The following is a 72,089-nucleotide window of genomic DNA, read 5'->3' on the forward strand; positions in this document are numbered from 1 at the left end:
CACTAGTACGTGTATGTTGCTGACAATCCACTAGTACGTGTATGGTCCTGACAATCCACTAGTACGAGTACATTGCTGAAAAACCTACGAGTACGTGTATGGAGGTGACAAGCCACCACGACGTGTATGGAGGTGACAAGCCACCAGTACGTGTATGGAGGTGACAAGCCACCAGTACGGCTATGGAGGTGACAACCCACGAGTACGGGTTTGGTGCTGACATCTCACGAGTACGGGTTTGGTGTTGACATTTCACGAGTACGGGTTTGGTGCTGACAGCCCACGAGAACAGGTTTGGTGCTGACAGCCCACGAGAACGGGTTTGGTGCTGACAACCCACGAGTACGGCTATGGAGGTGACAACCCACAAGTACGGGGATGATGTTGACAACCAACGAGTACTGGTTTGGTGCTGACATCTCACGAGTACGGGTTTGGTGTTGACATTTCACGAGTACGGGTTTGGTGCTGACAACCTACGGAACGGTTTGGTGCTGAAAACCCACGAGTACGGGTTTGGTGCTGACAACCCACGAGTACGGGTTTGGTGCTGACAACCAAAGAGTACGGGTTTGGTGCTGACAACCAAAGAGTACGGTAAGGTGCTGACAGCCCACGGAACGGTTTGGTGCTGACAACCAACGAGTACGGGTTTGGTGCTGACATCTCACGAGTACTGGTTTGGTGCTGACAACCAACGAGTACGGGTTTGGTGCTGACAACCCATGAGTACGGGTTTGGTGCTGACATCTCACGAGTACAGGTTTGGGGCTGACAACCCACGAGTACGGGTTTGGTGCTGACAACCAACGAGTACGGGTTTGGTGCTGACATCCCACGAGTACTGGTTTGGGGCTGACAACCCACGGAACGGTTTGGTGCTGACAACCAACGAGTACGGGTTTGGTGCTGACAACCCACGAGTACTGGTTTGGGGCTGACATCTCACGAGTACAGGTTTGGGGCTGACAACCCACGAGTACGGGTTTGGTGCTGACAACCAACGAGTACGGGTTTGGTGCTGACATCCCACGAGTACTGGTTTGGGGCTGACAACCCACGGAACGGTTTGGTGCTGACAACCAACGAGTACGGGTTTGGTGCTGACAACCCACGAGTACGGGTTTGGTGCTGACAGCCCACGGAACGGTTAGGTGCTGACATCCCACGAGTACGGGTTTGGTGGTGACAACCCACGAGTACGGGTTTGGTGCTGACAACCCACGAGTACGGGTTTGGTGCTGACAACCCACGAGTACGGGTTTGGTGCTGACAACCCACGAGTACGGGTTTGGTGCTGACAACCAACGAGTACGGGTTTGGTGATGACATCCCACGAGTACTGGTTTGGGGCTGACAACCCACGGAACGGTTTGGTGCTGACAACCAACGAGTACGGGTTTGGTGCTGACAACCCACGAGTACGGGTTTGGTGCTGACAGCCCACGGAACGGTTTGGTGCTGACAACCCACGGAACGGTTTGGTGCTGACAACCCACGAGTACGGGTTAGGTGCTGACATCCCACGAGTACGGGTTTGGTGGTGACAACCCACGAGTACGGGTTTGGTGCTGACAACCCACGAGTACGGGTTTGGTGCTGACAACCCACGAGTACGGGTTTGGTGCTGACAACCCACGAGTACGGGTTTGGTGCTGACAACCCACGAGTACGGGTTTGGTGCTGACAACCCACGAGTACAGGTTTGGTGCTGACAACCAACGAGTACGGGTTTGGTGCTGACATCCCACGAGTACTGGTTTGTGGCTGACAACCCACGGAACGGTTTGGTGCTGACAACCAACGAGTACGGGTTTGGTGGTGACAACCCACGAGTACGGGTTTGGTGCTGACAACCCACGAGTACAGGTTTGGTGCTGACAACCCACGAGTACGGGTTTGGTGCTGACAACCCACGAGTACGGGTTTGGTGCTGACAACCAACGAGTACGGGTTTGGTGATGACATCCCACGAGTACTGGTTTGGGGCTGACAACCCACGGAACGGTTTGGTGCTGACAACCAACGAGTACGGGTTTGGTGCTGACAACCCACGAGTACGGGTTTGGTGCTGACAGCCCACGGAACGGTTTGGTGCTGACAACCCACGGAACGGTTTGGTGCTGACAACCCACGAGTACGGGTTAGGTGCTGACAGCCCACGAGTACGGGTTTGGTGGTGACAACCCACGAGTACGGGTTTGGTGCTGACAACCCACGAGTACGGGTTTGGTGCTGACAACCCACGAGTACGGGTTTGGTGCTGACAACCCACGAGTACGGGTTTGGTGCTGACAACCCACGAGTACGGGTTTGGTGCTGACAACCCACGAGTACGGGTTTGGTGCTGACATCCAACGAGTACGGGTTTGGTGCTGACAACCCACGAGTACGGGTTTGGGGCTGACATCTCACGAGTACAGGTTTGGGGCTGACAACCCACGAGTACGGGTTTGGTGCTGACAACCAACGAGTACGGGTTTGGTGCTGACATCCCACGAGTACTGGTTTGGGGCTGACAACCCACGGAACGGTTTGGTGCTGACAACCAACGAGTACGGGTTTGGTGCTGACAACCCACGAGTACTGGTTTGGGGCTGACATCTCACGAGTACAGGTTTGGGGCTGACAACCCACGAGTACGGGTTTGGTGCTGACAACCAACGAGTACGGGTTTGGTGCTGACATCCCACGAGTACTGGTTTGTGGCTGACAACCCACGGAACGGTTTGGTGCTGACAACCAACGAGTACGGGTTTGGTGCTGACAACCCACGAGTACGGGTTTGGTGCTGACAGCCCACGGAACGGTTTGGTGCTGACAGCCCACGGAACGGTTTGGTGCTGACAACCCACGAGTACGGGTTAGGTGCTGACATCCCACGAGTACGGGTTTGGTGGTGACAACCCACGAGTACGGGTTTGGTGCTGACAACCCACGAGTACGGGTTTGGTGCTGACAACCCACGAGTACGGGTTTGGTGCTGACAACCCACGAGTACAGGTTTGGTGCTGACAACCAACGAGTACGGGTTTGGTGCTGACAGCCCACGGAACGGTTTGGTGCTGACAACCCACGAGTACGTTTAGGTGCTGACATCCCACGAGTACGGGCTTGGTGCTGACAACCCACGAGTACGGGTTTGGTGCTGACAACCCACGAGTACGGGTATGGTGCTGACAACCCACTACTTCGAGAAATAAGGAGGATGGTGTGATGACGTAGGTATGTGGGGGCAAGATAATGCCCATACAACTAGTGACTATAATTCGCACATATAAGTATCCTGAGAATTATCAATTGGCCTGATACACCAACGATGAAAACGTCCCTGTCTCATTTTGAGTAAGCAGATAAAATGTGTTCTTGTTAACTGTAATATAGTAAAATGTTGGTTATGATAATATATATCGGTATATTTGTATTTTTCCCTTTTCAGACATATCATGACCTCTCTGACGGGACTCTTCAAACTGTCAACTTACACAATTTTCAAAATGTTCGTGGGTAATACATACATTGCTATAATCGCTCCAGCCAGGCATACTGTTTCTAGAACAACTCGTGTATTTCAAAATGTTTTGAAATGAACTTATAATAAACTCGGTATCTAACGGGAACAAACTGAAAGACTGTCTCGTATACATTTAAATAGTTGAAACTGAATGTTCATCAAGTACCGTTGAACAACATGAATTATAGATAACTGTTGTCATTGGTCTGAACACATTCTATTCGTGAGCAGATTCATGACATATATCCCCGTTATAGGGAAGTTGAAAGTCAACTGTTAGCACGAAGTCTGAATCCGCGACCACAGCTCGTACAACTAAATGCCCTGAGGTCCTACCACTTAGCTCGATGCACTACCATTGAACATGTGCTTCCCTCAAAACGAGTAAGTAGATCAAGACTTAGTGTAAACTTGTTTTCTGTTACACGGTCTGTTTGTTGTGATGATAGATGGGTATATATTTTTTTTTTTTATTTTCAGACAGATCATGACATCTTTGGTGATCCTATGTTTTGCGTCCGTTGTACGTTTGATAGGAGGTAAGTTTGACAAATCTTCATTGTTTCATCCAGGCATCTGCTTCAAAAGATAAGAACAATGTGCTTAATAAGTAAGAACAAGGAGATGATTTCAAAGGTATATAACACGCATCAACACAATATCCTACTTTGACAAATCTTCTTTGCCATTGCAGTGATTTATTCCATTATTTACCAAGCTCGACCTGCTATTACTTCTGCTACGTCTTTCATTATTTGGAACAATGTGACCAATTGATCTAATGCGTCTAATTTGCTGTCATAGCTTTGAATACTTTTTGATGTTATTCTCATCTAAAAATGTATTCTATTTTGCATAGCAACACCCTGCAAAGATGGCCAGCACTGTGCAGTTTGTGATGAAACAGGTGACTGCTCATCAACGTGTCACCCTGGGTATTTCAACAAGCGATGTACATCTACGTGCAACAGTGGCTGCAGATATAAAGCGTGTGAACTGCTCAAAGGCAGTGGCATCGCGGCGTGCATCCACGGCTGTAATCCAGGACTCCAGGGTACAAGCTGCAGCATACCATGTGAACATCAGAGACAGTGTACAAAATGTAAAGGAGGATGTTACGGTGACTACTGCCAGATTGGGTCAGTCTGTGTTTCTGGATGCGTTGACTCCTACTATGGCCTTGACTGCAAGAACTGCTCTGAACAATGTAAATCGTGTAATAGAAGCACGGGAATGTGTAACCAGTGTCATTCGCCATACACTGGCCCCATCTGTGAGATGCGATGTGAGAATTGTAAAGGAACGTGCAAGGCTGGATGCGAAGGAGGCTGTAATCCTGGGTTTCATGGTCATTGGTGTGAAAAGGTGTGTAGTGAAAACTGCCGCGCCGGCCTTGACGCAACTTTTGTGCTAGAATGTGACCGAAATGTCTCCAACACGTGCATCCTGGACTGCGACAAGAAGACAGGACATTGCATCCACGGTTGTAATCCTGGATTTTATGGCCATTGGTGTGAAAAGGTGTGCAGTGAAAACTGCCTCCCTGACCCCGACGGAACTTCATCATCAGCCTGTGACAGAAATGTCTCCACCAATTGCACCCCAGAATGTGACAAAACGACAGGATACTGTATTCATGGCTGTAATACCGGATGGCATGGTACTAACTGCTCATCTCGATGTAACTCAAAGTGTGCAAATCTGTCCTGCAATGATTCAGGGGCATGTGTAGATGGTTGTGCACCAGGGTATGCTGGGACTGACTGTACATGCTATGAGAACTGCTTTGATCTTGTTTGTTACTCTGAGAATGGAACCTGTGCAAAAGGGTGCGACAAAGGTTACTATGGTGCATTTTGTAATCACTCCTGTGAGATATGCATTGATGGGATTTGTGACAAGGAGTTTGGAACATGCATCAAAGGATGCAACATTACTGATCATGGGTGCAAATCTACCTGTTCAAGTGACTGTCCGATAGACATCTGCCGAAATCAAAGTACATGTGGTAAGTATATACTGATCTGAACAAAAATAAATGTAGTTACTGTTATCATTTATTCTTGCTGAATATATATATATATTATTCTGTGACAATTTACGTGTATGTTTTGAAACAAATTGACGTTTGAGTTGATGTTAGCACTGCTTAAAACTGTATTGTAACATATTTTTACTGCAACTATAACAGATAACAATGTACAACACATGAGGCCTTTTGTAACACTACCTGTGAGATATGCATTGGTGCTAGTTCTGAACATTATATTTGCAGTTTCATATTCTTTCATACATGTAGTTCGCAAAACTAGAAACCAAATTTAGACAAATGATGAAATACAGGGTAAACTTGCCCAGAGTAACATTTCCCACATAGGAATCAATGATTTTGCATCACTTAAATGTAATAATACATCAATGAAATATCTGACTGCTGGCCACAAACATGTAATACATCCTCACAAAAACATAGCGTATAGAGAATAGTTATTGCCATTGAGTGGTGTGATTGTAATTCATATTATTGTAGCCACCATTAAATAAATCTTCATTATATTTAATTGATGAACTGCTGACAAATATCCTGATGCTCAAAAATGTTTTCAATTCTGTTTATATAAATGATTATTAGCCATTGTTCGTTTCAACACTGTTATGTATTGGATTTATAACATCAAGTGTAGAGATAAGGTTAAAGCAGGAAGCAAAAGTCTTTTCTAATATTTGAACATAACCCAATCTTATTCTTTTACGCCCCCAGCCCCATCATTATGCAATGTCTGTCGCTCATGTTACTGGTATGATCAATAAACTAAACCGCGTAATCTCTTGATGTGGGCAAGCAACGTTTTTAGGTTTAGATCATTAATTGTTAACTTGGTTCATATCCCTACACTCCATTACCTTTTTAGTTTTGTCATCATGTGTTATATATATTACCTACTTGTTTGTTACACATCAACTATATAATAAAACCTGACAACATCATTGTATTCCCCAGGGCAGAACGCCGAGAGCCTACTACTGATCATCATCGGAACATCAGCAGCGTGTTTGGTTTGCCTTGTTGGTATCATAGTAGCAATATACATTGGATACTATGAACGCACTAAAAGGTTCATATTTGAGTGTTTTATATAAATCATTTACAGGACAAAATAAGAATGCTTCCCATTATATTTGACATCCCCGAATCCAATCTTTCTGCTAACCTTCATAACGAAGGGCTGCATAATTATAAAAAAAACCAGCTGTATTTAGTACTGAAAGCTTTTATACCTTCAGTTAGTAGAATAATTATGCATATGTCCTGTGACTAATGTCGATAAACATATAAATGATTTTTATTGTAGGGAAGAAACTGATGATGAAGAAGTGGAATCTCCAGTAGAACAACAGGAAGCACGTGACTACGAGTTTATAGATGTTGATGCTGATAAAAAAAACGAAACTGGCCCTGTGATAGTTTTCCTTTAGTTGAGGATCACGTCACACCGTGTCTTTGAGAACGTGCAGCACTCAAGATATAGTTTATTAGCAAGCACCTAACGATCGGATGTATTGGCACAAAGCAATAGTCATAAAGATCGAGAGATATCGTGTATATGCTATGCTTTGCTATGCTATGCTATGCTATGCTATGCTATGCTATGCTATGCTATGCTATGCTTTCCTATGCTATGCTATGCTATGCTATGCTATGCTATGCTATGCTATGCTATGCTATGCTATGCTATGCTATGCTATGCTATGAGTACCACCACGCTACTCAGTTGGAATAATTTTAACATGTCAAGATAGAACATAACATATTTCAATCATAGTTAGTTATTATGCAGCTCTCCAAATATGTAATACGTCAAGTGTGGTCCCCATGGCTTTGAACCCCGTGCCGTTATACATTCGGCGTCATCAAAATGGCTGTATTAGCTGGTTCTATTTGTACACCCGTGACTCTTAAGATTCCAGTGGGCGCAATTGTTGTCAGAGCTACCCCAGTATTTATGCCTGTATTTAATTCTTGTAAAGAGCTAAACACAAATGCTCAGTTTACATACCTAAATAAATACTTGCATATTTGAAGAATGCTTCTAGAAACGTTATAAACAGTTATGCAGAAATGTGTATTGGTTTGTAAACCTAGTTTCTTTTCATAATACAATTGTTAATTGTAAATCATGTCTTTGTTATTTGTTGGTTTCACATTTTGTGTGTGTATAGATTTCTGGATTAAGTTACTGTCAACAAACCTGAACGTGAAAAAGTTAAATATATATTGGGTTCCCATGGCGTAGATGAGAGAACAGGGTCAGGCTTCATGGTAAGCGAAACCGCGGGAACTCTTGGTAATGGAAATAACGCCTTCGCCGGAGATATCTTTACATGAAAAACAGTATATGGCACAATGTCACTATGTATAAGGAAGCTTGGTTGGTTTGTTGTTTTACGCCGCACTCAGCAATATTCCAGCTATAAGACGGCGGTCCGTAAATAATCGAGACTGGACCAGACACTCCAGTGATTGATATCATGAGCTTCGATCCACGCAATTTGGATCAATGACATACTTCAACCAAGTCAGCGAGTCTGACCACCCGATCCCGTTTGTCGCTTCTTACGACAAGCATCGTCGCCTATTACGGCAAGCATGGGTTGCTGAAGACCTATTCTACCCCGGATCTTCACGATACAAGAGGGAGGATAAGAGCGCACCCAGTTGTTCATATGCTTTGAATTACATCTGTTTTAATTAGATCCAATGAAGAACATGCTGTAACTTAAATATTCAGTCTCTTTAAAATCTGGTCATACAACCAGTTAACATTAGTTACTGGTGAGCGTTTATAACTTGTGAAACATATAACTAGATTTATCATCCCAAACTGGATCCCACAGGACATATCGCTTGGGTGAGATCCAGCGATATCTACACTGTAGATATCGCTGCAATGAAATTGCATTACAATGCTTTGCAGACCATTTCTCGCTATCACAATTAATTGGCAAATTAGTTACACTGTCTTCCGTTATATATATGCACACGTTATTGGTCTGCATAGAACACTTATCCAATGAAGATGAAGATGAACAAATTTTCAAACTAGTATACCTGTTGGCACCTTTCAGTAGTGTAAAATATACTGGCAAGGTGTTATGCTACCTTTCAGTCTTAGCTCCTTGGTGTGATCATCCATCGGTGATAATTGCATTAAAGTCATTTTAAAGTCCTTATTGATACCATCTGGGGGTAAGACATTTAGGCAAGAAGTAGGCATCCCCTGGGGCATCAATTGTGCCCCCCTTCTTGCGGATCTGTTTCTTTATCCATATGAATCGGAATTTCAACGTTCAAGCCCTCAGTAAAGCTTTAAAAAAGTGACAAAATTATGTCCGATAATATAATTTTGAATTGTTCCCGTGTTTTTATAGGTGAACAATTGGCATTAATTTGCATGAGTTTGCATGAGTTTGTGGGTGATACCGCTGGGGCAGGACACGCTCACCTTTTACATCTGGTAATCAGGTATCATAACTATTTGATAGTGATTCATAAACTCAAATCTACTCTGCTTTATGAAGAGATATCTATGGGATATGGAAAGGGTTTTGTCTCTGTATTTATGGACTAGGCAATGAATTCAGGAACTCGAATATGGAACTGACTGTACAGATACAGTGCTAAAAATCTCACAAGTACGGGCATGTTGATGACAAATACCGAGGGTTGGTATGCCTCTGGTCCACAAAACACAGTGATCTAAGCGCTAAGACCATCTTGAGTTCAGTATGGGAGTAGCGATCATCGTAGCGCTAAGGTGGTTTTGTGCAAGTGGACACTGACCACCCACTGGCATTGATATGGCGCTGACAACCCACGAGTACGGGTATGGTGCTGACAACCCACTCATAGTGGTATTACGAAACCAACTCACGAGTACTTGTATGGCACTTGCAACGGACTAATACTGGTATTGCGATGACAACCCTCGACTGGTATGTTACTGACAACCCACTAACACTGGTATTACGAAACCAACCCCCGAGTACTTGTATAGTACTGACAACAAAATAATAATTCAGTATTTCGATGGCAACTCACGAGTACTGGCATCGCACTGACAACCCACTTATACTGGTATTACGATGCCAACCAACGTGTACTTGTATAGTACTGACAACCCACTAATACTGGCACTGCGATGGCAACCAACGAGTACTGTTATGGTACTGACAACCCAATAATACAGGTATTGCGATGGCAACCCTCCAGTAATGGCATGGTACTGACTACCCACTAATACTGGCATTGCGATGGCAAACCACGAGGACTGGAATGGTACTGGCAACCCAATAATACTGGTATTGCGATGGCAACCCACGAGTACTGGAAGGGTACAGATAACCCACTATAACAGGTATTGCGATGGCAACCCACGATTAGTGGTATGGTACTGACAACCCAATAATATATGTATTGCGATGGCAACCCACGAGTACTAGTATGTACTGACAACCCACTTATACTGGTATTACGATGCCAACGAACGAGTACTTGTATAGTACTGACAACCCACTAATACTGGCACTGCGATGGCAACCAACGAGTACTGGTATGGTACTGACAACCTAATAATACAGATATTGCGATGGTAACCAACGAGTACTAGTATGTACTGACAACCCACTTATACTGGTATTTCGATTGCAACCTACGAGTATTGGAATGGTACTGACAATCCACTAATACTGGTATTGCGATGGCAACCAACGAGTACTGGCATGGTACTGACTACCCACTAATACTGGTATTGCGATGGCAACCAGCGAGTACAGATAGGGTACTGACAACCCACTAATACAAGTATTGCGATGGCAACCAACGAGTACTCGTATGGTACTGACAACCCACTTATACTGGTATTGCGATGGCAACCTACGAGTACTGGTATGGGACTTACAACCCACCAATATTGTTATTGCGATGGCAACCCACGAGTAATGTCATGGTACTGACAACCCACTATTACAGGTATTGCGATGGCAACCAACGAGTACTGGTATGGTACTGACAATCCACTAATACTGGTATTGCGATGGCAACACACGAGTAAAGATATGGTACTGACAACCGACTAAAACTGGCATTGCGATGGCTACCCACGAGTACTGGCATGGTACTGACAACCCACTAATACTGGTATTGCAATGGTAACCCACGAGAAGTGGTAAGGTACTGACAACCCACTAATACTGGTATTGCGATGCCAACGCACGAGTACTGGCATGGTCCTGAAAACCCACTAATACTGGTAATGCGATGCCAACCCAGTACAGATATGGTGCTGACAACCCAATAATAAAGGTATTGCGATGGCAACCCTCCAGTAATGGCATGGTACTGACTACCCACTAATACTGGCATTGCGATGGCAAACCACGAGTACTGGAATGGTACTGGCAACCCAATAATACTGGTATTGCGATGGCAACCAACGAGTACTGGAAGGGTACAGATAACCCACTATAACAGGTATTGCGATGGCAACCCACGATTAGTGGTATGGTACTGACAACCCAATAATACAGGTATTGCGATGGCAACCCACGAGTACTAGTATGTACTGACAACCCACTTATACTGGTATTACGATGCCAACGAACGAGTACTTGTATAGTACTGACAACCCACTAATACTGGCACTGCGATGGCAACCAACGAGTACTGGTATGGTACTGACAACCTAATAATACAGATATTACGATGCCAACCAACGAGCACTTGTATAGAACTGACAACCCACTAATACTTGCACTGCGATGGCAACCAACGACTACTGGTATGGTACTGACAACCTAATAATACAGATATTGCGATGGTAACCAACGAGTACTAGTATGTACTGACAACCCACTTATACTGGTATTTCGATTGCAACCTACGAGTATTGGAATGGTACTGACAATCCACTTATACTGGTATTACGATGCCAACCAACGAGTACTTGTATAGTACTGACAACCCACTAATACTGGCACTGCGATGGCAACCAACGAGTACTGGTATGGTACTGACAACCTAATAATACAGATATTACGATGCCAACCAACGAGCACTTGTATAGTACTGACAACCCACTAATAATGGCACCGCGATGGCAACCAACGACTACTGGTATGGTACTGACAACCTAATAATACAGATATTGCGATGGTAACCACCGAGTACTAGTATGTACTGACAACCCACTTATACTGGTATTTCGATTGCAACCTACGAGTATTGGAATGGTACTGACAATCCACTAATACTGGTATTGCGATGGCAACCAACGAGTACTGGCATGGTACTGACTACCCACTAATACTGGTATTGCGATGGCAACCAACGAGTACAGATAGGGTACTGACAACCCACTAATACAAGTATTGCGATGGCAACCAACGAGTACTCGTATGGTACTGACAACCCACTTATACTGGTATTGCGATGGCAACCTACGAGTACTCGTATGGGACTTACAACCCACCAATATTGTTATTGCGATGGCAACCCACGAGTAATGTCATGGTACTGACAACCCACTATTACAGGTATTGCGATGGCAACCAACGAGTACTGGTATGGTACTGACAATCCACTAATACTGGTATTGCGATGGCAACACACGAGTAAAGATATGGTACTGACAACCGACTAAAACTGGCATTGCGATGGCTACCCACGAGTACTGGCATGGTACTGACAACCCACTAATACTGGTATTGCAATGGTAACCCACGAGAAGTGGTAAGGTACTGACAACCCACTAATACTGGTATTGCGATGCCAACGCACGAGTACTGGCATGGTCCTGAAAACCCACTAATACTGGTAATGCGATGCCAACCCAGTACAGATATGGTGCTGACAACCCAATAATAAAGGTATTGCGATGGCAACCCTCCAGTAATGGCATGGTACTGACTACCCACTAATACTGGCATTGCGATGGCAAACCACGAGTACTGGAATGGTACTGGCAACCCAATAATACTGGTATTGCGATGGCAACCAACGAGTACTGGAAGGGTACAGATAACCCACTATAACAGGTATTGCGATGGCAACCCACGATTAGTGGTATGGTACTGACAACCCAATAATACAGGTATTGCGATGGCAACCCACGAGTACTAGTATGTACTGACAACCCACTTATACTGGTATTACGATGCCAACCAACGAGTACTTGTATAGTACTGACAACCCACGAATACTGGCACTGCGATGGCAACCAACGAGTACTGGTATGGTACTGACAACCTAATAATACAGATATTACGATGCCAACCAACGAGCACTTGTATAGAACTGACAACCCACTAATACTTGCACTGCGATGGCAACCAACGACTACTGGTATGGTACTGACAACCTAATAATACAGATATTGCGATGGTAACCAACGAGTACTAGTATGTACTGACAACCCACTTATACTGGTATTTCGATTGCAACCTACGAGTATTGGAATGGTACTGACAATCCACTTATACTGGTATTACGATGCCAACCAACGAGTACTTGTATAGTACTGACAACCCACTAATACTGGCACTGCGATGGCAACCAACGAGTACTGGTATGGTACTGACAACCTAATAATACAGATATTACGATGCCAACCAACGAGCACTTGTATAGAACTGACAACCCACTAATACTTGCACTGCGATGGCAACCAACGACTACTGGTATGGTACTGACAACCTAATAATACAGATATTGCGATGGTAACCAACGAGTACTAGTATGTACTGACAACCCACTTATACTGGTATTTCGATTGCAACCTACGAGTATTGGAATGGTACTGACAATCCACTAATACTGGTATTGCGATGGCAACCAACGAGTACTGGCATGGTACTGACTACCCACTAATACTGGTATTGCGATGGCAACCAACGAGTACAGATAGGGTACTGACAACCCACTAATACAAGTATTGCGATGGCAACCAACGAGTACTCGTATGGTACTGACAACCCACTTATACTGGTATTGCGATGGCAACCTACGAGTACTGGTATGGGACTTACAACCCACCAATATTGGTATTGCGATGGCAACCCACGAGTAATGTAATGGTACTGACAACCCACTATTACAGGTATTGCGATGGCAACCAACGAGTACTGGTATGGTACTGACAATCCACTAATACTGGTATTGCGATGGCAACACACGAGTAAAGATATGGTACTGACAACCCACTAAAACTGGCATTGCGATGGCTACCCACGAGTACTGGCATGGAACTGACAACCCACTAAAACTGGTATTGCGATGGTAACCCACGAGAAGTGGTAAGGTACTGACAACCCACTAATACTGGTACTGCGATGCCAACGGACGAGTACTGGCATGGTCCTGAAAACCCACTAATACTGGTAATGCGATGCCAACCCAGTACAGATATGGTGCTGACAACCCAATAATAAAGGTATTGCGATGGCAACCCTCCAGTAATGGCATGGTACTGACTACCAACTAATACTGGCATTGCGATGGCAAACCACGAGAACTGGAATGGTACTGGCAACCCAATAATACTGGTATTGCGATGGCAACCAACGAGTACTGGAAGGGTACAGATAACCCACTATAACAGGTATTGCGATGGCAACCCACGATTAGTGGTATGGTACTGACAACCAACAAATACTGGTATTTCGATTGCAACCTACGAGTATTGGCATTGTACTGACAACCCACTAATACAAGTATTGCGATGGCAACCAACGAGTACTCGCAAAGTACTGATAACCCTCTTATACTGGTATTGCGATGGCAACCAACGAGTACTCGTAAAGTACTGATAACGCTCTTATACTGGTATTGCGATGGCAACCTACGAGTACTGGTATGGGACTGACAACCCACTAATACTGGTAATGCGATGCCAACCCACGAGTACAGATATGGTTCTGACAACCCAATAATAAAGGTATTGCGATGGCAACCCTCCAGTCATGGCATGGTACTGACTACCCACTAATACAAGTATTGCGATGGCAACCCACGAGTACTCGTAAAGTATTGACAGCCCACTTATACTGGTATTACGATGGCAACCTACGAATACTGGTATGGGACTGACAACCCACCAATACTAGTATTGCGATGGCAACCCACGAGTACAGATATGGTACTGACAACCCACTTATACTGGAATTGCGATGGCAACCCACGAGTACTGGTAAGATACTGACAAACCACTAATACTGGTATTGCGATGCCAACCCACGAGTACTGGCATGGTCCTGACAACCCACTAATACTGGTATTGCGATGGCAACCCACGAGTACAGATATGGTACTGACAACCCACTAATACTGGTATGGCGATGGCAACCCACGAGTACTGGTATGGTACTGACAACCCAATAATACTTCAATATTGCGATGGCAACCTACGAGTACTGGTATGGGACTGACAACCCACGAATACTGGTATTGCGATGGCAATCCACGAGTACAGATAGGGTACTGACATCCCACTAATACAAGAATTGCGATGACAACCCACGAGTACTCGTAAAGTACTGACAACCCACTGATACTGGTATTGCGATTTCAACCCACGAGTAATCGCATGGTACTGACAACCCCCTTATACTGGTACTGCGATGGCAACCCACGAGTAGAGATGGGGTACTGACATAACACTAATACAGATATTGCGATGGCAACCCACGAATACTGGTATTGTACTGACTACCCACTAATACTGGTATTGCGATGGCAATCTACGAGCACTGGTTTGGGACTGACAACCCACTAATACTGGTATTTACGATGGCAACCCACAAGTAATTGCATGGTACAGACAACCGACTAATACTGGTACTGCGATGGCAACCCACTTATACTGGTATTGCGATGGCAACCTACGAGTACTGGCATGGTACTGACAACCCACTATTACAGGTATTGCGATGGCAACCAACGAGTACTTGTATGGTACTGACTACCCACTAATACTGGTATTGCGATGGCAACCAAGAGTACAGATAGGGTACTTACAACCCACTCATACAAGTATTGCGATGGCAACCAACGAGTACTCGTATGGTACTGACAACCCACTTATACTGGTATTGCGATGGCAACCTACGAGTACTGGTATGGGACTTACAACCCACCAATATTGTTATTACGATGGCAACCCACGAGTAATGTAATGGTACTGACAACCCACTATTACAGGTATTGCGATGGCAACCAACGAGTACTGGTATGGTACTGACAATCCACTAATACTGGTATTGCGATGGCAACACACGAGTAAAGATATGGTACTGACAACCCACTAAAACTGGCATTGCGATGGCTACCCACGAGTACTGGCATGGAACTGACAACCCACTAAAACTGGTATTGCGATGGTAACCCACGAGAAGTGGTAAGGTACTGACAACCCACTTATACTGGTATTGCGATGCCAACGCACGAGTACTGGCATGGTCCTGAAAACCCACTAATACTGGTAATGCGATGCCAACCCAGTACAGATATGGTGCTGACAACCCAATAATAAAGGTATTGCCATGGCAACCCTCCAGTAATGGCATGGTACTGACTACCCACTAATACTGGCATTGCGATGGCAAACCACGAGTACTGGAATGGTACTGGCAACCCAATAATACTGGTATTGCGATGGCAACCAACGAGTACTGGAAGGGTACAGATAACCCACTATAACAGGTATTGCGATGGCAACCCACGATTAGTGGTATGGTACTGACAACCAACAAATACTGGTATTTCGATTGCAACCTACGAGTATTGGCATTGTACTGACAACCCACTAATACAAGTATTGCGATGGCAACCAACGAGTACTCGTAAAGTACTGATAACCCTCTTATACTGGTATTGCGATGGCAACCAACGAGTACTCGTAAAGTACTGATAACGCTCTTATACTGGTATTGCGATGGCAACCTACGAGTACTGGTATGGGACTGACAACCCACTAATACTGGTAATGCGATGCCAACCCACGAGTACAGATATGGTTCTGACAATCCAATAATAAAGGTATTGCGATGGCAACCCTCCAGTCATGGCATGGTACTGACTACCCACTAATACAAGTATTGCGATGGCAACCCACGAGTACTCGTAAAGTATTGACAGCCCACTTATACTGGTATTACGATGGCAACCTACGAATACTAGTATGGGACTGACAACCCACCAATACTAGTATTGCGATGGCAACACACGAGTACAGATATGGTACTGACAACCCACTTATACAGGAATTGCGATGGCAACCCACGAGTACTGGTAAGATACTGACAAACCACTAATACTGGTATTGCGATGCCAACCCACGAGTACTGGCATGGTCCTGACAACCCACTAATACTGGTATTGCGATGGCAACCCACGAGTACAGATATGGTACTGACAACCCACTAATACTGGTATGGCGATGGCAACCCACGAGTACTGGTATGGTACTGACAACCCAATAATACTTCAATATTGCGATGGCAACCTACGAGTACTGGTATGGGACTGACAACCCACGAATACTGGTATTGCGATGGCAATCCACGAGTACAGATAGGGTACTGACAACCCACTGATACTGGTATTGCGATTTCAACCCACGAGTAATCGCATGGTACTGACAACCCCCTTATACTGGTACTGCGATGGCAACCCACGAGTAGAGATGGGGTACTGACATAACACTAATACAGATATTGCGATGGCAACCCACGAATACTGGTATTGTACTGACTACCCACTAATACTGGTATTGCGATGGCAATCTACGAGCACTGGTTTGGGACTGACAACCCACTAATAAAGGTATTTACGATGGCAACCCACAAGTAATTGCATGGTACAGACAACCGACTAATACTGGTACTGCGATGGCAACCCACTTATACTGGTATTGCGATGGCAACCTACGAGTACTGGCATGGTACTGACAACCCACTATTACAGGTATTGCGATGGCAACCAACGAGTACTTGTATGGTACTGACAATCCACGAATACAGGTATTGCGATGGCAACCAACGAGTACTGGTAAGGTACTGACAACCCACTTATACTGATATCGCGATGCCAACCAACGAGTATTGGTATGGTCCTGACAACCCACTAATACAGGTATTGCGATGCCAACCCACGAGTACAGATATGGTACTGACAACCCACTAATACTGGTATTGCGATGGCAACCCACGAGTACTAGTATGGTACTGACAACCCAATAATACTTCAATATTTCGATGGCAACCTACGAGTACTGGTATGGGACTGACAACCCACTAATACTGCTATTACGATGGCAACCCACAAGTAATGGCATGGTACAGACAACCGACTAATACTGGTACTGCGATGGCAACCCACGAGTACTCGTATAGTACTGACAACCAACTTATACTGGTATTGCGATGGCAACCTACGAGTACAGATAGGGTACTGGCATCCCACTAATACAAGTATTGCGATGGCAACCAACGAGTACTCGTATTGTACTGACAACCCACTTATACTGTTATTGCGATGGCAACCTACGAGTACTGGTATGGGACTGACAACCCACCAACACTGGTGTGGTACTGTCTACGCACTAATACTGGTATTGCGATGGCAACCTACGAGTACTCGTATAGTACTGACAACCCACTAATACTGGTATTGCGATGGCAACACACGAGTACTGGTAAGGTACTGACAACCCACTAATACTGGTATTGCGATGGCAACCCACGAGTAATGGCATAGATCTGACAACCCACTAATACTGGTATTGCGATGGCAACCCACGAGTAATCGTATAGTATTGACAACCAAATAATACTGGTATTGCGATGGCAACATACGAGTACAGATAGGGTACTGACAACCCTCTAATACTGATATTTCGATGGCAACCCACGAGTACTGGTAAGGTGCTGACAACCCACTTATACTGGTCTTTCGATTGGAAGCCAAGTGTATTGGCATTGTAGTGACAATCCAGTAATACTGGTATTGCGAAGGCAACCTACGAGTACTGGTATGGGACTGATAACCCATCAATTGTGGTATTGCGATGGCAACCCACGAGTAATCGCATGGTCCTGACAACCCACTTATACTGGTATTGCCATGCCAACCCACGAGTACAGATAGGGTACTTACAACCCACTAATACAGGTATTGCGATTTCAACTCACGAGTAATCGCATGGTACTGACAACCCCCTTATACTGGTATTGCGATGGCAATCTACGAGCCCTGGTATGGGACTGACAGCCCACTAATACTGGTATTGCGATGGCAACCCACGAGTTTTGGCATTGTACTGACAACCCACTTATACTGGTATTGCGATTCCAACCCACGAGTACAAATAGGGTACTGACTACACACTAAAACTGGTATTGCGATGGTAACCCACGAGTATTCGTATAGTCCTGACAACCCACTAATACTGGTATTCCGATGGCAACCTACGAGTTCAAATAGGGTACTGACAACCCACTAATACTGGTATTGCGATGGTAGCGCACGAGTACTGGTATTGTACTAACAACCCACTTATACTGGTATTTCGATTGCAACCCACGAGTATTGGCATTGTAATGACAACGCACTAATACTGGTATTGCGATGCCAACCGACGAGTACAGATAAGGTACTGACAACCCACTAATACTGGTATTGCGATGCCAACCGACGAGTACAGATAAGGTACTGACAACCCACTAATACTGGTATTGCGATGGCAACCCACGAGTACTAGTATGGTACTGACAACCCAATAATACTTCAATATTTCGATGGCAACCTACGAGTACTGGTATGGGACTGACAACCCACTAATACTGCTATTACGATGGCAACCCACAAGTAATGGCATGGTACAGACAACCGACTAATACTGGTACTGCGATGGCAACCCACGAGTACTCGTATAGTACTGACAACCAACTTATACTGGTATTGCGATGGCAACCTACGAGTACAGATAGGGTACTGGCATCCCACTAATACAAGTATTGCGATGGCAACCAACAAGTACTCGTATTGTACTGACAACCCACTTATACTGTTATTGCGATGGCAACCTACGAGTACTGGTATGGGACTGACAACCCACCAACACTGGTGTGGTACTGTCTACGCACTAATACTGGTATTGCGATGGCAACCTACGAGTACTCGTATAGTACTGACAACCCACTAATACTGGTATTGCGATGGCAACACACGAGTACTGGTAAGGTACTGACAACCCACTAATACTGGTATTGCGATGGCAACCCACGAGTAATGGCATAGATCTGACAACCCACTAATACTGGTATTGCGATGGCAACCCACGAGTAATCGTATAGTATTGACAACCAAATAATACTGGTATTGCGATGGCAACATACGAGTACAGATAGGGTACTGACAACCCTCTAATACTGATATTTCGATGGCAACCCACGAGTACTGGTAAGGTGCTGACAACCCACTTATACTGGTATTTCGATTGCAAGCCAAGAGTATTGGCATTGTAGTGACAATCCAGTAATACTGGTATTGCGAAGGCAACCTACGAGTACTGGTATGGGACTGATAACCCATCAATTGTGGTATTGCGATGGCAACCCACGAGTAATCGCATGGTCCTGACAACCCACTTATACTGGTATTGCCATGCCAACCCACGAGTACAGATAGGGTACTTACAACCCACTAATACAGGTATTGCGATTTCAACTCACGAGTAATCGCATGGTACTGACAACCCCCTTATACTGGTATTGCGATGGCAATCTACGAGCCCTGGTATGGGACTGACAGCCCACTAATACTGGTATTGCGATGGCAACCCACGAGTTTTGGCATTGTACTGACAACCCACTTATACTGGTATTGCGATTCCAACCCACGAGTACAAATAGGGTACTGACTACACACTAAAACTGGTATTGCGATGGTAACCCACGAGTATTCGTATAGTCCTGACAACCCACTAATACTGGTATTCCGATGGCAACCTACGAGTTCAAATAGGGTACTGACAACCCACTAATACTGGTATTGCGATGGTAGCGCACGAGTACTGGTATTGTACTAACAACCCACTTATACTGGTATTTCGATTGCAACCCACGAGTATTGGCATTGTAATGACAACGCACTAATACTGGTATTGCGATGCCAACCGACGAGTACAGATAAGGTACTGACAACCCACTAATACTGGTATTGCGATGCCAACCGACGAGTACAGATAAGGTACTGACAACCCACTAATACTGGTATTGCGATGGCAACCCACGAGTACTAGTATGGTACTGACAACCCAATAATACTTCAATATTTCGATGGCAACCTACGAGTACTGGTATGGGACTGACAACCCACTAATACTGCTATTACGATGGCAACCCACAAGTAATGGCATGGTACAGACAACCGACTAATACTGGTACTGCGATGGCAACCCACGAGTACTCGTATAGTACTGACAACCAACTTATACTGGTATTGCGATGGCAACCTACGAGTACAGATAGGGTACTGGCATCCCACTAATACAAGTATTGCGATGGCAACCAACGAGTACTCGTATTGTACTGACAACCCACTTATACTGTTATTGCGATGGCAACCTACGAGTACTGGTATGGGACTGACAACCCACCAACACTGGTGTGGTACTGTCTACGCACTAATACTGGTATTGCGATGGCAACCTACGAGTACTCGTATAGTACTGACAACCCACTAATACTGGTATTGCGATGGCAACACACGAGTACTGGTAAGGTACTGACAACCCACTAATACTGGTATTGCGATGGCAACCCACGAGTAATGGCATAGATCTGACAACCCACTAATACTGGTATTGCGATGGCAACCCACGAGTAATCGTATAGTATTGACAACCAAATAATACTGGTATTGCGATGGCAACATACGAGTACAGATAGGGTACTGACAACCCTCTAATACTGATATTTCGATGGCAACCCACGAGTACTGGTAAGGTGCTGACAACCCACTTATACTGGTATTTCGATTGCAAGCCAAGAGTATTGGCATTGTAGTGACAATCCAGTAATACTGGTATTGCGAAGGCAACCTACGAGTACTGGTATGGGACTGATAACCCATCAATTGTGGTATTGCGATGGCAACCCACGAGTAATCGCATGGTCCTGACAACCCACTTATACTGGTATTGCCATGCCAACCCACGAGTACAGATAGGGTACTTACAACCCACTAATACAGGTATTGCGATTTCAACTCACGAGTAATCGCATGGTACTGACAACCCCCTTATACTGGTATTGCGATGGCAATCTACGAGCCCTGGTATGGGACTGACAGCCCACTAATACTGGTATTGCGATGGCAACCCACGAGTTTTGGCATTGTACTGACAACCCACTTATACTGGTATTGCGATTCCAACCCACGAGTACAAATAGGGTACTGACTACACACTAAAACTGGTATTGCGATGGTAACCCACGAGTATTCGTATAGTCCTGACAACCCACTAATACTGGTATTCCGATGGCAACCTACGAGTTCAAATAGGGTACTGACAACCCACTAATACTGGTATTGCGATGGTAGCGCACGAGTACTGGTATTGTACTAACAACCCACTTATACTGGTATTTCGATTGCAACCCACGAGTATTGGCATTGTAATGACAACGCACTAATACTGGTATTGCGATGCCAACCGACGAGTACAGATAAGGTACTGACAACCCACTAATACTGGTATTGCGATGCCAACCGACGAGTACAGATAAGGTACTGACAACCCACTAATACTGGTATTGCGATGCCAACCGACGAGTACAGATAAGGTACTGACAACCCACTAATACTGATATTGCGATGGCAACCCGGGAAGTACTGGTAGGGAACTGACAAGCCACTTATACTGGTATTTTGATTGCAACCCACGAGTATTGGTATTGAACTGACAATCCACTAATACTGGTATTGCTTTGCCAACCTACAAGTACAGATAGTGTACTGACAACCCACTAATACAAGTATTGCGATGGCAACCCACGAGTACTCGTATAGTACTGATAACCCCCTTATACTGGTACTGCGATTGCAACCCACGAGTACTGGCATGGTAGTGACACCCGACTAATACTGGTATTGCGATATCAACCCACGAGTACGGGCATGGTCCTGATAACCCCCTTTATACTGGTATTGCCATGCCAACCCACGAGTACAGATATGGTACTGACAACCCACTAATACAGGTATTGCGATTTTAACCCACGAGTAATCGCATGGTACTGAGAACCCCCTTATACTGGTACTGCGATGGCAACCCACGAGTACCGATAGGGTACTGATAACCCACTAATACTGGTATTGCGATGGCAACCCACGAGTACTATTAAGGTACTGACAACCCACTAATACTGGTATTGCGATGCGAACCCACGACAACTGGCATGGTCCTGACAACCCACTAATACTGGTATTGCGATGCCAACCCACGAGTACAGATAGGGTACTGACAACCCACTAATACAAGTATTGCGATGGCAGCCCACGAATACTGGTATTGTACTGACTACCCACTAATACTGGTATTGCGATGGCAATCTACGAGCACTGGTATGGGACTGACAGCCCACTAATACTGGAATTGCGATGGCAACGCACGAGTACTGGCATGGTCCTGAAAACCCACTAATACTGGTAATGCGATGCCAACCCACGAGTACAAATAGGGTACTGACTACACACTAATACTGGTATTTCGATTGCAACCCACGAGTACTCGTTTAGTACTGACAACCCACTAATACTGGTATTGCTATGGCAACCTACGAGTACAGATAGGGTACTGACCACCCACTAATACTGGTATTGCAAAGCCAACCCACGAGTACAGATAGGGTACTGTCAACCCACTAAACCTGGTATTTCGATGGCAACCCACGAGTACTGTTATCGTACTGACTACCCACTAATACTGGTATTGCGATGGCAACCTACGAGTACTCGTATAGTACTGACAACCCACTAATACTGGTATTGCGATGGCAACACACGAGTAATGTTAGGGTACTGGCAACCCACTAATACTGGTATTGCGATGGCAACCTACGAGTACTGGTATGGGACTGAAAACCCACTTTTACTGGTATTGCGATTGCAACCAACGAGTAATGGGATGGATCTGACTACCCACTAATATAAGTATTGCGATGGGAACCCATGAGTACTCGTATAGTATTGACAACCCACTAATACTGGTATTGCGATGGCAACCTACGAGTACAGATAGGGTACTGACAACCCACTAATACTGGTATTGCTATGGCAACCAACGAGTACAGATAGGGTACTGACCACCCACTAATACTGGTATTGCAAAGCCAACCCACGAGTACAGATAGGGTACTGTCAACCCACTAAACCTGGTATTTCGATGGCAACCCACGAGTACTGGTATCGTACTGACTACCCACTAATACAGGTATTGCGATGGCAACCTACGAGTACTCGTATAGTACTGACAACCCACTAATACTGGTATTGCGATGGCAACACACGAGTAATGGTAGGGTACTGGCAACCCACTAATACTGGTATTGCGATGGCAACCTACGAGTACTGGTATGGGACTGAAAACCCACTTTTACTGGTATTGCGATTGCAACCAACGAGTAATTGGATGGATCTGACTACCCACTAATATAAGTATTGCGATGGGAACCCATGAGTACTCGTATAGTATTGACAACCCACTAATACTGGTATTGCGATGGCAACCTACGAGTACAGATAGGGTACTGACAACCCACTAATACTGGTATTGCGATCGCAACCCACGAGTACTGTTATGGTACAGACAACCCACTTACACTGGTATTTCGATTGCAACCCACGTGTACTGATATTGTACTGACAACCCAATAATACTGGTATTGCGATGGCAACCCACGAGTACTTATATTGTACTGACAACCCAATAATACTGGTATTGCGATGGCAACCCACGAGTACTTGTATAGTACTGACAAACCGCTAATACTGGTCTGAAGTCTGAATTCGCGACTTGGATTGGCACGGATAAGTATCAATTGGACTGATACACCAACGATGAAAATGCTCCTCTCTCATTATGAGTAAGCAGATTAAATGTTTACTAGTTAACTTTAATAGAGTAATATGTTAGTCATGATTATACATATCGGTATATTTGTGTTTTTCCCTTTTCAAACATACCATTACATCTTTGCCGGTACTTTTTCCAACTGTTCACTTAAACAATGTTCAAAATATAGGTGGGTAATACATACATTGCCATACTCGTCTCAGTCAGGCATACTGTTTCCAGAACAATTTGTATATCAAGACGTTTTGCAATAAACTAATAATAGAAACGACATCTAAAGGGAACAAATTGAAAGGTTGTCTGATGTACATAAAACTAGTTGAAATTGAAAGTTCATCAAGTACAGTTCGACAACATGAATTATAGATAACTGTTATCATTGGTCTGAACACATTCTATTCATGAACAGATTCATGACATACCTCCCCATTAAAGGGAAGTTGAAAGTCAACTGTCAGTACGTCTGAATCCGCGACTACAAGTCGCCCAAGTAATATTTCCCCGAGGTCCTACCACTTAGCTCGATACACCAACATTGAACATGTGCTTCCCTCAAAACGAGTAAGTATTACAAGTGTTTACTTGTTTTCTGTTACACGGTCTTTTTGTTGAGATTATAGATGGATATATATTCCTTTTTTTAATTTTCAGACAGATCATGACATCTTTGGTGATCCTATGTTTTGCGTCCGTTGTACGTTTGATAGGAGGTAAGTTAGACAAATCTTCTTGTTTCATCCAGGCATCTGCTTCAGAAGATAAGAACAATGTGCTTAATACGTCAGAACAAGAAGATGATTTCATAGGTCTGTAACTCGCATAAACACAATATCCTATTTTGACAAATATTTTTTTTGCCCTCGCAGTGATTATTCCATTATTAACGAAGTTCGACCTAAATCGAGTTACAGGGACTTCAGCAATTTCTTTCGTTATTTGGAAAAAAATGTGACCCATTGATCTAATGCGTCTAATTTGCTGTCATAGCTTTGAATACTTTTTGATGTTATTTTCATCTAAATATGTGTTCTATTTTGCATAGCAACACCCTGCAAAGATGGCCAGCACTGTGCAGTTTGTGATGAAACAGGTGACTGCTCATCAACGTGTCACCCTGGGTATTTCAACAAGCGATGTACATCTACGTGCAACAGTGGCTGCAGATATAAAGCGTGTGAACTGCTCAAAGGCAGTGGCATCGCGGCGTGCATCCACGGCTGTAATCCAGGACTCCAGGGTACAAGCTGCAGCATACCATGTGAACATCAGAGACAGTGTACAGAATGCCAAGGAGGGTGTCACGGCAACTACTGCCAGATTGGGTCAGTCTGTGTTTCTGGATGCGTGGACTCCTACTATGGCCTTGACTGCAAGAACTGTTCTCAACAATGTAAATCGTGTAATAGAAGCACGGGAATGTGTAACCAGTGTCATTCTCCATACACTGGCCCCAACTGTGAGATGCCATGTGAGAATTGTAAAGGAACATGCAAGGCTGGATGCGAAGGAGGCTGTAATCCTGGATTTTATGGTCATTGGTGTGAAAAGGTGTGTAGTGAAAACTGCCGCGCCGGCCTTGACGCAACTTTTGTGCTAGAATGTGACCGAAATGTCTCCAACACGTGCATCCTGGACTGCGACAAGAAGACAGGACATTGCATCCACGGTTGTAATCCTGGATTTTATGGCCATTGGTGTGAAAAGGTGTGCAGTGAAAACTGCCTCCCTGACCCCGACGGAACTTCATCATCAGCCTGTGACAGAAATGTCTCCACCAATTGCACCCCCGAATGTGACAAAACGACAGGATACTGTATTCATGGCTGTAATACCGGATGGCATGGTACTAACTGCTCATCGCGATGTAACTCAAAGTGTGCAAATCTGGCCTGCAATGATTCAGGAGCGTGTGTAGATGGTTGTGCACCAGGGTATGCTGGGACTGACTGCTCCTGCTATGAGAGCTGCATCGATCATGAATGTCACTCAGAGAATGGAACCTGTGTGAAAGGGTGCGGCAATGGTTATTATGGTGCGTTTTGTAATAACACCTGTGAGATATGCATTGATGGGATTTGTGACCAGGAGTTTGGAACCTGCACACAAGGTTGCAACATTACTGATCATGGGTGCAAATCTACCTGTACAAGTGACTGTTCGATAGGCATCTGCCGAAATCAAAGTACATGTGGTAAGATAATATTCATTTCAATTATAATACTAAATGTAATTATTGGTATCAATTTTCTCTCTCTGAAAATTGATTTTATTCTGAGACAATTTTCGTTTATGCTTTGAAAAAAATTGACGTTTGAGTTGAGTTTGACACAGCTTTAAACTGTATTTTTACAAATTGCCGCAGCAACCATGATACATAGATATATGATAGACTTGAGGTAAAAATACATTTTAATAAGAAAATATAAAAACATTGCACATGACAAAAAACCAGAGAACAAGGGTGGAAGATAGGGGTATATTTCTTGTCATCTTAACATGTCTTATGTTGAGTAGAAATACCATGTTTGTCATATTGTCATAATAGTGTTAAAGTGGAAGTTAATACGATAATTATCGATAGTTATCCGTTATAATTCACTAGCTGTTACAATAAGACATAGCTATGCAATATCCATATGTATAGACATGCAATATAGATACGTATATCGGAAGAAGTCATGTCATGGCTGGTAGGTATTTCAACACACATCCGTCCATTTGTGGGCGTTCTTAACTTGTTTCAAGTAGTCTACGCGTACAGTGGACTCACGTACCGACACAAGCCTCATGTTGTGAGAGATATTGTTACAGTAATCCTCTCAATGCCTCGATACAGAGAGGAAACTGGAGAATGAGACCGAAAATCTGTGCCAGCGTCTGGAATAGACAGTTTCCGGAGTTTGAATAATGATGTTGTAACTATGATTTAACGGGATCGGGAATACTGTTAGATCGGTTAATAGAGAGTGCCTGGGTCTTCACATTCCGTCGTGTTAGACAGTCCTATGTATTCGTCGATGTATCTGCAAAACAATAAGAAACAAAATTGAATACCCAGCACAAACAAAAACTTCAGCGCTTGACAGACCGATACCGTGCTCTCTCCTCGTGGCTATTCCAACATGATTGTATTTAACGGCATTGTAAATGTCTTATTAAATTAACATAGCATCATTTTATTCAGCAGGTACGAAACCGGAGGTTCATAGCAACTACATCATAATAGGACTGACAACAGTGCTGTGTCTTGTGGGAATCCTGTTAGCAAGCTGCATGTGTCTTCGAAAATATTCATCAACAAGAAGGTAAGCATTTAATACTTAAACCAGCAAATAATATGCAAAAAGGTATATTTATACATTTTGCAAATTACACATGCTAACTTCCGTAAACATAGAGTTTCGGAGCCGAATTCTCCAGCCGCCTATGTCGATCACAATTTTGGACCAAGGAGATTAGTTCATTTATTATATAGAACGTGTGTGATTAGTTCATTTAATATATAGAACGTGTGTGATTAGTTCATTTAATATGTAGAACGTGTGTGATTAGTTCATTTGATATGTAGAACGTGTGTGTAGAAGTGAGGGTCATTATCCTTACTGTTAGATGACTGCGAGGTTTTTCAGCGTCTGAGCAATTGATAATAAGCTGTAGATTGAAAACAACTGGATGTTATTTGCTTGTAATGATTTCGTTTTCATCAGTTGTCCAAAGATAAAACGTTCACCTACTTTAAATTTCATAATTTCCTTTCCCTTTATCGAGAAAGTAAAGTGAAAGTGGTGCATTGATACAGCAAAAATGTCGAACATGGCGCCTTGTAACGCATCAGTGGGGTTTGTGTTGTACATGAAATCAGATAAGCAGATACTTAAAATTGGGGAAGTAAATATGGCGACTGAATTTTTTAACGCCATGAACAAATCTTGGATTATGATGCTGAAGCAGAACTGCTTGAAATTGACCAATCCCTCGATCCTTTTTCTAATTACTTCTGCACAAAGATCATTCACACCATTCCACCATGGACTTCTTTCATATAGCGCTAGGCAATTAATTTTGCATATGTCATGAAAAGGTCAAAGTTAAAGATCATGATTAGAAAAACAACTCACAAATGCTTGTGGTTACACGTGCTGAACATTATTTATGCATTTTTCATCAAACTTGGTAGGATGAGACCCTGCTTTGAAAAGGGTTTGATCAATGTTAGTGATAGATGCAACATTAAGTTTCGAGAACCGGTTACCTCTAAATACACGGAACTTGATATTTACATGTTTCTTCAGACGTAATTCAGAATTAACATACCGTTTGTATTAGATTCATATAGCCAGGAATGGTACTCTCGTTTCACTGGATTTTCTTGTTCATCGATCACTTCATTGTCTGGTTTGTTAACAGGTTGAGGTCGCATGGCAGGAGTACTGCTATACTGCAGGCAATAAATACTTACTTTATATATGCAAATTGTGTGAACGGAGGGTGCTACCGGTAGGGCAGGATATGCTTACCCTTTTCGCGAACACCTGGTATCATCACTGATTTTCAGTGATCCATTCATATAATTTCCACAACTTTTTGCCATATATGCCAGGTGGAATCTGTTTTGGCAGATAATCTTGGCTGGTTATTCTCTTGCATTAATAATTCATTTTTAGAAATACTTCCACAAAGGATATCAATTGCATTTTTATCAAACGCTATATTTTTACTGTTATTTAACCTTCTTTCAATATAGGACAAATCAAGCAGACCACTACTTGGAGGCGTACCAGCCCGCGTCCATGTATTGGGAAATAGCAGATGCAGATGTAAATCTAGAAGGCCAACCACTTGATACCGAGGCGAATGATGAACAACTCAGGGAAGTGCAAGACCGTGAAGCGGATGTTGCATCGGATGGTACTTCTGAAGACAGCCTGTCCTATTCTCACCTTGTGAGGGACTTCTGTGTTGATGATCAGAAAACTGTATATCATAAATATATGCCATCAGCAGCGGAAATCACAACCTAAACTACAAGCTGAATATCCGCCGTGAGCTTCTTAATGCGTTAGTTGGACACGTTGCTCTTTTAGGGCAATATAGTATAGTTCATGTGTTCAAATAACAGGTACCTCTATTCATATTCTTTGAACCCATTGAGTCAGCATCCCACACCGACTACATTCTGCCATTGTAGTTCGCGTGAAGCCAACCTTGCTTTACTGTCATAATATTGTGATTTTGGGGAAAAAGATAAGAGCCTTACTGACCAAATACATTTGATACACTTTCTGTAGCAATATTCTTAAAAAATGCCCTCATTTGAATTGCTTTCTTGGAAAATCAACATACAGCATACGGCCACCAGTTCAGCACTTGTGGGGTCATAATGTACTGAAATCAATATACGTTATACAACAATGTCACACTAGCTGCACATACCCCGAGCTACCCCGATAGCTTTTAACTGAACCTACATAAGTGCACGCATGTATATCTATTTATATATCTGGTTGGTTGACCTTGTAAGACTCTTTGTGCAGCCACTTGTAACTGTCAGTCTTCAGGTGTTTGTTATAGACGAACACACTCAGATATTTCGGTAAGTAAATACGAAATGTAAAACTAGAAATATATATATATATGTAGTTGTGTGTATATAGGTCATAGTGTATAAACATTTTTCGATCATCAAGGTAACTATTTTGTTCCATGTTTTCCAAACATTTTGAGTTATGTATATATGAATATTCATATCTTATCTTATTCAAACGGGACGCTGGGGAAACCAAGTGATTAAAGCGTTGGCTCGTCTTGGAGCCTATGTTCCGGTGTCCCACGCCGTGATTTTGATGGAATATTGCTGAACACTCAAGCTTATTCAAACGATAACTTTATTCCTCACCTAATGTTATATAACGCTATTTTACATGTATGTCTTGCTCCTTGTTTAACGATCTTGCCTGTACTCATATCCTTAATGTATAGGGGCGGTTGGGTAGCCTAGTGGTCAAAGCGTTTGCTCGTCAAACCGAAGACTCGGGTTCGATTCCCCACAAGGGCACAATGTGTAAAGCCCATTTCTGGTGTACCCCGCCGTGATATTGCTGGAATATTGCTAAAAAACATACTCACTCCTAAATGTGTACCCGACCTAGGTAGCTGTAACTTGTGAGGTGACATAACTGTTTTTGATCTATACGAGTGAAACACACTTATTTCACACTTCACTGGTGTGTGGCAAATAGGTACGTTTGGTATTAAATGTCGAACTTCAAAACTTTCCTTGTTTATATTCAATGTATGTAGCTTAAACCAATATATGTATCTCTGTGATCGAACATGTGATATTCCATGAGGGAAATATCACATGATCGATCTCTTTACACTAGTTGGCGTCAATTTGGGCTCACAGTGTCCTCTTGTAATTGTGTGTTTGTTCTGTTATCAAGCATGAGGCCAGTGTGTGAATGAATGTTGTTTTATGTCAGTCAGGAATAGCCTTTATTACGACAGCCTGTACATAGAGCTGATGGCATGAACACTCCAGCCTGGTCAGACATTGCGACCACCCGATTCTCTTCTTAATACGACGATACGACTAACATTGGGACATGGTGATCTATCCTGACTAAGGAGACTTCTTATATTTGTCCCCTTGATGTTCATATTGATTGTAAATAAACCGTTGCTTTGCATGATTATCATTAGGTACTTGTGTGCACAATATTCTCTGTGGAAAGATAAATAGATTGCAATTGATTGCAAGAAACAAAACCTTAATAATCACCCTACAACGGAGATGAGGAGCAGCTTCTGTTCTTGAAGCTTCCAATGTTCACGAGGTAACGCTTTTGTTAGGATACATTTATTCTAAAACAGTCTCTTTCAGCCGATATGTAAACCCTCCGGGGTACATGCGACTATGCTTGTCGTAAGAGGCGACGGGATCGGGTGGCAAAGGCTCGCCACCGTATCTATTAATAGCTGTCGCACAGCTTGAAACTAGGTAGCTTAGCGCGTCCGGCACATACTGTGTTAACAAACCTTGAGGAAGGCAGTCCACCATATCCGCGAGTCATGTACACATACAAACTCGGATTTGTGAATTATAGTAACCACGTCACTGATCTACAGAATGCCTTGGTATATAAAATCTGTTTACATCGTTTAAGTTTCATTTCACGTGTAACCATGCCGACTGATGTTTGGAAAGTTTATTTGTCTGATATTTATCTTAATCCCAGCCTCCTTCTCTGGTCCCAACAAGCTGTTTGTAAGGGATGGGACCTTTTAAATCAGTTTTCATCGCGTTAAGAAATGACTCGCGTCGCAAGATGTCTTTTCGCTTCAGCGACTTTTGAGATACAAACTCAAACGAAACTAGGCTGGGGTCTACTGTCATGAATACCTTTGGTATATTGATTTGGGGAAAGCTACGGGTAAAAAGACTGTATGGTCGATCACCGTTTTGAAGGAATCTGCTAAAATATAGAGCATTTAAAAAATGCATGATTGTTTTAATTTGCTTTATGAGTGAAAACGATTTAATTGCTACGTATGGACTGATGGACTGTACTAATTATGAAATCTTTCCATTAAAGCCTTTAAAATTGAAATTGTTTGGTAGTTTTGTATCAGATTGTCGGACGCACACATATAGAGAGCACACAGACGCTGCAGAACACGCAGGGGTGGCAATATTTTACGTTCGCTTCATCGGGCACCTTTCCTCATTCCTCACAGCGACCTGTTTCTTACTGCCCCACACATGCTCTGACCAAGCTTCCGGTGGAGGTTCACGGGACGCAACTGTTGAACATGAATAATACCATATGTTGACGGCAAAATTTATGCAACCAGAAACAGTAGTTTTGTGTTTGAGTGTTAAGAAAGGGAATGTAAGATGACTCAATTATTGTCCAAAATAATGACAATTATGTTGATCTTTAATAATAAACGTTCAGCTAAATCTCACGTGAGTATGATAACGACCCTGGTACCTTTAAATGAGGAGATTATTTTGTGTCCGGCATCTTTGTCTATATAAAAAATGCAATTTTGTCATGTAGAAATCTCCTCTTCAATAAACATTCAAAAGAAGACAATTTTGATACCAGATAGGTTTCTGTCAATGATAAATGTTTGTGATGCGAAAACAAGTTAGTTTTCATCATAATAATTTCCGTTATCTTACTCTCAAACGATTAAGTCATGTAACTTTAAAAATAAATATTAAATAAGTATCTGCTTTCATGAGAAACGTTTACTATTACAATATTGATGATGAGAGTTTGGGTGGTAATCAAGACTGACGGTTGGTAAAGGGAATCCAGGTTTTTGACGTAAACTTGATAATAGAATGATAAAACATGATTAAAAAATGTCCTTTTATTGCATACTCCTATTAAATGCATCCATTTTATTGACAACTGAATTATGTAATTAAGACAATTCAAGTTGTACAGTACATGGTACAAATGCGAGTATGCTTGTAAGCAGCGACTAACGGGATCGGATGGACCGATGCTCATGATGTCAGTCATTTGATTGCCTGGTCCAGACTCGATTATTTACAGACCGTGGTCAATATAGCTTGATTATTGCTGAGTGCGTGATTAAACAACAAACAAACAAAACTGCGAGTGTAATGATTTCTTAGTTGGAGTTGATTACGTTTAATACAAAACTGTCGGTCCTAGGTATAAAGGGACCACTTCGACCATTAAGCATGAGCGTGTTATACTGTTTTTTTTCATTTAGCAAGGTTATACGTTCCTTTGCTTATAACAAGATATATGCAGATGAGCATATAATTACTGTTTTATGCCAAAAAGAAAACACACAACAATGTCAGCACACGTTTTCTAACTTAAACATATTTCTCAAATTCTAATAATACCATTCTTTGACAAGGAACTACGCCGTCAGTTTTAAAGCGATTTAGCTCAAGTACAGGCACTGAATAATATTCTGTGTATTGTAACCTGTTTCTGTAAGGCACTTCCAGGATATCCTCAATCCTTGACTAGTATCATATATATGGAGGAGGGAAATTGAATACAAAAGGTTGGTTATCCACGAATTACTGGAAAAACTGAGTATTACAAACCCTAGTAACTTAGTTCATTATAACTAGACTAAGTCAATACTAGATCGATAAGTGTCACGGAACCTGAGTTTCGAACCTGATCAAACCAGTAGCGAGGCAACCGTGACCGACTTAACGAAACCTGGAGGGTGAAGACACGAGATCTCGAAAAAAAACCTTTAAATATACAGCATGCTGACATCAGGGAGAACAGACTATCCTGGATCGCCGGGAAATACAACAGACTGGGGTGCCTAGCCAACATGTGTTTCTACACACGGGGGAAAAATAATAGCAAACTAACTACTATACCTAAACTGAAGATGTAATTATCAAAATAAAGCGCTGAACATATGTTATGAAAAGGAATCGTAGTTACAAATTCATTTTCAATACTAGAATACGGTAGAGAACATACAAGAGATAACATATATCAAGTCAAAACATGGTTTGAGAATGCCTTTAGGTCTCGAGAGAATGACATTTTGGGGCCACTAATTCTCTAACTCAGAATGTACTGACACCGTATCACGACGACTGCCGGACTTTGCCGAGCGGTGTCGGAAATAAAGCCTTGGAGCTGAGCGGTACAAGTGGTACATTCGTCACCACTCGCCCCTTTCCGTCACCTGCAAGAAGACTCGTCGCCCTATCGATGAATGTTATGTTATACGACAAACCAATCAGAATGCGCGTATGATTTCAAGTTCTTGGTCAAAGAATCCCTCACAAATAATTTTTGATTTTACATGTGTCTTGCATCTGAAAATATACCCAAGAACAGTTTAATGTGTTTAATCATACTTTATAAATCGGCATGTCCAGATGTGCTTTAAATTGCATCTGAAATATATATAATATATGGGGAAGTATATGTGAACCATAACGCAACGACTTGATAATTGTTTTAGGTATGCCTGTTTGTGCTAAGACGAACCCGGTAGCAAAAATGGCCATGAGAGGGGCACGAGTCGCTATTCGGGTTGTCCCGGAATAACACGAGTTGGTCACGAATGCAAGTGGTAGTTTTGGCTGTGGCTTCTCCTACACATAATGTACTGACACCGTATCACGACGACCGCCGGACTTTGCCGGGCGGTGTCGGAAATAAAGCCTGGGAGCTGAGCGGTGCAAGTGGTAGTTGTGGCTGTGGTGGCTGAGGGTATGGAGGTGGTGGCGGTGGTAGGCATTGCAACGACGGCGGCGGTGATAGTGGTGGTGGCGACGACGATTTATGGTGGTTTTCTTTCCTCGAGAAAGTCATCTCACATTCTGGACATGTGGACTCCATGGCTGACAGAATGCAACTGGGATTAGTCACTACAATTTCGCTACTTACACTTATTTGAGATTGTTCTCTGGGATCCAGCTCTCTTTCCACTATTGAGAACTGTAAAAGAGGCTTGTCTTCTTTCGGCAATTCGTTTTCGTAAAAACTGTCCTTAACCGAATTCTCTACCATATCTTTCAGCAGGTAGATAGTCATTCCACTCCTGTAGCATCGTCTCCTGATGATGAATATTTCTTCTATCCACTTTTCGTGATAGTCTCTTTGAAAGGCATGTCAAAGATGACACAGTCTCACTTGGTCTCCAACCTTAATTTTAAAGGGTCTTTTCCTAGGCTTATATTTGGTTATGGCTTTTGGTTTGAGAACTTTCTTCACCAAAGTGTCAACGCATTGTTCTTTCCACACGATAGCTTCATTCTTCTTATTAATGTCAGTAGGTATTATTTAGTGATCTATGCGGCCTGTGTTTATAGTCTTCGACCTCATCTTGAAAGATATCTAGGTAATGATAAGTTTATATTGTTTGTAAGTAAAATACCTGTACATGTTTTTTTAAGTGTTCTTATCACTCGTTCAGCAGAGGAAGGTTCAGTTTCAATTCTTAGTCACATAAAATGTAAAACCCTTACTTTGAAAATATGTTCGCCTTCTTATTGTCGAATTCCCGTCCTTAAAATCATAGGCAGTGTTGCCTGAGAGAGTACCCAATTTAAGGATTGAATTACTCAGGGTTTTTTTTATCTTTCAACTCTCCGACCCACAGATACCTCGTAAACAGGTTGATAGCTATAAATAGGTATCATATTCCTTCAGGTCACGGGTGGCCCAGTCGTCTAAGGCGCCGCGATTCGCTATGCAGAGTTATGTCCCTTGGGCACGCCACAAACCTATGATTGTGGGTTCGAATCCCGATTCGCCCCGAATATGTTTCTAGGTTTGTCAGCACCATACCCGTGCTCGTGGGTTTCACCGAAGTGGTAAACGTCTGAGACCTGCATCACTTCGGGCTTTCCTCCCACATTAAGCTGACACGCCGCGATATAACTGGAATACTGTTAAAAGCGGCGTTAAACCCAACTCTCTCACTCACTCACTATATTCCTTCATTTTCAGACGATGTCCATATGTCCTCATATTCAAGAGATATAAAGTGGGTTCAATGCACAAACGAACATATTGTTCTTTTGTGTGAACCCACGCTCATGAACGCATCACATGAGACGTCATAGATCCATGACTCGAGATGCACTGTTTGTCTCGTGCAGGATTAGCGTTTGGAAATACCTTCATATCGCGATAAGAATAAAGACGCTCTGTGGTAACACTTGACTGATTGTAATTTTTGTCATTGAGTGGTACACATTGTAGACATCTCTTCTTTACCTACATCCGTGTGTGTATGTCTCTTTTGCTGGAGTTTCTTTTGGCGCCGAGTGCACTGATCATCACAAGAGACTTAGAATGGGGGATCTTCGCCCTTCCATATACAGTAAAATACGTTTATAATGAACACGCTTATAACGAACTGACGGATATTACAAACTTAATTCTTGGTCCCGGCAATTTGCTGTATAGATGTTGTATATATGCTTAAAACGAACTGCGGTTAAAACGAACTAAAATAAGTGGTCAATTTGAGTTCGTTACAATTGTAGTTTCCTGTATATGGAAGGGCGAAGATCCCCCATTCTTAGTCCCTTGTGATGAACTGTTCGCTGTGAAGCATATCTTGCTTGACTCTGTGGACATTTCCATCGCGAGGGATGATTATTATCATTCAATTTAATTAAAGGGTAGTTTTGATGATGTAAGTTCTTGTTTAATTCTTGTTTTTAAAAGACATTAAATTATTTGATATATTTTAAATTGTTATGGAACAGTGTGATATTATTGGCTGGAGAAATGGTTTCCATTGGTTTTTGCTGATAATGTTACATATACTTCTGACAGAGTAAGTGGATTACAAGATCAGCTGAATATTCCAAATGACTATTGTTCAGCATGGAAGTTAAATGTAAACCTTCTTTAGCATGAACGATATGGTTTCGTAATGAAATTGAAGAAGTTGAATTAGCATATAAATAGCTTAGACTAGTGTTGACTCCATCTTTAAATTAAACAAGGGCAGTGTCACATTTGGCGTTAAAGGGGTAAAAGGTCATGAGTAAATGCTTTTAAATTGGTTTAGACGTGGAGAAATCCCTCTTCGGACATTTCTTAAATATTTGATTAAAATATTTATCCCATCCTTCTTTATGGGTGCCAAATATGGGGACATTAAAGATTAGAGGTAGTAGAAAGGACAAATATCTAGCATGTAATCATTATCTTGGTAAAGGAAATTAACACTCTCAATAGGGGAGGGTAGCCATTGTTTATAAAGCCTGAGCAGAATTTCTGTAAACAATTGCTAACACTACTTCATGTGCCATCTCATAGACTGCCCCGTAAGTCATACGAAATGCTATTTAATCTCGATTCAGTACGTAGACAGAACTGGGCAACTAATGGTAGATATTTTCTATTTAGTTCAGGCCTTACCCAGTTGTTGGATGATGTATAACTAGTTTTCTTAACCTTTTCCAAGCGAGATTGAAAGACATGTACAGCCACAAATGGACCAACATGTTATCATATAGTACTAGATATGCATGTTTTATAGCATACGCCTAGAAGCAGAGACATATTTAATAGATCAGACCTTGTGTACTTTGCCACAGATTTTGCTCGTGCTCGAGTTGGATGAATAAAACTTAATATTGATACCAGGAGAAATATAATTCCAAAAATCTAAATGATGATGTAGTTGTAGTAACCTAAACAAGATCTGTGTCATTTCGACTTTATATGCCGATCCTAAAAAGGCATTTGAAAGCAATATACATTCCCAATGAATATACGAATCAATGTTTACTCAAACAATATATTCGCCTTATGCCCTCCACAAATCTTCAGCATGTAAAATCTGTTATGTGATGTTTCAAATATGCCCCCAGGAGCAGAAATGAAACATGCGAATCTACTTGTAAAATGATTGTACAGTGCGCTGTATTGTACGCACTTGGGTCTATGACCTTCATAATATAAACCTTTGAATTTGCAAGGAATGGGCATATTATGAGATGTATCTACGAGAGGCATATGTAGTTGTTTTGTTTTTAGCAAAAAAGAAGCTTGATTATTGTGTTTGAAGAAAGTCTGCCCTTTTCACTCGTAGTTCGATCCCGTAGCAACTGCCTTGAAAAGGATCATAATCTTCTAGCATATATAAGTGATCGCGACACCTGGAGCAAGGTCTACATTATGATACATCTCCATGTAGGCTTAATGTCGATATAAAGACAATTGTTCCCACATCCCTTTCTATTAGCTGCCAACTTGGTAATTAGGATGTCCAAATGTCAATAGAATCGTTATTTCTTTCCAGGTCAAGCGAGGAAAGATAGATACTCAAGTTCGGAAATGTTCACGTTATGCATACTTGTGACCGTCTTCAGTGAGTATAATGTTTCATTCATTGTCAATATTACCTACATCTTTTTATTCGCTCATGTATTTCTATAGGAGAGTACATAAAGCAAAAGTAGGCTTTCATTTATAAATAAGCTGCCGGAAAAGAAGGCATACACCAAAGTGTGATGGTGGTTAAATATGAAATAAACAAGAAATGGTTATTCGAAGGGGATTTATTTGATGCGGACATAATCATTTTGTTGTGAACCATAACGTTGCAGTGTTTTATACCCTTCATAGTCTTTTGGTCAAATCTAGTATTGGCCCGGCAGTTTATACTGGCGCAAAACAACAACGACAACCAACCAAACGATATACTGCACCATTAGTATAGGCTTCATTGACCTCTACTGATACACGCTATAGTACTTAGCCATGTAAAACTGCATAATGACAGGAATACTGTACTAATCTCAGTTGTCAAGTCATATATTATCCTTACTATGTGTTAGCTTTTTTGTTTATATACAGAATAAACTAATCAGAATGTAGTCAATGTATGTGTTACTTTTGTAACCACCAGAAAACTATATATCTCAATAAATAAAAGCGACAAAACCCTTTCCATAAAGAGTAAACAAGTTGTGTCTGCTGCTCTATATTGTTTATGTTCCTCTGTTGCAGTACCGAGCGTTTGTGGTAACAGCTGGTGTTCCTGGGGCACATATGGAGACGCATGTGACAAAATCTGCAGTGCGCACTGTCGTCCTCGTCCTCACACAAACACTGTTCACTGTCACATAGAAACTGGTCTGTGTTCAGAAGGATGTATTGCAGGCTGGTATGGTGATGAATGCAACAAAGGGTGCAGCAAGAATTGTATGAACAACATTTGTAGTCACGAAGATGGAACGTGTACAGTTGGGTGTAAAGATGGCAAAAAGGGAAATTTTTGTGAAGGTATGACATTACAAATGTAATTTAGGTACACAAAGCAAATTTGTTGATGCGTTCTGAAGTTGCATTTGCAAAAACGATTGAAAATAGTTGAGTGACAGATGACCTTCCCCTGTATATGGCTAAGATATTTTTACAAAACAGTTGGCAGGACCCAGCGACAGGATGACCAGGCAACCCTGTGGTTGACACCACGAGAGCCATGGAGCCGCTGGAGCCCGATGACACCACACTTGCCATGTCATCTATTATTACCACACGATCTGTATCACAAATAATGGTTGGCTCTGAGTCAGTTCTCTTTGTCTGACCGGGGTATCCATTTGAAACTAAGGCACACACACACAAACACCCACACACACACGCACGCACGCACGCACGCACGCACGCACGCAAGCACACACGCGTGCATGAACATTTCAACCAGCCTCACCTAACAAGGATATATGTTTATACAACTAGTTATCTATCTAGTTAAAATAGTCTATGTTTTTACTGCACCCCTTTACTTACCAATGTTTAGGTTGCAGAACAAAACACGAGCGAGTCCTGGATTTATGCCAGTTTTTCATAAGCATTGCTCTAAAGCTATAATGATGTACTCCACTACTGTAATTACGTTTGCATGTATCTGTTGTCACAATCAGCAAGTTCGCTTTAAAACAATGGGGACTTTGTGTAAAATAGAGTAGTCATATACCTGGATGCACATCTGTGTATTGTGGGCGTTCTCCTGTCTTGGACCCTCGATTTCACTAATAAACCAAGAACCAGCCTCAACTATTATTTTTGAAATAACAACAGGTATTCGCACGGGGACTCTTTTCTATTATTAGTATATATTTCAGAGGAAAACAACGAAAGGAAATCAAAGGAGGGTACAGAAAACGCTTGGATCGCTTTCACATTTGCCGCTGTGGTGGGGATGGCGATGATGGTGGCGATTGTAATCATTCTAGTGATTGTATGCGTCCGGTAAGCATGCACGTACCACCATATCTCTCAATGTGTTCAATGTGTGTTTATTGGGCTAATGTAAGTCGCTCCTGAAACTGTTACACGTTTTCAATATCCACCAGCATAGACTTCATAGCACTTCCCAGCAACATCATAGTGTTGGATAGTACACGACTATTAAATCAATGTCAGTAACCTCGTGAAAACCATACATAGAAGTACAACTACGGCGTGCATGGCAGCTTATTTTCTCCTCGTTAATTTGTAATATTTACTTTAGATAATCTTTAGTTACGAAGTAAAGAACATTGTAGTAAGTTCTCAAGGAACATCATGGCTGACGTATTCAAATATGTCTGGACACAATAGATTGACTTGGAGATGGCAAGCCTAAATTATCGAAGTCATTGTAAACATTCATCATGCATTGAACGACCAACCTTAAGTGGCATGTACTGACTTCTTTAATATTTAATTTGTTTAATTAGTTCTTTCTTTTCTTTTCAGTCTTTGCCATAATAGTAAGTGTGACATATTTTCATTTCATTTTCTAACGTACGATGCGTGATAGAAAAGCAATCATTTCTCAACTTGGATTGATGGGTTGATGAAACGTTTAATATTATTTCTCAATGGCAAAGCGTCACTTTGCTGCAAAGTTTTTGGCTCAATGATAAAAAAGATAATTTGAGAATTACAAAATGCTCTACATTTTATTCACTTACAAATCTACAACCGATCACTTTGACAAGAGTGAAACGAAATAACAAAATAAACACTAAATCGACATTAAAACATGAATGTATTCTGAAGATAAGAATAGACATGATTCAACATTCCTGTTGTGTATATCTTCTCTCTTTACAATCATTGTCTCACATACGGCAGCAGGGGGTAAACAAATAACCTAAGACGGCTTCGTTGGTGATACATATATTAGCTGGTCACAGTAGATGATATTGCGAGTGACCATGCATTGAATTTTCTCTATATCACAGAAAGTGCCTGCTCGCTATATTCACTTGTCTTTACATTAGACCTTGTCAATACAACATGCATACTGCCGCAACGTAACTGACGAACCCTCCTTACTGGCACAAAGTTGTGAGCCCAATGGTTATCTGACGACTACTCAGTAAACAAGTGCTGGTGAACAGAAACTTCTGAAGTCTCTCTGCCAATTCCTCACCTTGTCGCACCCCAACAAACGACATTAATACTGTTTTGGAGACTCTTTTTGAAACTTTGAACAACACATTTTCAAATTAAAGAGCATGACTCTGTCGTCTTATATAGAATGGTAAGCCCCCGAATACTATACTTACCAGGGACAACCAGGCCCCCAGCACAAAAATGTCGACTACCACCCTCAAAGTCTGTAAAAATAGAGTCACACCAGATCACGCGGCTGCTTTCCCACAAGTAGGAGAATGCACTTAATCCAAAACTCACTGTCAGCTATTCATCCGACGAAAGGTTGAACTGGAATAACACGAACAAAGATGGGAGATTATAGGCCATACTGTGCACAGTTCTGTATACTGTTTGTCTTCAATTACAAAATTCAGTGGACTATTTGATCACTGGCGCCAAAACATTGTATGCAGATAGGAATGTTGTGCAGTAGCTAAAGGGTTGGCTCTGAAAGACTCATAGACGTGAGTGAGTTAAAAGTTAACCTCGCATCGACATCTTTTCAGCCATATAGCGACGAGAACAAGTTGATATATACATGGGATGTAAATTAGTAATATCGCCTGATCCCTTCTATGATCTAGGTGCAAGCCTTATTTAGCTATAGTTAGACATATAGCGCTACAATGCAACTAACAGTTGCTTCCCTCTGTCGTGAAAGTATCCAATGATCCTGGGGTCACATCACAGGTTCGCGCTGATTACATTGTAGTTGTGCCAGTGGTTATACCAAACATGTCCCTACGCAAAAAGTTGACACACCATATAGTGGAAATATTGTTCGAAGTGTCATTAAATAAAGGTAGCATAGTCAACATAAGATCATGAATTCATGGTTTGTTCGTACCTGTTCCATATTCTGCTAATCACAGGCTGTCACTCATTGAACGCATTGGCCACTGTAAGCTGCATGTTGTCAGTTTCCAGCATGCCTTTTTCCTGTTGCAAGATCCGTATCACTTGTTCTAACACAAACAATGAATGCAATCAAGTAGGTCACATCCGTGTGATAAGTCGAATAAAAGAATAACGCACGTGCAAACTATAGAATTTGTTTTTATAGATATACATGTTTTTGCATAGAATTTTTATCTTTGTTCATAAATGTTTCATGATTCCCTACTTTTTTAAGAGTGGATACCTGTTCTTCATGATTGAACGCGTATAAATAAAATCGTTATCTCCTTCCCAACAGGGCGAGGACCAAGTACCGTGAAAGACGGTGATCATGAAACCTCATCCTTCATATCGAATGTGACACAGAAAGTATAGAGATCGTGCAAGTAATAGTCAAAGTGTGACAGCCTCCATTGTTGCAAAACATCAAATGGAACTGTATTGTCACGGCGACCGATGTGGAACATCCATGGTATGGATGAACAGTTTTATCTGAAGGCCAATTACACTGTAGCCATGGCATGTATATATCTAGAATCACTTAATCATAATTGTTAATTCCCATTGACTTTCAGGCATCCTGAACGAGCTGTGCACCTATGTCACTTCCCATTATTACTGTTGTTTACATTTATGGCTTAATCCGTGTCGGGGCGGTCGGGTAGCCTAGTGGTTAAAGCGTTCGCTCGTCACGCCGAAGACCCGGGTTCGATTCCCGACATGGGTATAATGTGTGAATCCCATTTCTGGTGTCCCCCGCCGTGATATTGCTGAAATATTGCTAAAAGCGGCGTAAAACCAAACTCACTCACTCACTTAATCCGTGTCAACTGACCTTGAACATGGAGACACTGAATTGATAGCAGTACTTGGGGCGAGGCATAAAGACTGACACCACCAAACCCCCACCTTCCACACACACTGTTTTCAAAACGAATATATTTCTTAAACGTTTTTCTTTACTAAGGTGCTGTAGAATCGCTGCACGTTTACACAACAGGCTTAATTCAAAACCAATTAATCGTTTCAACAAAATCAGTAAATGCACCATTGTCTCACTAGATTTGTTCGTTCATCGACCCCTTGTTTGATCACAGGCCGCCATCACATTGCAGGAGTATTGCTGTACAGCGTCAGACAATAAATACTTACTTATTTGTGTGATTTGCGGGTTCTTCCGGTAGGGCAGGACATCCTTACCCTTTTCGCTAACACCTGGTATCATTACCGGTTTTAGATTGCCCAGCCATATCATTTTCACAACTATTTTGCCTTTTACGCAAAATGGTATCTGTTTCAGTGGATAATCAAGACTGGTTAATATCTTGCATTGGCATTTTATATTAACCGGTTCGAGAGTCGAGGTGAAAATAAATTATTATGACTGACCGGATATTAAAAAAAGTCAAACTTGAAAATATTTTCTCCACGCGGCCTTAAAATAGAATGTACTGAATGTAAAGGTCACGCGTGTGTCGTACAGGGATGAAATCTTCTGTTTGTTTTGATTGGTTATCCTTTACCCTTTTAATTGTTACATGCTAAAACTATGTTTTCATTTATATAGGATATGTAACACTATGTCATGTGGGCCGCTGGCCTCCATGTCTTTGTGAACACATGATATCAGATCTGGGGCTCTTTCATGTGACATTCTGCACAAATAGGTCATGCAGATAACCTTTATCATGAGGAAGATTCTTTTTTTTCAAATCATTCAAAATCTAACGTGCCACAATTTAGACATCAGGTGAGGTGAAATGAAGCTTAATGCCGCGTTAACGTCGCGTGCAAGATTATTGCGACACTCGTGTACATGTCCGTCTGTCTGTCTGTCTGCTTGTACTAGTCCCCACTGATGTCGGTTTTCTAGTGCCACTGAGATACCAAGACGCAGTTTCACATAACTACTAGGTCGGCGTCGTAGCCCAGTGGTTAAAGCGTTCGCTCGTCACGCCGAAGACCCAGGGTCTGATTCCCCTCGGGGCTACAATGTTTGAAACCTTTTTCTGGAGTCCCCACTGTGCTATTGTTAGAATATTGCTAAAAGTGGAGTAAAATCATACTCACTCACTCATTTACTTAACATAGCAATCCAGCTCAGGCACGGTATACTGACTTCGAGCCGACCAGACCACAGTTTATCTCTTTAATGGCGAGCGCCAGCCACGATCTCTTCAAGTATTATACTTTAACGTCTTTAAGTATGAATCTACTAGATCACGTAGGCGGTCGCCTGCAAAACAAAGAATATTTACATTAAAATAGCGTGCGAAAAACCGTTAGTTTCCCAAGAACTATCCACGCACCATCCTGGAGTATGTCGCCTCGCATGGAGTACCGGGTAACCGGCGACAATTACATGTCAAATGCAAACAACAGAACTTAAAATTATGGGAAGGCTTCAACAAGTTATCGACATCATAATCTCGTGTTGGTGGACGAGGCTTGAAAAAAGACACCAAATGTCGTCGTAGCTCCGCGGGCGCGGCCGTTTAGATGAAAGTACAGTGCATTGTGCTTCATGAATTACCCTCCCTGCGCCCATTCCCTATGCAACTCTCCTGCGTATAAGTACTAACTCACTTCCTCAAAGAAGCGAACTTTATCGAATTTCACGACGCGATATTTCATATTTTTTTCAATATGTTGTTACATGCGTATTTATTTCGTGCCTTTGCTTTCACCTGTCGACAAATTTGGAGTACGCATCATTATATCATCTAAGCTTTGACATATAATGCTTGTACGTTTCACTGACATTCCAACTTGATCCATGTCTTCGCGAGGTATCTAGCTGTAATATGTACTTTTGTATCATTTTATGTTTACAATCCGACACCACATATATGACACAATTGTTTCCTACTGTTGAGCGCCATGGCAATACCTGCATAACGGGAATCTGGCTTATTTGTTAACTGTTCTAATGTTTTATATTATTTCATTTCATTTGTGTATTTATAAATAAAGCCGACATGTACACGTTTGGACTGCGTGTTTTGTTAGCTTCGTTTTTATTGTTTTTATTAGGTATCTAAGTTCGTGTTAACATTAATCTATCTCCTAACTGGTCCGTCTTGCACAAATGTCCTCTGTTGCAAAACTCATACAGGGTTTGTGTAGACTCCGCATGCTGGACAAGACTTCATATGTTTGCCAACTGTACATGTATATGTACATTGTGTAAAGTGTGATTTGTAAGTGTGTCAAACACAGTGAAACTATTGTTCTCTCAGTATATTTTACAATTGTACATTTGTTATCACAATTAAATGTCATTTTGTGTTACATAATTATTAAGAAGGACATGGTTATAACTTTGAATTTTACCTATTGTGTCATTTGGAATATTGGTCCATGTGATTAACACGAGGTAATACTATTATTATTTTTTGCAGCTATAAAGCTACATTTGAAGAATTATGTTGTTCTCACTAATAAAAACATCATCCTACACCCATGTTGTGAGTCTTTTTATTTCAAGTCATCTCAGTACTTACATTTCTAGACTGGAAAAGAGCTTCACACTTTTTACCGATGTGGAGACTCGAACCGAGCCTCTAATGAGTCATACCGTATGGTGACTTAAAATGGAACACGGCTGATTCCAAGTTGTTGTTTCCCCAAGAGTTGTATTATTGGCAGTTCACACAAATCAATAAGGGCACTGTTGGTGAAAGTAGAGGTTCGTCCATACTCTTGTCTCACGCCAATATTACCTACAAAGGGAACGCACGATGTTGACTATTCTTAATAGGAGTAAACTGTCATGTGTAGATTGAGTCAGATTGACTATACGATCTGCTATACAATGCATACGGCTGGGACCACACTTCAGTGATTATTATCTCCGAGTGTGAGTGTGAAAACTACAGTCCGTTTGACTCTATGGCATGAGCGAGTCAAATTGCGACTGAAATTATCATGAGACGGCCCCTCTAACGCTCTTTCATTTCCCCTGCCACAGAACGTGCAGTACATGCGTGCTTGCGCTGTGCCTTCCACGGTTTGTCCCCCTACGTGTCATGTACACATTTCTATACAAAAATACATGATAGTTTCTTAAAGAACTTCATCCGTCATAGGTCTTAAATTAAACAAAATTCAGATTTTGTTGGGTACAGGGTATTCATGGTCAAGTACCGTATTGCTGTTTCATTCACTTTTCTGGATTTCGAGTTATTTTGCAATTCATCGTTCTCATTTGGAGTCAAACGGACTGTACGTGGACGTTGTAGATCTTTATGTCCTGGAACAATATAGTAATAGATTGCAGATTCAAAGTTGTGGATCTGACATTAAGAAAATGAAAAGATGGGTTGAGTTACGTGATCAGAATCCGAATGATTGCAGCCACTTGTTTTTACTATGGCACTTATGTGTAAAGTGTGAACGGAAACAGGATGCAGCGGTAACCGGGACGCACTCGGCCGGGACACACGCTCACGGCAGTACAGGGAAGTCCCTACTATTGTGTCGCGGCACAATAGTACTGCTCCGTCAAAGGATCAGTGAAGATTTGGGCTCTGGATCAGAGGTGTAACCTGTGCGCTGTGCACAAGACCACGTGTCACTGTCACCTTTCCATGGACGCACCTGATCATTCGTGACCAACTCGTGCTATTCCGGGACAAGCCGAATGCAGGTTACGGAAAGGGACGAGTGGTGACGAATGGCACGTGATGCCACGTTACACTCAGCCGCCTATACTTACATCATTGATCAGTATTGAGCAAATGAAGAGTGCAGAATTTTGTCCACTTGTGACATTTTTGTTGGTCATTTACCCCCATTAGAGATGTTTGTCTTGCTTGTTGTCACTGTTCTTTCGGCAAATGTCTTAGACGTTAGGGAGTGGACTTGGTGCGTAGAAAGAGTTTCTGATTAATAGAATAATTCTGTGGTAGATTTGAATTGTTTTTTTTAAAAAGGTAACTATTTCACCTACTGTACACATGTTCGGAACTATAAACAGTTGGTCACTTAAATTAACTATTTAATTAGTAGCAATATTCCAGCTCTACGACGATTGTTTGTACACAATCGAGATTAGACAATCCAGTGAATGACATCATGAACATCACTTAACGCAAGCTAAAGAAACAGACACTTTAATAAAGAATGTTTATTCTAAGATCTAAATGCCACACATCTAGATAGTTCAAATGTAGTTAGCAATGTAATTTGATTACGTGAGTGAGTAGAGTTTCCTTCATATCTCCGCACCCAGAGCAGTATATATACTCAACTCACGCGTTATGGTCACTAGTATCGACACAGCGGACGAACTGTCATCTGATATCCGATGACCATGATGGCGGCACCAGATAAGCACCTGATCCGTTCACAAGACACTGTAACAAGAAAGGCAAGTGACGCTAGTTGTGTGATATACTGTAACGGTGGTTCAACACATATCCAGGTAAGAACACCAGCGATAAAGACATTATGTAGCTAAATGTTCACTGAACAGAACATATTTCGAGGTCAGCCTCATGTAGTCAGAAGTTCGCAAAGCAACAGCACTACTACAACATGCATTTAGATTATCCCAGCAGTTCCGCTTGTAGGTGAAGTTCAATGTGTGTGAGTGCGTGCGTGTGTGTGTGCTATTTCCGTTTTATAGTCCAAGCCCACTAACACGTAATGCGTTGTTTTAATATGGATACCACAATCCATACACAGTATACAGACACCGACCCTACCACTCCTTTTTCTATCCATGTAATGCCATGTGCCATGTAGGTTAAAAGCAATTACAATATGACAATGTGGGTATGACGCAGCTCGGGGTCGAACCACAGACCTTTCCCTCTCCGGACAGACTCTCTATCAACTAGAAAGTGGAAACGGTCCTTGGCTTGTAGAATGCATGTAGAATGCATAAGTGTTACTTTGTGTGCTGATATAATTATTGAGTATGTTTCTTAAGATGACATTAATTCCAAATGTACTGATGTAATGATCATAAAACAAATAGTCAGGCTTTAAATGATGCTATCCAATTGGGAAAAGATAAGGTTTGCTTTGGTTTGTTATTTTAGGCCGCAATTAGCAATATTCCAGCTATATGACGGCGGTGGGTAAATAATGGAGTCTGGACCAGACAATCCAGTGATTGACATCATGAGCATCAATCTAAGCAATTGGGATACGATGACATGCATCAACCAAGTCAGCGAGCATGACCACCCGATCCCGTTAGTCCGACAGCATATAATGGCATGTCATCTGAAAACGGTACAGATAATTATAGTGTAGTAAACGGTAAGAACAATTCAGATAGTACAAATCCTAAGAGTCATACTTATAAAATCCCCGATGTTAATAGTACACCCGAATTCTCTGCTGGAATACGATTAATCAAGCTGACTGTGTATAATGCCCTGAATGTATCAAGCTATGGATATGGCTATAATCATCGAGGATAAATATGAGCATTATATATCAGTCTCTGAACTTAGCATGAACCAGAATATATATTCTGGATTTATATCTCTAAGGATATGTTAACGTTGACCAGGACCTATTACTTGGTATTGTACACGTACCACCAGAAGAATCACACCATTATACAAATGCTATGTTTGCAATAATAGAAGAGTCCATTCTCTCACAAAGTGACGTCGACCATGTTATGGTAGCAGGAGATTTTAATCCAAGAGCGATTCCTGTTTATTGCTCAATTGATAAATACATAATAGAAGAATTTTGATCAGATAATGTGGAAATAAAAAATTAATTAAATCCAGAATTTGTTCCAGATTCTCTTGAAATCCCCAAAGAAAGATACAATCAGAACGAAGGTAGGGTAAATCCACACGGTGAGTTAGTGAATTAGTTTCATTTTAGGCCGCTTTTAGCAATATTCCAGCAATATCACGGCGGGGGACACCAGAAATGGGCTTCACACATTGTACCCATGTCGGGAATCGAACGCGGGTCTTCGGCGTGACGAGCGAACGCTTTGCCCACAAGGCTACCCGACCGCCCCAAATCCACACGGTCCAAGCTTACTGAAAATACTAAATCTATTTATATATTATTGCAGAATTGGTAATAAGCCACGTCTTGGCAACACTACGTGTAGAGATAAGGGTCTGATAAATCATTAGTTCCCCATCGTGTCTCCATTTATTCGGGGATTTAGAAATTCTGAATATCTCCCTCTGATATACGGATGTTCATTCGGAATTCGGAATTCCGAACAAATCGGAATTCAGTGAGGGTATGCAATCCCATTGCGTAGCAATATTGTATAATAATAGCAGGTCATGCGTGGCTGCAAACGATTCGCTGTGTACTTTCTTCTTTCGTAAATCAGGACCAGAGTACGCAAAGGAGAACATGTATCGCCACTGTTGTTCACCATTACCTCAATGACTTAAAAAAAATTCTTGATTACAAAGGTTCTAAAGGAATACTTATGAAATGTAAAGATGATGAATGTATGACACTGTTTTTACAATTTCTTATCTTGCTAAATGCAGATGACACGGATCAACATGGCAGAAAGTGGGGACGTTTTTTTAAAAGAAATCATTGAATGCATTTTAATACGTATTATAATATTTGTAAATTTATATCAAAGTAAAAAGTTATATTTGTTGGTGGAGGGGTTAGGAGAAATCTCAAATTTCATATTATGACGGATTAGAAAAAAATAGAAGCTGTAGATATTTATACATATTAGTTTTCACAGGAACAGACGATTAGTCACATCTAGTGTGCGACTAAAGCAATGTATGTACTTCTAAAGAGGGCACGTAATGTTAATCTACCGTTAGTTAGTGTTAGTGTCTTATGAAAGCTTTCGATGTGATGATATTGTCTATTCTTACATAAGGCTCAGAAGTTTGGGATATGAAAATCTTGATGTAATAGAAAAACATCAGCTAAAGGTTTCAAAACATGCCTCTGGACTTTGAAACTCAACCCCAAAATATGGTATTTGGAGAGCTTTGAAGGTATCAACTTAGACTTACTGTAAAGAAAAGAACCAGTTTCCCGATCAAGTTATCAAAATGTATGTACACATTTATCAAACTGAAAAATGATCATATTGCTATAGATAATAGTTGGTTAACGTGTATTGAAACAACTTTTCACTGTCACAATAGAGACGACTTTGAAAGACCGATTTATACAAACATGGCACGGTGATATAACAACAGCTCGGAAGGCATATATTATAAACTATTTAAAGATCTACCCTCCTTTGAAAAATATATATTGATGTCAAACACTGTATCGTACTCATTTCTGTTATGTCGAACTTCAAACTGTTCTCTGCCCGGAGACCAACCGCTGGAAAGGTATAACACGAGAAGAAAGAACTGGCCCTGTCTGTGACTCACCAACCATTGCCGAAGGATTTCATTCTCTTTTTTAAAATGTACCGCCTTTGTTGAAACTATATGACTGGACACATCTCCTTTCTGTTGTAATTGGCCTAATCTATATAAATACAAGAGTCCTGTGCTCGAACAATATATCTATAATGAAACATGTGTCTAAATTTAATGCAATTATATACATGTAAAATACTTTGAAGAAGCACTGTAAAGTTTACTAGTTAATGCGATCATGTTTTTTATAATCATATATACGTGTAAATACATGCACCGGTTGGTGGTGTTTAGAGAATAAAATAATTGACTGATTATATGTTAAATTAGACGTGAGTCTGAAATATTCTCGATGCATCACGTCAATATGTCAATAATCACAGCTCCTCTGTAGTTGAAAGCATGAGCAACCACCACCATCGTCGTGGCAAGATGGCGCACAACCAACCATGTCATTCATTTCCATTTAATGGGCATGGTAGAATTTGAATTAAAACATGTGGGGTGGTATCCTGTTAAGAGACTTAAGTATAGTAAGTGAGTGAATGTTGCTTAACGAAGCATTGATAATGCTTATACATGTACACTGAACGCATGACCCAATACAGACATCATCCTGTTTCATCGCCAGACACTGATTACACGGAAATGGTGATATTTCTCAATGACACTCCGAGACTATGAGGCTGCTCCTGCTCCACATCTGTGTTGTTGCTGCAGTAATCCCCAGTATGTCTAGGGCGGTCAACTTTAAGGATGAGACAAAAACTCTCGGACAAGTGTTCCAGGTAACGGGGAAGATTTTCTACAAGAACCAAACGACAGTCACGGACATCATCACAAAGGAGTTGATGACGTCAAGATGCTAGACAGACAGGCTTCCAGGGTAGGACAGTCTGCAGTACAGGACAGATTAGCGAAAACACCACAATGGTAGGGCGGTCTACATTGACAGAGAAGTAACAGCATCACCAGGGTAGGACAAAACAATAGTGACAACGAAACAAATTCAGCCACATCGTTCAACGAAAGAAAGCAACACATGGCCCGCCTACTTTTTTATCAGTCACTCCAGAAACAGTAGTTCGCTAATGGGCGTGGCCTGATTGATTTTAGTTTTTTCGAAATTGCTTGGATAGCGAATCAAATACCATGCAACCACCCGCAATTAATCCAGACGTGAAATCATATGATCTCGCAGATAAACGTCCCAGCAGTGTTCGGATTGAAAGCGCGTCTGAATCATGACGTGATTTTATTCGACTGTACACAGTTAAAGTAGTCAAGCATGGGTCACAACAGGATAGTTACAATCCCACATCACGACAAGCATGATAACTTTTTATCACATGTCATTCTGAATTTATGTCGTCAAAATATAAGCGACAAAACACTTTCCACATTTCTAAGAATAAGAAAAAAAATCGGGCCACCTGTATAGGAATTATGGTATCAGTCAGCCACCACTTTTCTCATTTTGTTTGGGTAGGGCAGAGGTAGAATGTATTGTTGTTGACTATGTGCGTGGCTCATTGTGAGTGTGCCTGTATACACCGCCACCGGTAAGACGAATTACCTGATTGTGTCGCATTTATGGTATGAATTGTATAAGCTGGTACGACCTGTTCTCTATGAAGAGCGGCCATTTGTTTTCTTTTACACGTGGTCGGCGTGAATTGTGGAATGTTCATGTGTCGTATTTATGATGCGAATTGTATAAATGGACGCACGTGCTCTCTGTGAAGAGAGGACATTTTGTTCCTGCCACGCGGTTGGCCTGAATTGTCAAATGTCTATGTGTGAATTCAAGATTCTTCTTGTATATTTTATTTAACAATCTATAATTTTATTATTTGAAATTTTACCTGGGTTTGGAACAGAACCACTGCCACGCACTTCTCTGGTCACAATACTCGGACCGTAAGCTCAGGTATATTCCAGTGATTGTACAAAGGAAGGCAACAACTCTATTCCATGAAACGTCACGTTTGTTTAGAGGTTGCATTGCTTGTCATAACGTTACGAAATACAAAGTCAGCTACGACATAACAGGAGGTAACAATTCGGACATATTTCGGCCAATTAGGTCTATATTAGGTCTATAAACTTTATTATCTGAAACATTTGAGACCACCAATATTGACTTAAGTCAATATACAATATCAACCATACCATGTCCTATTTACCTTATAATGAGACCTTCAACAAAAATTATTTAAACTGGTGATCACTTTCCCGACTCGTGAGCTCTCAAAAGGAAATGGAAGGCTATAGAAACCACGTGGTCCAATCTCATTGAATCAGATAACCCAATCAGCAAATCGCAATCCTCAATATTATAACTACCTGATTCCCACTAACATGAAATGCACATGCTATGCATATTCATTAACGTTGCTTAAACACAGAACAGGCAAAGAAAATACACGACAGAAGTGTTGTTTTAAGAATTGATGAATTGAAGTTATCTAAACTATATTACAACGTAAACACGTCACTTCTACACAATCCCCTCTGTTCACAAATGATGTCATAGTTATGTACACATCTGTGCTAAAAAAAGAAAAAAATAGCTAACAGTTAGCTACATACTTAAGGCTTCAGAAGTTACTGTTAAAAGCGCATCGGAGATTTGTAACTGAATGACACCTCTGGACGCTAATGATTCTAAAAGTTTCGCTTTTTCCATCTCCTCTGGAATACAAATCGCCTGCAACATGTTGTCCACTTGTCATCCAATCAGGTCTGTCCCTGGTAGATCGACGAGGTAATGTTTAACCTTGTGCTTCCTCCATTCTGGTGCCAGTTCCGTTTCTTCAGTATCTGTGCTTCTACTAAAGGTGCCTGTGCTTCAGTTTCTATCACTGCATGTCAAGCAGTCTCCGTTTCTGCTCCAACAGTCTGAGCAGTTTCATCTGAGATTCAATCTCTGCTTTTCCTTCCTTCTCCGTATCAGAGACCTGCAATATGATCGTCACCATTTGTGTGAACTTCTTCCATGAATTACATCTCAGTTGCAACTCCACCAGACACGAAAGGTAATCCAGAAGCAACCGAGTCTGTACTCAATAAGAATGAGGTCAACCTCCGGACAGGTGGATTCAACATCTGTCAAATCATGCTCAGACTTCTTTAACTAGTCCCTTTGTGCACAATGCACAGGGTTGAGTATCTTCCCGATATTGTACATACCATACAAGCGGTTGCTATGGATAGGTCTTGTCCTATCGTCACCCGACTCTTGTGAAACAACCAAAACTTGGATTCTGGAGTAGGACTGGTCAATGACACCATAAACCCATGCTTGCCGTAAAAGGCGACTATGCTTGTCGTAAGAGGCATCTAACGGGATCGGGTTGTCTGGCTCGCTGACTTGGTTGATGCATGTCATCGTATCCCAATTTCGCGGATCGATGCTCATGATGTCAATCACTGGATTGTCTTGTCCAGACTCGATTGTTTACAGATCGCCGTCATATAGCTGGAATATTGCTAAGTACGGCGTTAAACAAGAAACCAACCAACCAACCAATGACAGCATTAACTTCCTGCTCTCATTTGTCTACCAACTTGTGTTTACCATCATGTGCAAAGATTTTTACGATCAACCTATCACTTCTCTGAAGTGCTGCGAAGCAGTAACACACCATGGAACTTTGCAAGAAGGTTGGTCCAATGTGGTCCGTACCTCTATCTATAATTAACATATCAGTCCTTAAGACTATAGGTACCATTAAATTATAATGATTTGTAAAAACAACTAGAAGAAAACCGAGCAAACTAGCCTCTTCTTGTAAGCATGGAGTGATAATATCTCCCTGTATAAGTATGGATGAATATTTCCATCCGCACATGAAGTGAGTAATACCTCTTCAAAGGTTGATGTAGGAATGTAATACAAGTTATCCTGGTAAATCTAATGACAGATAGTAAGGAACACTAAACCACTGTCCAATAGGGCTCTGCATTATAAAGTACGAAGCTGGATCAGGCAATATCTCTCCCATAGTGGGGCACTTTGTGGAGCTTTGGATTCCAGTGGATTCCAGAATGGATCGGTCCTCAGGTTTTTGTGTCAATTCAAAAGTTGATGGTGCTATTGCGTGGTTTGGGCAGATTTCCTTCTCGGTTAACATTGTGTGTGGCATTATTTAACACGTGAGTTATACAAAGTTCTTTGATCAAACAATTAATGAAGTTATGCTAATATGTAATGGTTATCGTATTTGATGCCTTGCCGGTGGGAACTACGAACATTTCCAACAGGGCAGCCAGACTTTCTTTTTTCAGTTTGTGCATTTTGATAACTGACAGGATCACGCACTGACTTTTACCCATTTAGAAAGACGATCAACAAGTTCATGTTCTCTCTTTGCCAGTTTTTGGCATATCCTTCAATTGCATCCATAGCATCATGTGATCCCCAATTGGTTGGATGCTGCTCATGATATTTTGGTCCATATTTGAATACTGACAGAGGTATTTATGGTCAACAACAGAAGAAGACACCTGTGATTATTATTTCCAACATGTTGGTAGAAGTATAATGAGTCCTGAACGGCAGAACTAGTAGAAATGAGCAGTCACGTCAACGTTCTGAAATGGTGTTCGTATCGAAAATGAAACATCTGATAGTTTCCTGAAATTTGAAATAGTGTTCTTCATTGGGAGAATGATTTTTGTCTGAAGATGTCACTCAAATTTACCTTGTCCCTTATAAGCAAGTTTCATGTGGAGTCTTATTCTTGTTTGAGCAAGGGTTTAGAAGCAATATCGAGAACTAAACTCTGTAGTCGATACTATGTGCTCATAAAATGTACTGCAATTTAATGTCCTGAAATAACGACGTATGTTTGACATTCGAGAAGGAAAATAATTCTTTAACTGTCATTGAATTAATATAAAAGGGAGCGAAAACGTAAAGTGTTCTTTGAATTTGTTCAGGTATTTTTACTCCATTAACAACAAGGTTCAAACATTTTACTGAAATGTGATCCCATCATGGATTGGCTGAATTTGTATCAATGCTGTCTGCCATAAAGTATTGAATGAATGCTGTTCAATAATAGTAAGAATAGTAAGGCTGTTCGCCTATTGCTGATGCTGTGTACATGTCGTCGGGTGTGATTTCGTTTGTTTGCCATTCCGTTCCGGTTCGACAGTTGTATGCACCCGGTTCATACTTGTTATGTAACCACGCGCTGTCCGTGTTGTTGACAAATTGCTATGCCTTGCCGATGACAATGCAATAATAGACTGCCATTAAATGATCTGAATAACTGTCGAGGACTTCTTCGTCTTCTTTTCACCGTCATATAATGTGGATAGTCGCCATATGGTAATGTGCATTGACATTGTCAAGTATAAAGTAGCATTTATAATGCAGCGACACATTTTGTCCCAGTTAAGCTAGTATGATCGTTGTTTACACCAGTATGTTACCCATGAAGATCCGGGAAGAAAATAGATCTTTAGCAACCCATGCTTGCCGCAAGGGGCGACTATACTTTGCGTAAGAGGCGACTAACGGGATCGGATGGTCAGGCTCGCTGACCTGGTTGATGCATGTCATCGTATCCCAATTGCGTAGAGTGCTGCTCATGTTGTCAAACACTGGATTTTCTGGTCCAGACTCGATTATTTACAGACCGCCGTCACATAGCTGGAATACTGCTGGGAGCGACGGTGAACTTCAAACAAGAAGAAACAAACAAACACCAATATGTCATGCAAGAGAGAGACGCTCGTCTTGTTTTCTGAATTGAAACTGTTTCAACATAGAAATCAGGACAAATGCTTAACATTGATCTGTCAGCTCAGGTGGTAGTACAAACTGAGCCATGCAGCAATAGGCAGAAAATCTGCAGTCTTTTGTGTTCCTTGTCCTACATGTAAATGCAGATGAGGCTCGACCGCATCACAATGAATACTAAATTGTCCTTCAAAGATAAATCCATGATTTATTCCATAGTTTTGAAACACAAACGAGATTTGTAAGTGACAGTTGAGCTGTTGTGATAGTTGTCTGTATGGTAGGATTTGACAGACATTTGCGTACTCTTCAAATATCACTTGTGCGTTAATCATTCTGCAAATATGATTTCTATTTCTCAGGATAACGAACTGGGACTTGGTTTTGTAATGTGACCAGGCTAAAAAACTGTACAATGGAATCGTCACCTCAACCTGTTTATATTGGGTGGGTTTGTTATGCGTGCGGCTGTTAAGATAGCAAGCATCTTCTTTACAGGAAACATTTATACCCTCAATCCATATAAGAGATATTCAAGTCACAATTACGCTATTATCAAATGCAGAGAAGCAGCGCGTGTCTGATACCCAAGCAGAGATCGGTTTGTTCTGGCTGTGTAAGGGGTGTGCTAGCTAGTGAATGTGTCGGACACAACACTGAGCTGTTTAATAGTCTGGAAGGTAATTTAAGGTACCGACGTTTACTACAATATCTGAAAAACTATTGGACCTACTCCAAAGTTGGTATGATATTATTAAACAGTCATACATAACTGGATATTACATTTAAAGACAATCGGTGCATGAATACAAAATTTGTCTGTTTAGCTATCACTATATTTCATCAACAACCAGACCTGTTCGTCACGTGTGGAACGAGCATTCATTGTAACAGCCATCTGCATAATGCTACCCTGCGTCACAGGGCCATATGGCACAGTTGAACCAATCAACTCAACTCGAAAGGTTGCACGGGAATCACGCACGTTGAGACGCACAACGCTATCACCGTATTCGGACGTGCGTGATTCCCGTGCAACCAACAGATGTGTGAAAAGTGCATGGTATACGAACGGTCGTCAGCATAAAAGTAACAAAATACTGAATGATTGATTCCTAAGTCTTCATCACAACACATGGCTTAGAGTTGATATCACTCGTAACTTACATACGTCATCAGTATTCATTTTATATATATCAGATGTAGTAAATGTGACGTTACACATAAACACATGACATAATATTACATACAACCATGGATCATCACGTCACACACATGAATGAATCATCACGTTACACACATGAACTAATCACAGCATCACCCACATACATGAATCAAATCACACACATGAATGAATCACGTCACACACATGCATGAATCACGTCACACATGCATGGGTCACGTCACACATATGCATGAATCAGGTCATACACATGCATGAATCACCATGTCACACACATGCATGAATCACGTCACACACATGGATGGATCATGTCACACATTTGATAAATCACCACGTTACACATGCATGAGTCACCATGCTACGCACATGCATGGAAAAAAACCAAGGGGGTTACACAAATGCATAGACGCGACACAAAAGTGTAAAACCGCAGTGTGTACGTCCGCGAGTGTGTGTATGTGTGCGTTTGTTTGTGTGTGTGAATCTGTGTGTGTGTGTGTCTGTGTGTCTGTGTGTCTGTGTAAACTATTGCTTGACAGGAACGGCAAAAGGGAGACTACTCCGTCAGTTTCAGGTACACGACACTGGCCGCACATAACACATTGACAACACACATGCCGGGAGCGGGTTACGCCTCTCACTGTTCGTTCAGTCAACACTGTGACAGTGTGGGTGTGTAATAGTTCTCAATGAGGACGATCTTAGGGAGATTACTCCATCAGGTTGCATTGACAGCCGACATGCTGGATACAGGGTACACAGTCAGTTCAGGCATGACAACCATGTCGCAGTGTGGAAGGTATAACAGTGCTCACTGTGGGCGATCCAAGGGAGACTACTCCGTCAGGCTGAGGTACTATGCACTGGTCGTGAATGGTGTATTGACGGCTCACACGCTGGGTGCAGGTGACTCCAGTCACAGTCAGTTCAGTCAACACTGTCACAGTGTGGGAGGTGTTGTCGTGCTCACTGTGCACGGTGAAAGGGAGACTACTCCTTTATGCACATCACACCTTCCCTTGTTTCGAATGTTGCCTTAGCTCTGCTTCAAACTCCGTCTCACACTGTTAACGCCAGTGTGTGTGTGTGTGTGTGTGTGTGTGTGTGTCTGTCTGTCTGTCTGTCTGTGTCTGTCTGTGTCTGTGTGTGTGTGTGTGTGTGTGTCTGTGTGTGTGTGTGTCTGTGTGTGTGTCTGTCTGTCTGTGTGTGTCTGTGTGTCTGTGTGTGTTGTCAGTGACACTCAGTGACTGTCAATACGTAGATCATGTATATAATATATACTCTCTGTCATCGCTAGTGAGGGTAATACATGCATTACTTCTGCGTCTACTAGTAACAACTACCACAACAACTTTTATTGCAATATTTACAATGTTTTATCATTATATACATCATAATCGCTACCATGCTGCTATTGTGGCAGCCCCAATTATGTACAGAACTTTTAGTTAAGATTTATTAGTTAGTAGTAAGGTTATATGGCCTTGTTACCATTTTAACTAATTAGTTTATTATGATATTTACATTATAAGAATATATTATTAGTTATAATATTAGTTATGTTTTATACCTTAGTATTTTATACCTTAAACATTCATTCCATAGCTCTGTAACATTAAGTAAGCTTACTCTCAGTCTAACTTCCAGTAATTGTCACACTGCATGCTATGACTTACAGCACTCTTTGCCCCAGCGCCCCGGCCCAGTCTATTGTCTTGTTGATAGGCCAGGCTGGCCATAGCTACAACAATGTTTGTTGTTGAATTTTAGAAAATCAGTTGCTATTGTCACCTGAAGGAGAGACTCAGCGAGATTTATTGCCGCATTCATTTCTATGTGAGGATTTGGATTTGTAGAGGGATTTATTCATATTTAAGGTTGGTTGATTATTTATTTTATGATGTTGTATATATGAGACAGCGAAAGTACTATGTATGAAACTGATATAAAGAAGATGATGGACTAACGTGGACTTTATTATTTTATTATATATTACATGTACACCGAGTGAACATTTACCTCATTTTTTCATATATATATATATATACTGCGCCTTCATTTAAGGCCCCAAACGTAGGTTCTATCGTCACATTGAAAAATGTTTTATTCTGATTGATCAAAATTTAACCAGCGTTTTCACCCAAAAACTTGCTTATAACCGTTTGGAATTAAACCATATGGTTCAACTTCAACAGAACTAGAATTCTGTTACGTATCGATAACTGTACATTTCATTTGAGGTCTCTTGGATGAAGAGCAAAGTTTCAGTAAATAATACTAAGTTTAAGTAATATGTACTTAATTCGTCCCCGATTGATTTTACCAGAAGTATACTCCGAAACGTTGTGTTCCTCATCATAAAGAAGTTGACATCCATATATTCTCTTCCTTATGTGTATCCCTTCTAAATGCCTTTCAAAAACCTAATTTATTTATTATTCCTTTAAACATTGCAGAATATCTAAACTCAACACTGAACAAACAATGTGAAATTTCATGTATTTTGCTATTGTCCAGACATAGTTACTTCTAAAAAACTATATATATATATATATATATATATATATATATATATATATATACCACGCTACTGCGACCACATAACATAATATGAAACCGCTTACATTCTTCCGGCAACCACCTCCGACAATGTATGTGGGTTACTTTGTAATGTGCCCTGTGATGTGGACTGTGACAAGGCTTTCAAATTACGCATACAGCTTAGAACTACACTGACGCAATGACCGTGAGACAACACCAGAGACAAGAACGCAGTGGGTGAAGAGCGAATTCATGATTGTGGAAAGGGCGTTTTGTTTGTGAGAAGCACATAAACATCCACACAGCTTAGAGATAGGGTCACTGTGACCGTCTATCCTCCATAAATTTGTTCTACATAACTTTCTATTGAGACTCAGATTTACTGGTCCACTGCCGGTGTGGTATGTGTAGGTGTGGGGTGTATAGAACACACCATGTACACTGCACACGGGGGCAGCTATTACAAACATGAGTTTAGCTTCATGTGGTATATCTTTCTGAGGAGTGAAGCTACTATTATTACTACCACTACCACCACTACTACTACTACTACCTACAAATACCACTACTACTACTAAGACGACCACTACTACTACTACCTACAAATACCACCACTAACGCTACTGCTATTACCATTAATACTAATACTACCACTGCTTCCTCTACTACAACCACCAGTACAACCACTACTACTACTACCACTACCACCACCAATACTACTACAACCACCACCACCACTGCTGCTACTACTACTACTACTATATACCGTTAAAGCAAGACCGAAAACAGTACAGTACAAGGATCTATCAAGGCGGGGCAATTAAGATTATTCATCAATCATAACAATTTGGAAAACAAATAGTTCCTTTAACTGTCATTTTACATTGCAATGCCGAAACAATTGAAACTATGTGAGTTATGGAGACTATGTTGGGGACACAGCTCTTATGGTATTGAAAGATCGGGGCACCTGTATAATGACGCATGGTCTTCACAAATGGTACCATCATGGAAAAACAAACTGAATCTACCCTCTAGAACAGAGCTAACGTTTATTTTAACTCTGATGACATCACAGCACACTAGCTTGGCTATAATCATGGTTACAGTGTTGGACGAAGTGGTGGATGCAGAGACCGGACAAGCAGAAAGCAGGCAGTTTCTTTTGGTGGACATCATAATGCAGATGTTTATGACATAAAGACATGTTAAAACGGTATCAATCTTGCTCCTGGTCGTTGAGCATGTGTAACAGTTCCAGTGATCATAACGTGCTGCTTCCTGAGTTTGCCTTTCACCCGTATGGAGCGTTCCGATCCAATAGCTCCGGCACGAGTTTCAAATCGACTCAGAAATCGACTCACCGTTACAGGTGCACCCTGTCCCCTGCTATTGTTTATGAGGTTCGAAACAATGTGTCCATGCCATGGCTTACCCCTGCACATCTGACACTTGGTTGTGCTCACTCTGACGCTAATGTGACCAGGGACCAGTGTTACGACACACACGTCTTACATTCAAAACACTTTGGTCAGTAACAGTTATATTTGGGATTACACTTTCTTAGTAGAGTACAGATGTTTATCATTTATTTGGTTTAAGTCCCCTCTGGGATTTGGAAGTCTGACAACTGGTAGGCTAGATCACGTAGCTTTGGGCCATGGGATCCGTGCCAATCTATAATGTCAGAGGGTTACACAAAGTACGTGATCTACACAAGAAAGTGTTATCCAAACTATAACATTTGTTATATTTGACCGCATTCTTTGGTCAGTGTCTACCTGCCTCTGTATCATGACATTGTGTCCATGTTCTCAGGTTGTTTTGATTATCATGTGCGCTGTGTTTATTTATTTTGAACTTGCATACACATGGGTGACCCTTCAGTTGTTGCCTAGGATAACCATTATACTGAGGTTAAACAACCAGTCTTACTTTCACACAATGATCTCAGGATGGCTAAAACGAAATAAACAGGAAGGCCTCGCCGTGCGAGGTGTCAGGAATCATACTGTTGAATGGGAAACCTTGCCCTGTATACAAGTTGTACCTTGTCATAGAAGAAGACTAGCACCACTTCATTGTGAACAAGGGGGCACGGGTGTTCCAGTCGTCTAAGGCGCCGCGATTCGCTGTGCAGAGTTGCGTCCCTTGGGCACGCCAGAAACCTATGATTGTGGGTTCGAATCCCGATGTTTCTAGGTTTGCCAGCACCATACCCGTTATACACGTATACTCACTCATTGTGAACATATGTGTCATTTGAATACAGACAAATGGTTTGAAAACAGAACACCTAGTTATGTTGCTGCAGCAACTAGGAATCTAGTGTAGACATTGTTGTTGTCATTGTTTGTCCATGAGACCATGCAGTTGTATTACCAAGCACGTATCCCTTTTCAATTCCATAGTTCATTCGCGGAACGTTGAATGTAACTGTTTTTTGCAAGGATCCCAACCAACAGTCCCATCTGTCAGTCTGTCAGTAGTACTTAACAAGGAAACAAAACATGTAAACGGATGTAAAATCATGTAACTGTGCATTGTTTTTAAGCTTTGGCGGCGTTGAGGCCTTGCGAAATGCGCGATACGTGAAAGCATGTCCGTTTCATGTGGATGATTAAATATATTTTAGGTATGTGCCATCTTCCTGGTCATCGGGAAATATAATATACTGGAGCAGGTCCTTTGTGGAAAATGTCACAATTGCATTTCAGTTTGATTTCTCAAGTAAATAGTATTGGTAATAATACGTCTGATGAGCCATAGGTATTACATAGATAATGCCTAGCTAATACATGGGTAATACGTGTATAATGCCTGGATAATACATTGGTAATACATGTATAATGCCTAGATAATACATGGGTAATACGTGTATAATGCCTTGATAATACATGTGTAATACGTGAATAATGCCTTGATAATACATGTGTAATACATGTATAATGCCTAGATAATACATGGGTAATACGTGTATAATGCCTAGATAGTACACGGGTAATACGTGTATAATGCCTTGATAGTACATGGGCAATACGTGTATAATGCCTAGATATTACATGGGTAATACGTGTATAATGCCTAGATAATACATGGGTAATACGTGTATAATGCCTAGATAGTACATGGGTAATACGTGTATAATGCCTATATAGTACATGGGTAATACGTGTATAATGCGTTGATAGTACATGGGTAATACGTGTATAATGCCTAGATAATACATTGGTAATACGTGTATAATGCCTAGATAATACATGGGTAATACGTGTATAATGCCTAGATACTACACGGGTAATACGTGTATAATGCGTTGATAGTACATGGGTAATACGTGTATAATGCCTTGATAGTACATGGGTAATACGTGTATAATGCCTAGATAGTACACGGGTAATACGTGTATAATGCCTTGATAGTACATGGGTAATACGTGTATAATGCCTAGATAATACATTGGTAATACGTATATAATGCCTAGATAATACATGGGTAATACGTGTATAATGCCTAGATAGTACATGGGTAATACGTGTATAATGCCTATATAGTACATGGGTAATACGTGTATAATGCCTTGATAGTACATGGGTAATACGTGTATAATGCCTAGATAATACATTGGTAATACGTGTATAATGCCTAGATAATACATGGGTAATACGTGTATAATGCCTAGATACTACACGGGTAATACGTGTATAATGCGTTGATAGTACATGGGTAATACGTGTATAATGCCTAGATAGTACATGGGTAATACGTGTATAATGCCTTGATAGTACATGGGTAAGACGTGTATAATGCCTTGATAGTACATGGGTAATACGTGTATAATGCATGGAAAATGCAACATTGGAAAATAAAATATACTGGAGCATGAATAAACAAAAGCTAATCAAGAAAGTTAAAGAATGATTTGTGTAGTATGTTGACTCTCTGGCATCTGCTTAGTGTTTACAACCGGCTAGTTGTAAAGTTCGGTCCATGAAGACACATGCAACTTGACCATATGACCTATTTCCTTATTACATTGAATTTTGCCATAGCCAATGTGCGTTGGATGACTAATATAAAATATTTCCTACTGCGCAATTTGAAACGACTGATCTAACAAACCATTTTCTAAGGTTCGTTTGGGAAAAACTGTTTCAACTGTTCATTTTTTGTCTATAGTAAAAAACATCTGTCAAATTACACCCGATGAGCCAAAGATAATCTATGGATACTACTATGTCGCAATGAGGAACTCGCTAATCGGGGGATGATGTTGACAACCCACGAGTACGGGGATGATGTTGACAACCCACGAGTATGGGGATGATGTTGACAACCCACGAGTACGGGGATGATGTTGATAACCCACGAGTACGGGGATGATGTTGACAACCCACGAGTACGGGGATGATGTTGACAACCCACGAGTACGGGGATGATGGTGACAACCCACGAGTACGGGGATGATGACAACCCACGAGTACGGGGATGATGTTGATAACCCACGAGTACGGGGATGATGTTGATAACCCACGAGTACTGGGATGATGTTGACAACCCACGAGTACGGGGATGATGTTGACAACCCACGAGTACGGGGATGATGACAACCCACGAGTACGGGGCTGATGACAACCCACGAGTACGGGGATGATGACAACCCACGAGTGCGGGTTTGGTGGAGACAACCCACGAATACAGGGATGATGTTGTCAACCCACGAGTGCGGGGATGATGTTGTCAACCCACGAGTACGGGGATGATGTTGTCAACCCACGAGTACGGGGATGATGGTGAAAACCCACGAGTACGGGTTTGTGTTGACAACCCACGAGTACGGGGATGATGCTGACAACCCACGAGAACGGGGATGATGTTGACAACCCACGAGTACGGGGATGATGGTGAAAACCCACGAATACAGGGATGATGTTGTCAACCCACGAGTACGGGGATGATGGTGAAAACCCACGAGTACGGGTTTGTGTTGACAACCCACGAGTATGGGGATGATGTTGACAACCCACGAGTGCGGGGATGATGCTGACAACCCACGAGAACGGGGATGATGTTGACAACCCACGAGTACGGGGATGATGGTGAAAACCCACGAATACAGGGATGATGTTATCAACCCACGAGTATAGGGATGATGGTGACAACCCGCGAGTATGGGGATGATGTTGACAACCCACGAGTGCGGGGATGATGCTGACAACCCACGAGTACGGGGATGATGGTGAAAACCCACGAATACAGGGATGATGTTGTCAACCCACGAGTATAGGGATGATGGTGACAACCCGCGAGTATGGGGATGATGTTGTCAACCCACGAGTATAGGGATGATGTTGACAACCCACGAGTACGGGGATGATGGTGAAAACCCACGAATACAGGGATGATGTTGTCAACCCACGAGTATAGGGATGATGGTGACAACCCACGAGTGCGGGGATGATGTTGACAACCCACGAGTGCGGGGATGATGTTGTCAACCCACGAGTGCGGGGATGATGGTGACAACCCACGAGTACGGGGATGATGTTGACAACCCACGAGTATAGAGATGATGCTGACAACCCACGAGTACGGGGATGATGGTGACAACCCACGAGTATAGGGATGATGTTGACAACCCACCAGTGTGGGGATGATGGTGACAACCCACGAGTGCGGGGATGATGTTGACAACCCATGAGTATGGGGATGATGTTGACAACCTAGGAGTGCGGGGATGATGTTGACAACCCTAGGAGTGCGGGGATGATGTTGACAACCTAGGAGTGCGGGGATGATGGTGACAACCCACGAGTGCGGGGATGATATTGACAACCCACGAGTATGGGGATGATGTTGACAGCCCACGAGTACGGGTGTCTCATAACGGTTCCACAGTCTTGTAATGGTGCTTGGTGGTTCGTGGAAAAACATTGCTACAGCCGAAGATAATTCCCTTCCATGCAGTCGGCCGATGGCGTTGTTGCGTTGGGCTTCCGTCAGTCGTGGCATGTTTTCGCTGTTCACTTGCTGAAAGATTGTGATCGCAAGCAAATGAAAACCCAACTTGTTGATATCCAAACAAGTAATGTTGCACCTGCATGTCATGTTGGTGTGTTTCAGCGCCAAGCTCTCACGTGTTTGTGTTTTTGCGATTTTTCCATCTTTTCACCCAATTTATGCAGAACCTCATTTTTTTACACAAATCAATGCCAATCCATGCAGAAATGACCAGTTCATTTTGGTATAAATTTTGTCTGGATATCGGCATCACTACATTTGCGTTTCTATTTTTGCAGAGTATATATAAAGCAAATCGAAATATGATGACACAAATGATACTTCCCCCTCTTAACGGAAGAATGAAGTCAACCGACCATCAGCAGTTACAGTCAACCGACAATATAACTCTGAAACCGCGGCTACATCTGTCATACACCAACATTGGAAATGCTCCGCTCTCAGTAAGTAGGTTTAATACACACACTTTTTTAGTGCTATGATCGGTTTGTTATGGTGATTCATATCGGCATATATTCCTTTGCATTTTCTCGTCACGATGTGGCTCAAAAACTGCCAATGTGACGTTAAATATTAACTCACTCACTCACTTTCCTTTTTCAGACACTTCAAGACTTCTTTGTCGATTCTAAGTTTGGCGTTCATTGTACTAACCATACGAGGTAAGTTTGTTAAATATACAGTGTTTAATCACGATCTCCGCCACATAGGACTAACACAATATCTCTTCTGAAGACAGTTTATCCAGACCGCCTCCGTGGTCTAATGGTAGAGCGTCCGCCCGGAAAGCGGAAGCTCCGGGGTTCGATCCCCAGCCACGTCATACCAAAAGACGTAAAAAGATGGTACTTGTTGTTACCCTATCTGGCGTTCGGCATTAAGGGGCTAAAACAAAGATTGGTCGGCTCGGAGTCAGTATACTGTGTCTGAGTGGGGTATTCATGTTACACTGCGGCATGGTATCTCAGTGTGCTAGCACTATAAATCGGCATCAGTCCGGACTATTCCAAGCAGCCACACACACACACACACACACACACACACACACACACACACACGTGCATGCACGTCGCTATATAAGTGCAATAATCTTGGACGCGACGTTAAACCCCATTTCACCTCACATCACATTATATCCAACACAGACAGGGGCTTACAGGAATATGAATACTCTTTGTTCCTTATGTAGCATGGTCTTGGACATAGTCGTCTCAGGGTCGACGTGAGAAAGCCCATGTATGATCCTTTGTGACATTTGTCAAAATCACTGTCCGTTCCCGGCAAACTCTCACCATGGTTATAACTCTATTAACCCTCCGGTTGTCTCGAACTTGATTACGGATTTGCGAAATGTGAGAGACGGTTCAGGATAATGTTTATTAATAGGTTGTTCTAACTATGACATTTAAATGCGCCTCTTGTCGGCGTGAGTGGAAACATGATTGAGGAAAAGGAAAGGACCGAGAGGTATGTACGTACATGCTTTCTGATATCTGACGGCAAGGCCAGACCTTAGTTAGGTCGAGTCGAATGTGTCCAACTCCCGGATAAGTCGAACTGTTTCTCTGGTCACCAGGAGTTCCAGGCAATATTCGTCTTGGTGAACTTATGGTTAAGCAAAAAGCATTTGAATTGTAGGTATATGGCAATCTGCATATCAAACAATTTTATTACTTGACATTCCCAACTTGACCATGTCACAGTTATGTCCCCTTATTGATTTCATATGGAATTTCATCCTGTTTCTATGTTTTCAGCCACGCCATGCCGTAATGGTCAGCACTGCCGAGAATGTGACGATGACGGAGACTGTTCACAGTGTGACCGTGGATACTTTGGCAGGAAATGCAGTTCAGAGTGCAGCAGCAGATGCACAAATCAGTCGTGTGAACTCACAGCGAGAGGCATCGCGACATGCACGGAGGGTTGTGTTCCAGGATTCCAGGGTTCAAACTGCAACATACCATGTGTCAACCCTGGGACACAGTGTACAGTGTGTGAAGGTGGATGTGATGGCGGGTACTGCATGAGTTCTTCATCCTGTGTTTATGGATGTGTTGACTCCTACTATGGCATTGGCTGTAAGCACTGCTCTGAGAGATGTAAATCATGTAATAACATGTCTACAGGAATGTGTGATCGTTGTCGTGATCCATACAGAGGTCTGAACTGTGAGATGTCATGTGAGAACTGTGCAGGATCTTGTGAGTCTGGATGTGAAGGAGGCTGTCAACCTGGCTTCTATGGACATTGGTGTGATAAGGTGTGCAGTGAAAACTGCCGCTCTGGTCCCGACAGAGATTCAGTTTCTGTCTTTAAATGTGACAAAAATACGCCCAACAACTGTATCCGAGAGTGCGACAACAACACGGGGGATTGTATCCACGGTTGTAATGTCGGATGGTATGGTAGTAACTGCTCATCTCGCTGTAGCTCGAATTGTGCAAATCGTTCCTGCACTGAGTCAGGATCGTGTGTAGATGGTTGTGCACCAGGGTATGCTGGGACTGACTGCTCATGCTATGAGAACTGTATTCAAGATATTTGTCAGCCCAACTTCGGACAGTGTGTGAAAGGATGTATCAACGGTTATTATGGTGCCTTTTGTAACAACACGTGTGAGATCTGTCTTGACGGCATATGTGATTGGGAATTAGGAACCTGCATTCGAGGATGTAATTTTACTGACCTTCGATGCAAATCTACCTGTACACATGATTGTCCCTTAGATGTTTGCCTTACTGATGTGTCTTGTGAAGGTAGGTTCTTGACATATGCATTTAAAGATAGATCAAATAATCATATATACCATCACTTTGTGTCTTTATCCATTGTCCATGCTGAATGTCTTTTCGGGACCCAGGATGTTGTTTGAAGATAGATGTGGGGAAAGAAATACCATTGAAGTTGTATTTATTGACCAATATGTATTTGTATTCACAATTCAGTTAACATTCCCATCCATCTCAAAATACGACGACGTCTCTGCAACTTGTACCTTTACATCTTTCACATCATATGACATATAAAAAGTATTGAAAAAAACGTTACATCTCAACTTCCGAGAGTGCAGTTCAATCGCATCTGGAATGAACCTTTGACTGTTACTTGTCATGTGTTGCACGTGCATGGACTAAATCATTGGTAACGTTTAAACGTGTGTGTTTGGGTAGCTTCATTCATCACCTACATTCTTGCACTTTTCAATGTTTTCATAGTCGTTGTAAGCATCCATAAAAGCATCCAATCAGTGTGAATTAAGCAAAAACAGCATGTTTCCAAATGATAATGACATTGTCAACATACTCAGACCTATTGTCACATGTTTCCCTGAATATTGATGTGTTGTTAATGTTATTCAGCAGGCAAGCAGCGGCAGATGGATATCAAGTATATCGTAATAGGACTGTCAGCATTGCTTGTTCTTACTGGCATCCTCTGTGTATTTTGTTTTGGAAAACGCTGGTCGAAAAGAAGGTGAGTCCTCAATTGCGCCACGGTTTTGTCCTCGGTTTTTGAGTTATTTTATGTCTCTCTGCATAAACATCAAAACACAAGCGACAATAGACTATTCACATATGGAAAGACAGTTAGACAAAACTACACTCTTTTGAGGGAGGAGTATTTCCCAAATGATCCAGGATGTCCTTATTCATCAAACACGAGTCTCCCAAGATATGGTGGATTCAAATCCCAGGATAGACCAAATTATGATCATTGTCTGTCAACATCATACACGTGTTAGTGGGCGTAACCAAAACTGTAACATCTAGCTCGATGGAAAAGGTCTTCCAAGCTATTGAGTGTTCATGTCTTCCTTCTGCTATGTATTTCACAGTTAATTACATTAACCTTCTCAATTTATACACAGGAACGCTGAAGCAAACAAATACATAGTCGAGTACCAGCCTCCATCAAACAGATATTGGGAAATAAGAGAATCAGATGTGGACCAAGAATGTGACTACTCTGAAAATGAGTCATCTGGTGTTGTGGCAAAACAGCTTCAGGAGTCACACAGTGACAGAGGGGCACACAGTGACATTTCCTCCGATGATACTTCTGGAGACAACTCGTCGTACACTCACCTAGTGAGGGACATCGGTGTCGATGATCAAACAACTTATATCAAATATATAACACCACCTGCGGAACAGGATGTGGAGTAAACTGTAATTTCGAAGGCAACCCCTATCCCTCCGACTTGTGGAGGTTGAAGGGGACCTCCTCTTATATCTGTTTTAGATAACTCTCCTAGACACTGTAAGTAGGGAAAGTCTGGTTGATCATTGGATGTGCATCAAGTGAGGACATTACGTAATATTTTGTAATATTTTGTTTTCAAAATATTAATATGGGAACAAACACCATTATAAAGCATTCTAAAAGAAGCACTTTCACAAATGTAAGCATGAGAATGAGTAGGGTGCTGGTGCCAAATGTGACTGCACAAATTCGAACTCTCAAATTTGCCCCTGCAATTGTTTTTCTCAAACACGAACTGAAGACTGCTTGTCGTGACACGGGACATATTTTTGAAGGTCAAGTTCACTGGTTTTTATGCATATTTGGTTGAAAAAGTAAAACGATTGTTTCATAGGTTGGATTTTGGAAATGTATGCAATAACGTACTTGACTTTGCTGTGGGACAGTTGCCGATCCTGTGATGGTTTAGTTTGCTATATTTGTGTGTGCTGCATGTGAAGCCTATGTATATATGGATATTATGTATATATAATGATATATCTGTCCATCAAATTGTGCTGATTGTTTTGATGTGGTTTTCGTCTATAATGAAAATGAGAGACGGCTTCATCTATTTCCTATTTAGATGTATTCATATAGATTCAGAGTGAAAAGAGGGATGATTTCAACTCTCCAATAGTCAACTTTCTCTCTTTGTCGAACAACCCGTGAAGATTCCGGGGTAGAATAGGTCTTCAGGAACCCATGCTTGCCGTAAAAGGCGACTATGCTTGTCGTAAAAGGCGACTGACGGGATCGGGTGGTCAGGCTCGCTGACTTGGTTAATACATGTCATCGGTCCCAATTGCGTGGATCGATGCTCATGATATTAATCACTGGATTGTCTGGTCCAGACTCGATTATTTACAGACCGCCGTCATATAGCTGGAATATTGCTGAGTGCGGCGTTAAACAACAAACATACCAATACTCTTTGGCGATTAATATCACAGCGGCTCCTGTCTTTGGAACTCTACAGTTCACAATCACGCATGCCTAGTTACAACACCTAGTACCATCACCATTTTACCGTGATTCATCAACACATGCTCAGGATTCTTTGGCTTGGCTTGGTGCAGGAGGCAATTTAAATATTGGTGTTTTTAACCAGTTTGCTCTTTTGAGGGGACTAAAGGAATGTTTATTTATGTTTTATATACAGCCGATTAGTATTTTTCATTGTCCTTTACTTGTACTTGTTGTCATGTATGGTAACCTCATTCCTGGTAACATTTACCATACATGTATGCTGTTTTGAGAAATACGAAATTATGAATGTTTATATATACATACTAGCATATAGAAAGTAAACTTATCTCTTATATTGTGTTAAAATATACATATTTCAATAGTGTATGCCATGTTCAAGTGGTCCTTCTACATTTATGGTAAAACTATGACCTTATCCTCTTGATCCTCATCATAAGAAAATACCCACAATCCGTGTATCTTTCTTGTGA

At 41.7% G+C, this 72,089-nt stretch overlaps 2 protein-coding genes and 1 long non-coding RNA gene across 3 annotated transcripts; all 3 read left to right on the forward strand.

The window, feature by feature from the left end:
- The first annotated feature begins 3,802 nt into the window (after positions 1-3,802).
- On the forward strand, positions 3,803-27,591 carry LOC125377381 (multiple epidermal growth factor-like domains protein 10). The gene is made up of 8 exons (XM_048390444.1): positions 3,803-3,898; positions 3,995-4,053; positions 4,374-5,522; positions 6,516-6,630; positions 6,868-6,973; positions 25,448-25,511; positions 25,748-26,737; positions 27,542-27,591. Exons 1-8 carry the CDS (start codon positions 3,879-3,881, stop codon positions 27,589-27,591), a joined length of 2,553 nt encoding a protein of 850 aa, XP_048246401.1. The 5' UTR covers positions 3,803-3,878.
- Positions 27,592-30,218: 2,627 nt separating this feature from the next.
- On the forward strand, positions 30,219-45,995 carry LOC125377542 (multiple epidermal growth factor-like domains protein 10). Its single transcript, XM_048391308.1, has 6 exons — positions 30,219-30,298; positions 38,506-38,574; positions 39,216-39,491; positions 40,337-40,463; positions 40,953-40,966; positions 42,835-45,995. The coding sequence occupies exons 2-6, from the start codon at positions 38,541-38,543 to the stop codon at positions 42,909-42,911; spliced, it is 528 nt and encodes a 175-aa protein (XP_048247265.1). The 5' UTR covers positions 30,219-30,298; positions 38,506-38,540; the 3' UTR covers positions 42,912-45,995.
- A 22,966-nt stretch (positions 45,996-68,961) lies between these two features.
- On the forward strand, positions 68,962-71,326 carry LOC125377544. Its single transcript, XR_007219697.1, has 3 exons — positions 68,962-69,143; positions 69,747-69,861; positions 70,256-71,326. It is a non-coding gene; the product is annotated as an uncharacterized LOC125377544 (long non-coding RNA).
- The last annotated feature ends 763 nt before the right edge of the window (positions 71,327-72,089 follow it).

Source organism: Haliotis rufescens, unplaced genomic scaffold (genome assembly GCF_023055435.1).
Source record: "Haliotis rufescens isolate VD_foot unplaced genomic scaffold, xgHalRufe1.0.p SCAF_9, whole genome shotgun sequence".
Lineage (NCBI taxonomy): Eukaryota > Metazoa > Mollusca > Gastropoda > Lepetellida > Haliotidae > Haliotis > Haliotis rufescens.

Coding starts and splice junctions, on each gene's coding strand:
- LOC125377381 (XM_048390444.1), top strand. CDS start 3,879: ATGTGCTTCCCTCAAAACGA. Junction 4,054..4,373: donor CGTTGTACGTTTGATAGGAG/GTAAGTTTGACA, acceptor TATTTTGCATAG/CAACACCCTGCAAAGATGGC. Junction 26,738..27,541: donor GTGCGGCAATGGTTATTATG/GTGCGTTTTGTA, acceptor GCCTCGATACAG/AGAGGAAACTGGAGAATGAG.
- LOC125377542 (XM_048391308.1), top strand. CDS start 38,541: ATGTTCACGTTATGCATACTTGTGACCGTCTTCA. Junction 38,575..39,215: donor CATACTTGTGACCGTCTTCA/GTGAGTATAATG, acceptor CCTCTGTTGCAG/TACCGAGCGTTTGTGGTAAC. Junction 39,492..40,336: donor AAAGGGAAATTTTTGTGAAG/GTATGACATTAC, acceptor TATATATTTCAG/AGGAAAACAACGAAAGGAAA.